The 53,774-nt window shown below is 40.3% G+C and overlaps 4 protein-coding genes across 4 annotated transcripts; 1 reads left to right on the top strand and 3 right to left on the bottom strand.

Annotated features, from left to right (window-relative positions):
- Window positions 1-8,374: 8,374 nt before the first annotated feature.
- LOC308114507 (mitogen-activated protein kinase kinase kinase 5) lies at window positions 8,375-26,618 on the bottom strand. Its single transcript, XM_080471432.1, has 28 exons — window positions 26,185-26,618; window positions 25,940-26,079; window positions 24,279-24,466; window positions 23,930-24,098; window positions 23,431-23,537; window positions 23,042-23,212; window positions 22,710-22,822; window positions 21,634-21,793; window positions 21,333-21,483; window positions 20,727-20,831; window positions 20,410-20,459; window positions 19,774-19,869; window positions 18,523-18,607; window positions 18,072-18,205; window positions 17,023-17,150; window positions 16,102-16,238; window positions 15,805-15,910; window positions 15,539-15,696; window positions 15,102-15,303; window positions 14,571-14,739; window positions 14,131-14,296; window positions 13,187-13,372; window positions 12,968-13,073; window positions 12,483-12,720; window positions 12,241-12,353; window positions 10,400-10,497; window positions 10,208-10,284; window positions 8,375-9,377 (listed from the first exon to the last, which is right to left on the bottom strand). Exons 1-28 carry the CDS (start codon window positions 26,522-26,524, stop codon window positions 9,281-9,283), a joined length of 3,990 nt encoding a protein of 1,329 aa, XP_080327558.1. The 5' UTR covers window positions 26,525-26,618; the 3' UTR covers window positions 8,375-9,280.
- A 2,180-nt stretch (window positions 26,619-28,798) lies between these two features.
- On the bottom strand, window positions 28,799-31,112 carry snip1 (Smad nuclear interacting protein). The gene is made up of 4 exons (XM_080470688.1): window positions 30,801-31,112; window positions 30,482-30,611; window positions 29,313-29,857; window positions 28,799-29,158 (listed from the first exon to the last, which is right to left on the bottom strand). Exons 1-4 carry the CDS (start codon window positions 30,947-30,949, stop codon window positions 28,897-28,899), a joined length of 1,086 nt encoding a protein of 361 aa, XP_080326814.1. The 5' UTR covers window positions 30,950-31,112; the 3' UTR covers window positions 28,799-28,896.
- Window positions 31,113-31,636: 524 nt separating this feature from the next.
- Window positions 31,637-34,880, top strand: dnali1 (dynein, axonemal, light intermediate chain 1). The gene is made up of 6 exons (XM_080471168.1): window positions 31,637-31,869; window positions 33,078-33,214; window positions 33,435-33,604; window positions 33,729-33,907; window positions 34,215-34,379; window positions 34,471-34,880. Exons 1-6 carry the CDS (start codon window positions 31,789-31,791, stop codon window positions 34,504-34,506), a joined length of 768 nt encoding a protein of 255 aa, XP_080327294.1. The 5' UTR covers window positions 31,637-31,788; the 3' UTR covers window positions 34,507-34,880.
- On the bottom strand, window positions 34,619-45,577 carry gnl2 (G protein nucleolar 2). The gene is made up of 16 exons (XM_080471167.1): window positions 45,358-45,577; window positions 44,313-44,403; window positions 44,138-44,232; window positions 43,084-43,223; window positions 40,536-40,720; window positions 40,358-40,424; window positions 40,114-40,272; window positions 39,903-40,016; window positions 38,376-38,504; window positions 37,377-37,481; window positions 37,057-37,215; window positions 36,418-36,525; window positions 35,874-36,337; window positions 35,447-35,529; window positions 35,186-35,262; window positions 34,619-35,058 (listed from the first exon to the last, which is right to left on the bottom strand). The coding sequence occupies exons 1-16, from the start codon at window positions 45,419-45,421 to the stop codon at window positions 34,915-34,917; spliced, it is 2,184 nt and encodes a 727-aa protein (XP_080327293.1). The 5' UTR covers window positions 45,422-45,577; the 3' UTR covers window positions 34,619-34,914.
- Between the last annotated feature and the right edge of the window lie 8,197 nt (window positions 45,578-53,774).

Here is a 53,774-nt window from a genome sequence, read left to right as displayed (position 1 = left end):
GCTTGATCTTTGTTCCATAAAAGTGTGTAATGACTGCACCATGTCTTGTCGTCAGCCACCTGTGGATGCCACTGAGCATCTGCCGAGATGGGGGCTGGGCCAGGGGCTGATCGGCACGCTTGAGAGGGGACGCCCTGTCAAAAGGACCCTAGTGGGGTTCTTTTGTGCAGCTGTTGAGTCTTGTTCACCCAAACCCCCAAGAGCCACCTGTTATTGCAACTGGAAAGCGGGGGATGCTGAAGGAAGTGGGGGTTGGGTGTGCTGATTTTCAGTTTCTATTGAACATCTCACGGTCTGCCTTTACTTGTAATTACATTCTTCCTGAAGTCCTTCATGCATTCACACCATGACACAAATATTTTCTTTTTGAAGATCCTAGTCCCCCCAAGCTGATAATACTATGTTAATTCTATCTAATTGAATTAAGACACAACTATTCTTGAGATGCTGACAAAGTAAGCAGTGACGAGGTAAATATCCACCTCTTCAAATCAAAGAAATCGTAAAAGGGAGAATGAAATAGCTATATCTTTATTTAAATGCCAGTGATTCATTTGTCCACTAAAAGTTAAAAAAATTTGAGAATATTTAATTTATTTAGAGAAATTAGAAATTATATATTGGGTAATGCTTTGACTCAAACAAGAAGCTTTTAGAGATCACAGATTACAATTGTAAATATGAAGTGTTCTGCAGATGCACATTTTCAGATCCTTTGTGTTCCCTCTTCAATAAGCATACTGACACCCTCAAACCCTTTTCACCCTCCCCCCCCCCCCCCCCCCCCTCAATCCTATTCCAAGCTCCCGAGCTGACATGTTTGCACACACTTTCACCAAAACACCTGGTAGACCAAAACCTTCTTAGTGGGAACAACCATTTGAACATTTTCCTGAAATTCTTTCTTTATTTCATCCTTAAGTAGTTTAAGAGGTTCATTATACATCAAATAAAGGAGAGCAATAGTATTTCATTTGACAGGCTCTGATATCTGCTAGAAAACATTGCACCTTTGTCCTACACACTTTAGCACGTAACTGCTGCATGAGCCAGCGGTCTCACAATGAAAAAAAAATGTTAAAGGCTGAGGATGAAAGCATTCCTCAGTGTCAGATGTGCGAGTTCCTAAGCACATAGCTAACTGTGAGGATGAGCCATGCAAAATGAATTCATGATTGGCCACCAATAACTGTTTTGGAAGTGTTGAAATGTTGCAGGAAACCTCAGAGATTCTGGGGACTGAAACAATATGCAACAATAAAGGAATGTTTTTACCACCAGTTTCAATAGAATACGTCCTGAACTTGTGTTTTATGTATTGGTGTAACACTGGGAAACTTCACTAGCACCAGGAGTGGAAGAGACACTCATCCGTCCATTTCTCTGTTCTTAAGTAAAGACAAGATTCCTGAGCTGCAGCTGCACCCCTCCTTTAACACAGTGCCACCATACCTTACACACAAGCCCTCACATAAGAGATGAACTTCCTTTGATCGCCGTGAGGAGCTGAAAGAGGGCAATGACAGGATAACACTGCATGTAAACAAAAATAATTAGGACCAGAAAGACATGATTGCATCAATACAAAAACATCCTGAGAGCAGATGTAGTTATTGGAGACACAGTAGAGGAGAAGAAAAAGTGTCAAATAAACAGAAGGAAAAATCTGACAAGCAATAGCCTTCAAAATAAGATACTGCTGGACAAACAGACGCTCTCGATAAGGGTTTATCAGAGGAAAGATTACATCCTGAACCAATTGTCTCTGACTTTTGAGTGTGTTTTTCCTGAATCAATCAACTTTCAACCAGGACATAGAGATTCCGGCTGCTTATTGCCCCTGCTAAGATAGCTCTAAACATGAACGTATACAAGTTCTTCATGCAAGACAGTGTTTCAGTTGTATTCAGTATTTTGTAGTTTGATAACTCAAATTAGTACCATAATTGACAATGACTGGGTATAAGCCTAACAAACTAGTCAGACTATATGATTAATGATGATGCTAAGACTTCCATCCATGTGGACCCTCAGTAGAATTTGATTGGGGGAAGATGACTGTCCCCCACCCCACACTGAAGCTCTTATACGGATCATTATTGTGTCGCCCTGTAAATATTAGCAAGACTTTATGGCCAATACAGCAACTCTGTTGGACATAACGTATATGACATGCAACTATTATCTCAGATAGTCTATCTATTAGTGCAAATTTACGTAGATCGGAATTGCACATCTCTTCTCTTCATAGCGTTGCAGAATTGGACAGTAGTTTTCTTTTTGTTTTTGTTTGGGGTGGGGGGGTGCGGGGGGGGGGGGGGGGGGGGGGGGGGCTGTTAAAGCTGAGACCCAAAATACAAAAAAGGTAAATATAATAAGAGCGGCTTGCTAAATTGTAACTAACTAACCCTAACCCTAACCCTAACCCTAACCATAACCCTGAAATGCATTCCAACATAGTCATGACTCTTCATACAAAATACATTCTCCTACTCTAAACTACTCATTTAGCATCCTTGTTTTTCTCATCACCATGAACTCACATACCAAAGTATTTGTAGATAATGTCAAGTAATGTAAAATCAAGATATTACAGTCAAATAATCCAGCCAAAATATATTTATATTCCTGAATTTGACTCAGAGCTTTGAGGGGAAAAAAAGACACAGTCGCCATCTCCAAAACTATTTGTGGATCATCAACTTTGCATAAAGAGCTCCCGTTTAGTTGTAACACATTTCTATTCGAAGGAGAATGGTCGCCGCTGCCACCGCCGCCACCGCCGCCAAGTCTAGAGGTCAGCTTCTGTGAATGGCAAGGGTAACCCTCATCCTGGTAATGAAATAACAATAGCAGGAATGTTCAGAATGTCCCCAGAGAGCACTGACCCTGCCTATGGTATAGACTGCTGAGTACACTATCTCTGCCTTTAACTAATGCAGCATTTTACCAGAAGTAACATAAGAAAACACTGGGTATGATTCCAAGCAATGATGATTGATTTAATGCTGAAATATGCTTGCTTGGAATGGCCTGATGCACTGAAGGTTAAAACCTTTAGCATCTTTATTTTGTTCTTCTCATAAGACAGGAGTGATGTCACTGACTTTGGACCAGCCTGTTGGTTCACTTTGCTGTCAGGTCTCAGGGAGTGGGTCCTATTTTTGTTACCACACCATTGTCTCTACTCAGCAGGGTGAAAGGTCAGCTGCACCTGTAGGGGGCCTGTACGTTCAAATAATTTACAACCATGACGTCTTTTGTTTCCTGTAGTGTGATTTAATCATGTCCTACATGAGATGTCACTTTGGAAAATTGTGCGCATACGTGCTCGCTGAGACAGAGTGTGGGAGAGTTGCCCGTTTCTTTGTGTTTCTCTCTAGGGTGCTGGGAGAAAGCACACTGTTTGGTCTGAATCATTTGAATTTAGCCTCCCTCTCACCGCCTTGTGTTTGAGCTAGGAGGTCTTTCTGTATTGCAAGTTTCACATCCAAGACTTCTGTTGTTTGACTATTTTAGATACACTTTCTACTATCTACTGCTTTGCATCCAGACAAGAGAGTGCATCTAAGCTGATACTGGGCAAACTCTGGGACTGAGAGACTGAAAGATTGCATTACAGTGCATGAAATCCCACACTCCGAAAATTGTCTGTCCTGACAATATTTCAGGATAATGATGCACTCATTGCTCTCGCTGCAGCACTCCTTCTATCTAACTGTTCACAAATCTTGACATGAGACCGCAACGCCAACCACCGCTCGGCTGTGCCAGTAATGCACCAGCACTGTAATAAAGTCAAGGACTTTAAAATGATTCAGGGAGACGCATAAAACACCACAGCATAGATGTTGAATAATAGTGAGTTTTAGTTACTACTCTTAGCAGTGATTGAGGTTCAAAATACTGATTCCTGCATTTTTTCTTTTAATCTCTTGAAAGTTTCCATCAGAGTCACATTACATTTGTTTTTTTTCCAGTGTGAATTGTTTGTCTTGAGTTTTCTGGGAAAAAAAGTTTTCTATAAAAGTAGTTTAGTCCTCATTTAAGAATTCACCAATCTCCACATATTGAATCTGATATAAGCACAAAAACTGTCTTTTGTTTTTTTATCATCTCTTTATATTCGGAATTACTGCTTATCCTGAATGAAAGTTAAGGTACACAGATTCGGAACAGAACTAGACGGTGGCAACATTTTGAAGATTTCGAAGCCCAAATATATACATACAAAATCTGAACTTATTTTTCATGTCTTTGTTTGCAAGCTTTGGAAGTCACTTTATTTTACTGTTCTTTATTAGATGTGTAATTAAGACTGCAGTCGTTAAGGCCTTTTGCACTTCGTCCAGCTTTTCTCTGGCCTCTGCAACAACAGGTGGCCTTACCAGCCGCTCAGTTTCCAGTCTTCCATGAGGAATGAGATTCCACAGCAGAGAGCCTCGCAGACCATGACGTAATGGTCGAAAACGTGTTATCTGTTAGAAACAGGGCCAAAACACGTGGAGTTGGCTCCTCTTTCCGTTCACCCCTGAGGCCCCTCTCTCTATTCTCCTTTTCCTCGCCTCTCTCTCCCTCTCCCTCTCTCTCTTCCTCACCCCCAGCCCCATCCACCTCCCTTCTGCTCCACCGCACTCTCTGTTTATGAGTGCATGAATTGCTCCATTTCACTATTACCAACTCGCAGCCCACCACCAATCCCACAACTGCTTCAATAATAGAACCCCCCCCCCCCCCCCCCCCCCGCTTTCATTTCCATGGCAACCCCCCCAAAAAAAGGGAGGAGGGGGAAGAGAAAGAGAGAGAGAGAGAGAGAGAGAGAGAGAGAGAGAGAGTGCCTTCGTTTGACCTCTGCTTCAATTTGTAAGGAGGGAAACCTGCACCACAACAGACTGCGTTTCACTGAGGTTAAATGATCAGACATCAGAGCACCATCAACAACTAATGACGCTGCAAGAAGACTTTCAAGAAAGTAGCACGCGGCTCTTTAACACACGGAATTGTGAACATGCCAACACCATGTGAAATTCACAATGAAAGAACATGCTACCTTTGCTGTTAATCTTAGTATATTGTGCTGGATTGGACCACAGTTAAGGCCAATGGCAGTAGTGGTGCTTTATAGGCAATGGTCAGAGAGAGTGTTTTTCAAATTACGACATTTTTCTTTAAGTTTCTACATTGATTCTCTATACCGCTCTCTCCAATTTAGGGTTGCAGGTAGATGGAGAAAATCTCAATTGAGAATGGCCTAAAGCAAGGTACAAACCGCATTAATGTTTTCCAACTGCAGGAAACTAGGGTAGCCAGAGAAAACCCTTGCATGGCTGTGAGGTGAGTGTAGTACTAGTATAGTTTTATCCATTTGTGTTTTCTTTCTAGCCTAGTTTGATATGTTGTGTTTTCGCTATTCCACAATTAAATGCACATTTCTATTTCATGGGCAGTAAGAGAACATACTTCTTTAAAAACACAAGGAACTTCTCTTTGTGTTTTCTGTCAAAAATGCGAATAATATCATCAAGTCAAAACAATCAGCTCACCGGGACGGAAACCACTGATGTGGTTTCATATGAATGAGGAGTCTCTAAAGAGATAGAATGACGAGAGAGATAAACAAAGGGTTAAAGGTCTTGAGGTCGAGCCCGAGACGAGCTGTGCAGCACATACGTATACACAGATGCTCATGCACACCCAGCAAGATTATACTTTCTTTTAAATTAAAGTCTCTAGATTACAGCCAGGATTAATTCTACACTCTTCAGAACTGGTGAGGGAGTATTTTCAGCGCAGCTGGAAGTATCGTTAACCCGTCCACTTGGTATGGTGTCTGTTTTTGGCTTGACACAGTTGCACAGTGAACTATTGGATTGTGGTTGATTGCTGGTGAGATTGTTTCCTGCTTCTCCTGAGGGTCATAAAGAAAACTAAAGTCTCATTAGGAAGACACATACCACAGAGCGAAATACAGTTGCTCCATGTGTAAAATGAAAAAAAAAAAAAAAATGCTTTGCATCAAATTTGTTGAATGACATTTAATGTCTACAGACATGATGCCATTAATTGGACCAGTTTAAAACTCCTACAAACTCATGTCATCAAACTCTCCAAGGAGTGACACCAATGAAAAGTATGTGCTTGTGATCTGCTGTCATGTGATCTTATTGCACGCCCCAACACTATAAAGACATTTGGTCCGCACCTGAAATATAGGTGTCACTATTATGTAACTCTACAGTTCATATGAATCCCAAAGAATAAATACAGCGAAACAAAGCACGACCAAAAATGCTCTTGTTTAATCAATTGATCTATTTTAAGAAAACTAGAATCATTCTTGTAAAGTCTGTTTTATATATTGCAAATTAAATCCAGCATTTTATCCTAAGCCGGGTCCAAGACAGTGGGATGGCATGTCCTCGGAAAGCAGGCGAAGAAGAGGGTGAGCTCAGTAATCCCCGGGGTCCTAGGCCTCCCAGTGTGGTGTCCTCAATTCCCCCAAGTGTGTGCCAAAAATCCCCCTGACAGCAGTCTTCATTATTTGCCTATCAGTGGTTTTGCTCCACCTCCAAACAGAAAAGAGATGGAGGGATTTAGGGCACGTACGGAGAGATAAACTAAAGACAATGTCTTTATAAATACAGTAATCGCAGAAATAAGGGCAATCCTGAAACCTAATGCCTGGCATGGGGAATGGAAATTCTAACTAAACACTAAAAAGAAGACAGATATAAGCTTTAGGCCCAAAATGCAGGACTCCAAATGAAAAAGTAAACAAAAACTAATCAGTTGAAATGAATACTCCCATTTTCTAATGCAATTATGCACTCACATTATAAATGTAATGTGGGAGTCTGCTATGTATTCCAATATGTCTCTTCAAAGCAAACACATTGTATCCTATTAGCGGGACTATCCTAATACCATTGTGTGATAAAGCTTATTAAGTGAGACTCAGGGGGGATGCACTCAAATAAGATTCAATTATCTGTGGAAAATAAATAAGTTTAAGGTGACAGCTGCCGCCTGTTTTTTGGAAAAAAGACACAGTGAGGCCACACTTGAGCAACACAAAAAGCTAAACACTCAAATATTTTGTCATTGAACATTTAAAAGTGTTAAATTGAAAAACACTGCATTGTTTTTAAAATACCAACTATAGAGAGCATTTTCTTGTGTTGCAGTCTTTTAATAATTTACGAGACCACGAATTGAGGCGAGGGGACCAGAAGACTTTTGAAATTGAATTTGGCTGATAACATCTGCTTACTAATTTTCCTACTGACATCTTCCAAGGACATAATAGAGCGAGGCCTTTATTTATTATTCACCTTTTGATTTGTTTTGCAGCCTGAATTACTGGAATGGTAAATCAAAGTTTGTGATCTTCACTACAGGAAGAGCTCTTATCAGGATTTTGCTCAAGGAGACAAACCTGATGGTGCTGAAGACATAAATCATGGGATAAATCTGAGGACACAGCAAAGTGACATTATATGTTACATTATTGTAGGAGAAGCTAAGATATATGGGCAGAACTGGATTTTTATCACTAGGTTGACAGTGTGCAGAAAGGTGTGCATGGTCAAGGGTATAAAATGTGTATTGTCATCAATCATGCAACCATCTTCAATATCGCTCTATTTAGGGTCATGGGGGACTGCAGCTTATGGCTATCAACGAAGACGCGATTCGTCAAATAGAGGAGGAATTACTGATTTGCCTCAAATGCACTTATTTGGCCCATGCAGACATAAGCCAAACCTGATTCAAACTGGTCATCCGTCTGCAACAAAGTGGTAATATAAAGAAACAAACAAAGGACAAACCTTTCTGTAAATGTGCCGTTAACTATAACAATCCATCACTTGCCCAAACCATTGCACTTTCCAAAGCAATTGTATATTTGCTGCAAAAAAAGTCCAAAAGATTTGTATCTAGATATACAATTTTGTTAATGACCAAGGTGAAGGTTATTTCAGGTCAACTCAAGTCTCTTAATAGAGTCACATCCTCATGTATCTGATATTACAGTCATCATAATCAACATCCTCTTACCAGCAGCAGTTCTTCTCACATATCAAAGAGTATTCCATTTCCACAAAATCCCTCATAACATCAACCTAATTGTGAAATGAATCAACACTCCTAATATTAGTCTTTTTAATTTGATTCCCACATTTGAGCCCATAGCCATGAATTGAAGAGGAGGCTAAAATAAATTCCCAGAGAATAATTCCACATTTAGGTGTCCAAAATCAAACAGCAGACCTACTCATATGCAAACATGCAGCGCACACACAGACACACAACGTCCATGCAGAAGTTTCTATGGAGACATCCACATTGTGAAAACAGATGAGGAAACACATGTGGAATTTAAGGACTGTTCATTAGTTCATCACTTCTTCCATGGTTCGTCACTCTCTCTCAAAAAGAAAAAAAAAAAACTCTCCATGTCGAGAACAAATAGCTTCATTCAGACAACAGGCCAGTCAGTGCTATTCAATGTCCCTCTTCATTATTAGTAGTAACAGGATGCTGCACAAAGAACTCAAACTTGCCCAGCAGGCAGACATATTTATCTAAAATATAATCTCTCCTCAATAACTTAGATCTTGGTTTTCTGTCAGACACGGTGCAAAAGCATCAGGAGCAAGCTGTTAAATGTCTGATACTGAAGATAAGCCTGTAATAATCTCATATCTACAGAAGCACATACAGATATGGTACTATAAGTACCGGTATAGTCAGTCTGTTGAGAAATACAAAGAGCCCATATTAAGCAGTTATCCCATTAAAAGAAAGCCTTTTGTGTCCTCCAGAAATTTGTGACATTACATCCGAAGCATAAGCCATCTTTCAACAGAAAATACCTGAAATCCACAAACTACAAATTCAAGGAAAACCAGTCAGGTGGCCTGAGACTGTTCAGATCACTGTACCCCATACAAAACAACAGCAGACAACAAATAGAATACACACATTTTCATTAGCAAACCACTTCCTTTTATTGCAGCCCCTTTTTCCGAAGCCCTGAGAACAATGTCTAAAAAATACTGCTGGCAAGACTATTAAAATAGGCTACATCAGTAATCTCTTAAAGGTGCACAAAAAACTGTAAACAGTAGTCAGTTTCTTTCAAAAAAACAACAACAATACATTCACAGTTCAACAAACAAGTAAAACTGACGGTCATCTGTGTTCGCCAGTGCCTCTGTACACTGACAGGGCCAGCCTGTCAATAAACCTGTCCTTTGATGGACGAGATCAGCCGCCATTAAAGGAGCGTGTCCTCGCTGTCCTCGTTGTGCGTGCAGAGCTGGGTTTTTCTCCGAGCCATGATAGCTGCCAAGACACGACACAGCATGCCACCTCTGAAAGGGCAATTTTAGACACATTTAAAGACACAGCGTGAAAATCAGATAAAAGAAAAATAAGTCACAATGTTTTTCCTTTAATGTCTGCGCTTGGCTGTAATTATATAGATTTACAGATTTAACCAGCAAGTCGAAGCTGGTTTGCACGTGCAACTCTAGCATCTAGTCTGTTTAGAACAAGAAGGAAAAAATAGTAAGTTGAAGCAACAGAAGGTTGTAGCTACTGGTATAAACTAACAAAAACAATACTGCCACCAAATGCATAACAATAGTAATACATAAAAGTACATACTGTACCTTTAACTGCATCTGAAATGGTACAATAATTCAATTTGAAACATTTACTTTTTGAACATAAATGGGCAGATACCATGACTCATGAATGTGAAACACTATAAATATATACACATACAAAATATAAAGGGAAAAAAACTATATATATATATATACACACATTTTAGTTGATTAGTCAGTGTAACATTAATTTACACATTCATCATAGGTTCTGATGACACCTGACAAAATATTTTGTGCATATTTCTGATGAAGTCTGTAATATATATATATATATATATATAGATATTCATTTCAGATTTCCCCCTAACCTATGATGAATGTGCAAATCAAAGCAACACTGACTAATCAACTAAAACGTATACCAGCACTCCATGCAGCCTTTCCTGTTGATTTAAATAGAATCAATTTACAAAGTAAATGTTAAAAATCAGCCAGTGTCTAATTGTATGTTGTTTTCACATTCACAGCACAGTATTTTGCTGTTTTTACACGGACGGGTTGAATGAGAGTGATGTGTGGAAGCAGCTCACTTCAGTCCACAGTACATCAAGTCGTCCCTGGAGGCTATGTGGAGGAGACAGTCCAAGGTGAACTCATGAGAGAGCAGCTAGAGAACAGGATCACACATGTGCGGATTAACAGTTGGAGAGTAACACCAACCAGACTCAGGAAAAAAAAAGAAGAATGAAAAAACAAAAAGGCAGGGCTCCAACTGAGTTTACCTTATCAATAGTGTCTTGATCTACAGGAATGGTCTTAAGCCAGCGCACCATGGCCTTTGTCTCTGGATTAGATGTTTTCTGGGGAGTCAGCTCACCATCTAGTAATATACAGAAATATCCAAGTTACATTTCAGTCAGATTTCCATGTGAAATGTGAATGTGTTCCCTCAGCAAGATGTTATAAACATTATCCAAAATTGACAAGTCATCATCCAAGTACACGAGCCGCTGATCTTGCAATCTGCACCTCTAACAGAAACCAGTCAGGCAGAAATCCCCCACCAGCCTCAAGCTCAGGCGTGGCTGAGTTTGACTGGTGGAAGTGTTAAGAAAGAGTAATGGGAATCATTAGTTGGAGTTGTAATCCAAAGAGGGCTTGGTCCCATCATGTAATTCAGGTCATGTTGCCTCTTGTGTATTGTATTTGTCATATTACTGACTGAGCCCCTACCGCCTCGTCGAGAATGACTAGTTTTTCAAGTGAAAAACTAGTCTAACACTTTGAGTTATAGTCCACAGGAACATTGATCACTACATTCTACTATTCACTGTATAAATAATAAGCAGTTCACAAGCAGATTTTAGATATTTGTTTAACCTTGTTGAGAGGGTTAGTGTAAACCGGCCAGAAGTAAATATAGTGGCTGACTGCTACTGTATGTGATTGTAATTTACATTTATTGATACACAATGCTTTTAAAAGGCATCTCAAACCTTTTTTAAAGCGGTGTTGAGGTGTCATATGAACATTCAGGTTGGTATGCACATGCATACAACCACATTGATTGCAAAACAGTATTTGTCAGCATAGACAAAGAGATTTAGAATGACAGATCAACAGGTCAATTTGTATCATATCTTTTGATTTAAAAACTAAGATTTTTATGTGTAAAACAAACCGTAATAACCAGGCTGGAATTTATATAAAACAGTAGAAATTGCCTTTGAAACTTTGAACTTGAAGGAAATATCTTATTTTGGAAATATTGTGAGAAAGAACAGATTTTCTTTTTTTTATATATAAGGAGTAAAGGTCAATAGTCATCAGAAAGACTACAGATATCTACAAACTCTTACTACTCTTGCATCAGTGACCAGGTACAAATACTTTTAAACTTGCTTCTACTGACATAAAACCTTATATAAATAAACAACATTAGTCATGAGTGCGTCATTTGAAATAGAAGCAAAAAAAAGTTGTGTTTAGTTGTACAGAGCTAGTTTGTTTTCTTAAAAGATGAAATAATTACACTGTTGCACTGCAAAGTATCAGTAGGGAGACTTAATATAAAAGATGGGGTATTTGTTATAAAATTTTACCCCGTTCAGATTTTTCTTTTTTTACACAAAATTCTATAGCTGTGACTCCAAAATATTTATCTTCTCATCCCTGTCCCATTCCTAAATATGTTCCTGCAGGTATGCCCAGCTGCCGATCAATAAATAAATTGATATATATTATTGATTTGCAGTTCCATTCAGTCTAATCATTTAAATAATTACTCTTTTCCTTTGTGGTATTTTCTTCCTTGTCTATTTACCAACCCCTACTGATTAAGACAGCTAGTCTGGTTCTGGTGGACGTTAACAAGGAATTAGTCCCTCCCCATTGTGACGAATGCTTCCTCGTGATGGGATTTTTCTGCCTTTATTTGCAATGTGAATTGTCCTGAATACGCAGTGAAATATTTGGTGCAATAGAATTAGAAAGGCATTTTCTATTTGAATTCATTCAGCATTACTGGTGCTCACAACAACAAAAAAAACTTAAACGTGCATATAACAATAATACTGTCACTCTCCACATAGATGCGGTGATGATGTGATCTGAGCAGGTTTACCTTCAGTGACTGAAGTTTTCCTAAGTGCGTCTATCTGCTCCTGTTTCCTCTGGACAGATTTTCTCAGCAGCTCCTGGTATTCTCTCTCCTTCTCACTCAAATGACTCAGCAGTCTGGAACACAACAAAGCAACATTTAAATTCAAAATGTTTGATTTGTGAGCAGGCAAAATCAAATACTTTACAATTATGGTAAAAACGTGGAGAAATATGTCAAACGTGAGGAAATCCGCAGAATTTTACCTTGTGGTCTCCACTCTCATGCCTCTCAGTCTCTCAGCGAGGGGAGAGTTAGAGGTGATTAGGAGGTCTGTAGGGGAGTTTGGACTGGATGCAGACAGGACGTCGTTTGTGGACTGTGTGTCTGCCAGCGCCATCGGCTGGTCGGGGAAGAGAACTACAGGAGTGTCCGGGTCTGTTGACTGTTCCCCTTGAGCATTTTCCTCAATCTCAAACGAAGACTGAAGCTGGATTTTCAGTTCTAGGAGGCAGACATGGAGAGTGAGGAAAATTAGTGAAGAACGCACTGACTGAGAGAACAAACATGCCCAAAACAAACACGTGTTGCATTAAAAGAAGCCATTTGTCACCTTGGATGAGACAGACATCTGCTTTGCAGGATTGATTTTTGTTTTTAATGTAAATGCCGAGCACACCAACTGTCTTTATCTATTGTACAATTACATATGTGACAACATGTTATACAATAGAATAGATGTCAGCTCTACCTGGAAGCAGCACAGTGATGGCGTCCTGCACTGCCTGCCTCAGAAGATTGTCCAGAGCAAACATCCAATGTGGTTTCACCTGTTGTTGCCTCAACACTTTCTTCACCTACAAATAAAGCCACATGACTGAATATGAATGCAGAGGAAATGTGTTATTACCGTGTATTTCTATATACATGCCAGTCTTATTTTCTGTTTCCAGGCACAGAGGTGACTTACAGCATCTTGGAAGCTAAACAGCACCGCCTGCAGACTGTTCAGAGGCACTGACGCGGCGAGCAGCGTCGCTCGCAGTTCCAGCAGGCCACTGGTCAGCTGCTTCCTGTCTGGGGAGTGGATATTGTCTCGCAGGCAGGTAATGAGTTTAGTAATGTGGACTGCGGTGAGCGAGGAGCCCTCACCATACTTCAAAAACAGAGAGACAGAAAAAGTAAAATGAGCGTCCAATACAGTTTTGCTGAAAGTACTTTTGGACTTTTTCAACTTTTGGACATTTTGACAACATTTTGGACGGCGTTCATTACCCAGCTTCAACGTATATTTCTGTGTTCCTTTATATTATATTTGTTTTAGCCATTTTGAAAAGACTTTTTTGTTTTCAAACCAAACAGCCTAAAACACATCAAATATAAAAAGGTCTACAAGACACAATGTCAGTATTTCGTAAAATAAATGCACTACAGAAGGAAAAACCTGATTGTTTTGAAACTTGAAACATTTTCCATAAATTTGAATTAAAAACAGGTTTGCCAGAGGAATGCTAGAAACCTGCCCCATACAAGAGGATACAGTGAGCATTGACAATGTGAAGAACTATAAACAGATAAGAATGCAAATAAACCAGCCGCGCTTGCAACTGTATTTCATCAGAGGAAAATGATTCAATAATATATTGTCAAGGTGAAAAAACAAGGACCAAGGCTCATCTGGATCGAGACTCTCAATCCCTAAATTAGTAACTTTGAAGCAAACATTTACAATCAGCGCAGACGGTCAGAATTTCATGTGGGATCCTGTTTCTGTTTAATGTGCAAGAACGGTTTGTGTCAAATCAAATCAACATGGGATCAGAATTGAAGAGAAATGTACCATGTGTCATGCAAGAAGGGATGTAATACAAATTCTGTGTTTCTGAACTAGAGCTGAGACTTTTCTTTACTTACCTGAGGCACAGCCTCCTGTATATTGGACACGACATTACTGATGTAATCGGTGAGAATCCGGTGCAGCGTGGCTCTTCTCTCGCTGTCCTTTCTCAGCATGAAAAGACCGATATTCTCCTCTGTTGAAGCTGGACTGCACAAGTCTGTTACTGAGTCATCTTGAATCCTGGACAATGAAGACATAAGATCAACAAATAGAGGAAGAAAAGACTTATGGAATTATGGTTTCCCATTTCTGGGTTAAGTGATAAAAAAACTAAACAACAAGATCTTGCAATCTGATGTGGAGATAATTTCCCCTTTTTCTATCTAGACAGGATGTAACCTGACCAGGCTGTCAAACTGAAACCTCATGGTGGTGAACTAATCGTGCAAGATCTTGTACGGATGCAGAAATAATACAAGACCTTGACTTTGCAGTTGAGCAATAATCTACTCACGACAGGAAGCTGCTGGTACTCGGTGGGCTCTCCGAGATTTCATCTCCTCTGAGGTCTGCCTGGTTCCTCCGCAGGTCGAGAGAACAAGAGAGGTCGACTGAACCAGAGTATGAATCAGTATCTTCCACAAAGATGGAGATAGGCACAGACAGGCTGCGTTGATAGTCAGCTGCAAATACAATGAGAGCGTGTTAAGAGACTTCAGGTGAAGGCAAGTCAAAAAAATCTCTGGCATTGCGTAAGCTTTGGGAGGATACCACACTCCCACATGCTTTTCTCATAAAAAAAAACAAAAAACATCTTCATATTATTAATCTCCTGTTTGGAGATACTTTGAAAACTACTGGTGTAGATGATTTTACAACGAAACTGACACACATTGGATACCATAGGGGCGCACGGTGGAAAAGTGGTTGGCGCTCTCGCCTCACAGCGAGAAGGTCCAGGTTCTAATATCGGCTTTTCTGTGCGGAATTAGCGCGTAAAGACGATGAATGGATGAATAACGTTAGGACAGTTGTACTGTCTCACCAGCACTGAGGATGTCTTTTGACTCTGATTCCTGGACAACTTTAACTTTTTTCCTGGGAGATGAGCGGAGGAAGGCGTCCATCAGTAACTTTGTGGCGGTGGCCCTGTTGTCTGGGTTTGGCACGAAACAGTTCATGATGAAGGCCTTGGCCTCGTCCGACATGCACTCTGGAACTTTGGGGTGGATCTTGAACATGCCCACCTGGATAAAGATGGCGGCAGACAATTATATTAGCTTCCCTTCATAAGAAGCCATTTCATTTCAAAGAGATTGTCAGTAGTTTTTTCATGCTGTCAGTATGGAGAAATGTGTGTAGAATTCCGAGTAAAAAATGAATTGAAACCATTTGGAATAAGGCTGTGACGTAACAGCATTTTGGAAAATGTGAATACTTTTCAGATGCCTTGTCTCTACGCTCAAAAATCACTTTCATTACCTTGAACATGGCTGCCTGAGGACTTCCCAGCTCATGGAAGGGTGTTTTGCCAGTTGCCATTTCTATAATGGTGCACCCCAGAGACCAGATATCTGCAGGCTTCCCGTAACCGCGAGGCCCCTGGTCGATGATCTCTGGGGCCATGTACTGAAGAGTTCCTATTGGAAAAATCATCGTGAAAACCACAAGAGGCAGTTAAAACACCGAAATAAAAAAAGTCGTTGTCATTTGTTCTGATAGTCTAGTGATTAATGTGTTTTACTGACCGGCAAACGTCTCTGTACAGGGGTTAATCCCTGCTAAGCGTTTTGAGGTTCCAAAGTCAGAGATCTTCAACACTCCACTGTATGTGTTAATCAGCACATTGTCACCCTGCAGCAGAGAAACACAGATGCTACAACCCCACACCATAAAACCAGAGTGAAAGTGGTATAGATTAGTGGATTCTAAAGTGAGGGGTGTGGTTTTCCCCTCCGGGGGTCACCGGTGATCTTCAAATGAGTCGGCACTTTGACAACCTGTGATCCAGACCTTAAAGACAATCAGTATGGGGCTCTGCTGACCTTGATGTCTCGGTGGACTATCTGGTTATCGTGAAGGTACTTGAGTCCCTCCAGGACCTGTTTGGTGTAGAAGATGATTGTGGCTTCATTGTCTTTCAGAGGACCCCACTTGGAGCGTAGAAGAGATGACAAACTTCCTAGAAGAAGAACCAAGCAAAAAGAAAAAAAAAAAAAAAATGTATTTCCACAGAGAGAATGACAAATATCTTCTTTCATGTGAATACCTTCACAATGGTTTCTCCAGTATTTTGCAATATTCATCAAAGCTATGAGCAGGAATGCTTCCGACGGGATGTTTCAGAGGGTTTTCTTGTCACTGCCTGGATATGGATATTATTTCCCTCCCTAAGATACAGGATTGAACCACCCACCCACTTCTTTAAAAAAACGATTTCCAGTTGATGTTGAATAATCGCACATTTGTTCACTTCCTGAATGCTGAATAAAGGCATCATCCTGTTACAAAGCCACACACCGAGTAATGAAATACAGACTAAATCTGGGTGGATAGTTATCTGTATATTTTGAGAAATATATTTCTACCAGAGAGACATCACTTTTTATTGTCCTCCCAATAACCAAAATATCTCATATCAGTCGATCAATGCACAATTATTACACGATAGAGTCCAAGAAAACACAACCAAGCAATTATCAGATCAAATGAATGTATGACTCATGTTTCTGTATCAAATACAAGAGAAAATGATTCAGTGTTTTTATAAACAGATGTGATAAGCAAGAAAAAAGCTTAAGTTAAAGAAATATTTTTACCATATATTTAAATGGATGTTCATGGATTTCATTAATCCGTCATCCATGTTTCACTCACGAATTCACTCTGAACACCCTCACTTATAAACTGACATACAAGCTATTTGCAGCCAAGACTGTTCGAAGTTTGATTCTCGGGTTTGATACCTCCTGGTACTTCTTCCATGAAGATCTTGATGAATCCTTCCTGACTGACTGAGCCCAGGTACTGGACAATATTCCTGTGTTTAAGCCTCTTGTGCAGAGCTATCTCCTCGTGGAGGGGTTGGGAATACCTGGGAAACAGCACAAAAGAACAAGTGTGTAACTAAAAGGTTGTTTGTTTTTTTTCCATTGAAGGCTGAAAACAACTCCAAAACCACATTTTCATGCTTCATGTTGAAAGTCGGGGTGAAGGTATGGGAACATTGTTATGTAAAGATCAGGTTTTTATTTCAAATATATAAATTATGCAGTGATTGGGACTCAACTGCTCAAACTCTTAACAGCACGTTCACTATTCTGTTTTGTTTTTTTGATCACTTCATAGAAGTGCATGTAAAACTGTTTGAATATCATTGAAATAATGATTTTGTTCCTTTTTTTTTCCACCTTCAAAACATAAAAACTAAAAGATTTAAAGTATGTTTAAATGATTGATTGTTATAATTATGGTGTAAAGAGGAAAAAAATACCAGATTTTATGAAACAATTTCCAAGTTTGATAAACTATATTTTTACTTATCCAATGGGATAAAATAATATAGAATAACACAAAAATGTGTTTTCAAAATGTTTATGAGAAATATGTCACTATTTGAATTAAATTAAGGGATAAATGACCTTTTCAACTGTATTTACATTAGATGCACTTGTACTTCCAGATATTATCTATATATTTGGAGGAGCGGCTGCCTTGAAGACGACCGCCTGAAAAGTAAAACAGCAGAAGAGTCACAGAGGGAGCTTTGATATGTCCAGAACGCGGATGTTTTTGTAAACGTTTGGATTTATATTTGCAGAGTTCTTTTTTGAACACAAAAATGCAGTGTATTAAACAAAGCACACAGGGAATTAAACGGCCGTGATTATGATGTCTGCAATACTCCTTCCTTTTAAGGGTATCCTGAAAAGACATTGTGAGAAACAGAGCGGCTTCTTATTCCCTAGTGAGAGATTACTTGGTTGGGAAATTAAAAAAAAGCATTTTCACATACGTGCTGTCTTTTTCAGGGATCTCCTTGATGGCAATGCGTACTTGGTTGCTCAGGTCTCTTCCAGCATAAACCACCCCGTATGTCCCTTTACCAAGAACCACCTTGTCGCCATTCTCAGTGGTCTCATAGATGTACTGCAGGATTTCCCCCCCCCCCAAAAAAAGCATGAATGAGGATTCAGTAAAAGGAAAAACTGCAGACCTGTGAGGAATTTGACAGCCGCATAGTGAAAGAAAAACTTTAGAGGAGAAAAATATGACATCAATATACAAGTTCTTCATCTTTGCGCTAATAGAAATACTGCACACTATGTTGAAATGTATGGAAATGTAATTATGTGCTTTAATTTTGACTTTCCCATGCAAGAGCTTTTGTTTTTGGCTTTTTTAAGACACTTGAGATCTAAAATGGAGCAAACCCTGCCGTACAGAAATGATGGACTGTGACTGACCTCCAGTACTCCCTCCGTTAAATGTCCAGGGTCCTGAGCGGGGTCCACAGCCTGCTGGAGCAGAGAGTTCACCAGTTCGCAGAAACTGGTGGGATGACAGTGTGAAAAGAAAATGAAGGTAAATTGACAGCTCTCGGGAGTATTTGTGACGTATGGGGTCCATTATATTACAATTTTCCCAAGTGAAGAAAAAGGTTTTGAAGGAGAACACTTGAGACATAGAAAGGCTTTTACTCACAGAGCATAAGCAACATATATGTGAAATAAAGAAAAAAATATATTTTTGTAAATATAATCACCTGCACGGGGATGTCACCTTGCTGTACTGAGCAGTTTTTGATTAACTTGTTGTTGCAAATATCTGCCATCTTTGCTTTGGAATGCAAATATCATGAGGCTCTGCCTTTATTTTCACAAACCCAACTTTAAGATCGTTAAAAAAACATAACCGAAGATATATTAGCTACTGCTTTATCCATCCATCTTCTATATAGCATTGTCCAACTTCATGTTTTCCTGGCCTAAAACACCTTTAATTACTTTGTTACTACAATCTGATTGACAAAAATGCTACCCCGTCTTTTATTAAAAGGGTGAAATACGACTGTGACTTTCTTTTTATTAATCTGGCCACATCTGGTAGGCAGAGGCAACCTGAGTGTTAAATGGTTAGGTCCCACATTGGCACAGCAATGAGTTCCCGGTGCAGTGGATGTACAATAGAACTCAAGGGTACATGAATTAAAAAAAGAAAAAAAGCTACCTCTTGTGTAAGATGCCGCCAGAGGAAATGTACTATTGTGAATTGGGCCAAGTGGTTTATGCACAGGGGCGAAAAAAAATTATCTGTCCTGAGGTTACTTTTAAAAGGGCAACAAAGGATATGACTCACACAGAGTAAATAGTTGATACTTGTTTCTCTACGTCACTGATTATACTAAATGTAAAAGAAAAAATGCTTTTCCCATTCTCTTGCCAACATCATCTCCTATATCTGGTAATGATGACCTCTTTACCTTTATGTAGATTATACACAGTCCATTTGTCAGCAGCAGGCTGCGTTTCACACTAAAAATAGATGGTTTCCCCCCCCCCCCCTTTTTGACAAAAATAAACAGGTAGAAGCTCGGAAATGTGGACCAGAGGGGGGTGGATCCCTCCCATCCTCCCAGAAAAATTCCATCCTGGTTGTTAAGCAAGTCACACACGCACACAAACACTGAAATACATAATGTGTTTGTCGTCACTCACCCTTTACAGTGAATTTCTGAGGGAAAGCAGAGCTGGAAGTCATCCGAGTTGTAGTGGACATACAGAAAGCAGCTCCTCTCATCAATCTTTGATGCACTTTTGAGAAAAAAAAAATACAAATACAGATTTTATGTCCAAACTGAAAGAAAAAAAAAAAAGTGTTCATTTAATATTAACCTACATACAATGACATTCACACACACTCCACAGAAGTTAATCTGTTTGTATTCTAGTGTTAGATTCAGGCAAAACAACCGGAGAAACATTTACCAATTCTGTGATATGACTGATATCCAGATATAAAACTCCAATACAAGAGTTTTTCCATGACCCACCAACAATCTTAGACACAAACTGTTAACATTTTCAAAGAAGCCCGCCAGTTGAGCATTTCCCAGGCAGCAAATTGTAAGATAAAGATGGGCTAAAGTTCACAGTAGCACTGATCCGTAGTAATGGAGGACTCAACAAGTTGTCCACAAATGGCAAGGAGCTATTTTGACAGAGCAGAACTCTGACAGCACGGCCAAGTGTTTCCTCGACAACCCGTGTGTTTTGGGTCCTCTGGCTTTCCTGTGGGCTGAAACACGCCCCGAAGTACAAAGAGATGTTTGCACACGCTGTGCTCCACTTTACCTCACTCCCCGGATTGCAGATGCTGGGAAAGTCCACTGGTGTAATCCTTTCTGTAAAAAGTGTAAATAAGTGAGTGAGCAAACACGATGACGAGTCAGTCAAGTTTTCCTGCATCTACATGAATGGGAGAGAAAAAGTGAACGGCTCTCGAGGTGAGGGAAAAGACTTTTCTCTCACACACACACAATAAACTGAAGAAACAGCACGCCCGTATATTTTTCTGAACAAACATTAACCAGGAACATGAATCTTCCTTTCCTTATGCAGTTCTGAGCATGTGCAGAGGCAGAGGTTGAAGCACAAGGAGGTCTGCATACCTTTAAGAATGTGACATGTTGCAACTGGACAGTGCGACTCTCGTCCTCCTCGCTAACACGGACTATTGCTGGTTGGAGGAATTTACTGGGCTCCAGAACAAGCACCTGAGAAAACATACATATGATTCCAGAAAATGTATCTCCACTGTTTGCATTGTTTCTTATTCCTTCATCCACTAACATGAGTAAACAAATGAGTTAAAACATTTTTTTTAAATGAATGAAGGGAAAATGGCTACAATAACAATAAGCAAGCAGACAGGCATATGCACAAACACATACATATACTTCCTTCAGCAACCAATACAATGGCCACACAACAGTAAAAACTGCTTAGGAAGGAAGCTTTTTTTCCCCCTCCACCCATCTCTAGACGCCGGTTGAACAATTAATAACCAACAACTTTAGTCCTGAAGTCTCCGATCACCGATTTATGTTAGAAAAAGACCATAGATTTCATGTCAATCCTCCCAGTTTTTGTTGTACCAATTGTTTTGATTAACTAAACTAATTGACAATGCTTGTGAAGCCTTCATCTTTACAAAAGATGCTATTGATGATCATATATTGTTGCACTTCATATTGAAGTACTCTGTGTTGTCTTACCGGGCAGCGGTCTGTTGAGACGGTGGGTTTGCAGGTCTGCATGAGCAGCTCCATCCAGAAGTCCACCATGTCTTGTTTAGGTGATCTGACCTCAGGTGGCTTGGTAAACTGGCGGTACAGGATGTACGTCTCCATAATGGACGCCACATACCTAAAACGGATCAAAATACAGAATCTGGTCTCTTTCTAACTGCTTCCAAACGCACATGGTTCGTTACAACTCAAAACAAAACCAGTGACTAAATGTTGATCTTGAATCTGTATGATCAGCTCGGATTATTAATGAGCGATTGAGTCTCACCATATAGGGGCCTTGAGTCTGTACAACTTCTCAGAGGCTTCAATAACTTTTTTGTGTTCCTTGGAAAGAATGTTCGCACCGAGGTAGAAACCGACATCCCAGTAGTCCTTCATCTTCTCCAAACTACCCTTCCTACCAAGCAGGGTATTTAACGTCACACCTGGATTCAACACAAACACACAGAGGGGAAAAAAAACAAAAACAACCTTAGAAATAATCACTGGATGAAAACCCTCAGCACAAACGCAAGAGCATTGAACTGTCAGTGTGCTGGGATGGACCGCGGACGAAACAAAGCAGCACATTTTGAAGGTTGGTGCATCATTTGCACACGATCGGATTAATTTTTGCATTCGTGGGTTTTCTCAAAGGTACTCTGCCAAAAACATGTGTTTGACTTTACTTGCCGACTCTAATGCACCCGTAGGTGTGTATGTGAGTGTGTGTGAAAGTCTGTCTCTGCGTTTGACCTGTGATCTAATAGTGACTTCACTTGTGCAGTGCGACCTTGCCTTTGCACAATGTCTGTATTCAACAAAGTAGTGCAGGAAATGGGGTGGGTGGATAAACTCTAAAGATTAGTGTGAACTCCAAAGGACGTGTCATGACACGTAGCGTTAAATGCGGCAACGCTGAAGAAAATTCTCACAAGTGCCAACGTGAACACAGATAAAGATTTTTTGTTTTGTTTTCTAAATAGTAAATCTGAATATATATATAGAATAATACAATTAAGAGAGGGCAGCATAATTAAAATCTTAAACATTTGCACTTATACATTTGCAAAGGCGGTCATACTTGGAGGGCTATAATCCTGTATGATTTCTACGTTTTCACTTAAACGCATTTGATTGTAATGAGCGGTTCAATATCAGGCGTCATGATGACTCATTCATTAAGTTCAAGTGTGTTGGAGTAGGAAAACATTGACAACACGCTGGACCGGAAGTGTCGGGATTAATTTGAACAGTGCAAATACTGAAGCATTTACAGCACAATATAAACGTGCAAATGACAAACAGGGAATGTCATCAAAGACTTTCCCCGGTGGTAAAACAATCATCTGACAAAATCACCTATTTTGCGCAGCTCAATGGAAGTCTCAAATTCATGGCCCGCTGCCATGAGGAGGACCACACTGTTGATGCACGAGTGAAGCGTTGGCTCCGTCTCAAAAGCTTTTCCATACCTGCAAAATCACGATGAAGCAAACCGGTGAATAAAACAGGCGGGAAAAGAAATTGCACATTAGAATGTATTGAATTATTTGTATAAAACAAGAAGCTATTGCAACAAAGTTATGCGATCGGATCTGTCGTGAAATGAAACCGGTAAAAGCAAAAGACAAATGCTGCGTTATTGAGGTGGAAACGTTTGTATGACGAGTCCGAAGACAAACAAAATGTACCAATAGCAGGCCTGGTCTCTGCTGCGCTGGTCAGTGAACCCTGAGCTCATAAACGTGTCTTTGTAGATCCGTCCGCACAGGCAGTAGACGTCTGATCCCACCTTCTTTCCCGACTCCACGATGGGAAGAATTTCTTCCAGAGCTTTTGCGCGATCTCCAGTGTGATTCCTCCTGGGAATTGGGAGAAAAACAACAACACATTCATATGATTCGGCTTTGGCAACGCCATTGCCATATTCCCTTGTGGGTATATACCAAGCAACAAAGTAGTTGAGAGCTGCAGGCGGCACAAAGGTGAAACTGAAGAACAGGAAACTGTTTACATTTCACTATGCTGACTCGTCAGAAAAAACAAGGACATGCAGTAGTTGGTATGTGGGTGCGGGTACCTGTTTAGAGCAAATATATAGTGAAACTTGATATTCTGATGCTTTGCTACCATGCACATGGGCAGGTCAGTGAGGGTCTCCACCAGGTTGATCATGGAGTCATAGTCCTGAGAAAAACAATTCCCGGTTATAATGTACAATTTGCTTTGGAAAGGATGAAAACATAAAGAATTATTTAGATACTTTTTTGATGCATTTTGAGGTTGTTGTTGTTTTTTGGTGCACATGCAAATACAATCAGATCTATCAATACCTTCACAGAAAGCAAAGGCAACAATTATTTGCAAAAATTAACTATTCAAAATAAATTAAGCGATAAACTTCTGCAAAGCTTTTAAATGTTTATTTATCATTATTTTGCTAAATAAAATGATACGTTTGAAAAGCCTCGCTTGTTTCAGCCTTGTTATTTATTATACTTACGCGTCATTGTTGTACTTTTGATATGTCAATGCAGTCCCCCATAGACACCCAGATATATAAACATATAAATACAAACCTGGATGTCTCTGTAGGACAACAGCAGGTTCATGACTATGTCCGGCGTGAGCAGCTCTACGCTATCCAAGCGTTTCTGGATGCGGCTCAGCTCCTCGCTCAGGGCCTGGCCGCTGAATCTCTCACGCGCCATCCGGATCTCGTGCCTGATTGACTCCCGGAAATACTCACTGTCAGCACAAAAGAAAGAAAACATGAGTAATTCCACGATTTCGCAACCTCCGGTAGAGCCGCAAGCTGAACGTGGGGGAAGCTGTAATTTCCAGCATTTATGTGTAATATGAAACCTCGTCGTGGCACCTTGTCAGCAAAGCACATAATGAAGAAGAGATCGTCAGCGTTGCCTGTACCTGGACTGAACGTGCACGTTGTTGAGCAGGTGCACCAGCCTCTCCACCAGCGGAGTGAGGAGGGGCTCCAGCTGGAAAGTCGGCTGCATCAGCTCGTTGATGCAAGTCATCATCGTGGCGTCGCAGGCAAACACTTTGCCCTGCGGTGACACCATGTAAGGAATGAAGGTGTAGCTCCCACACTGCTCCTGGGGAGAAACAATGCAGGCTCTACGTGAGAACAATTAACACTGGAGGGTTCTGTCGGAGAAGTGTCACCTTTGATCATGAAATGAATGAAATCAATAATTACAAAGAATTCTTCATCACGCAGACAATATTTTACTAATGACCCTCTATATGTATTTGGATTAACACCTGTGACGGGATAAGGATTATTGTGGAAGATTTAGTTATTAAAATCTTCATTTAATAATCCATTATTTTTACATTCAGTATTTTGTCTTATACTATTTAATTACTTCCATCAACTGTTTTTGTATATTTGTGTTGCAAATACAGTTTTACAATGATTTTGTCTTTTTATTATTTAATTTAATTTATGCTCTAAAATGGCTTTTCAATCCAGTTTTCTTTCAATAAAGTTCAATAATCACTCTTAGTCTACCATTGCCCCCCCCCCCCCCCCCCCCCCCCCCCTCTCGTGTTGTTTTGACTGTCCTTCTCATCACAGTCGGTCACCTGTGACTTCCTTCAAGTTTTACCTGCAAGTTCTGGATAAGGATTGACTGAATGATTCCACTGAAACTGCAGCGCATTTGTTATAAACTAAAACAACTATTTCGTATCTAAAATTATGACAAGATGATAAACAGAAAATTGTCATTATTGCTATTATCATTAACACTTTAGAGTGTCTTGAGGCATCAATAAATTGTCTGTGCACACAGTTAAATATTTACTATTATTGTGCTATCACCAGCAGGTTGTTGTTTTTTTATTTTTTTTATTTGGGCATTTCTTTGCAGCATATAAATGTGCATTTTTATTTAGGGACATTGTTTTTTGACACATTTTAGCACAGTGCACATGATATTTGTAGATCACAGTTTTCAAAGAACGGGCCAGGCTTCACCCTGGGGGGCACCAGAGAAGTACAGTGGCCCAACAGCAGGTAAGATCTGGGAGTCAGAGGTATGCTCTTCCCCAAAATGGCTTTTCCCTTTTAATTTTTGAGACAAAAACGAATTGGATGGTAAAACTAATAATCATTTCTAAGACAACCATGAAGTGATTGTAAGTCCAGTAGAGAATACATAAATCGTGCGAATGGCTGGAGTGCAAAACAATAACAAAGTGGATGCAGACTACGTAAGACATTTCAAATAATAGGGGCATGAATCGCTAACAGATATGTGCTTTTTTATGGTCTGTGGATCTGAAGACCTGTTTGGTATAAGGTGAAAGGTGAAAGGCATTAGGTTGCCAAGCATCCATCCAATAAGCACAACGTTTAGAGGAATGGCGAGTGCAGAGTGACAGATGGAGGAGTATGTTGTATGTTGTCTAAACTCTGATATGGGGGCTCATGGTTCCATGTTTTGGAGAAATAAACAAACAAACAAACAAACAAAAACTCCTGGTCTCAGGCTTTAGATTCTTAAAGCACACTTTTTTTTGTATCATCATATCTTCATAAGAGTAAGAAAGGGACACGTTACCTTCACAGCCTGCAGATCCGTGTCTTGCTTGTAACAGTATAAGATGATGTTATTGGTCATGCTGAAGCTTTCTCTCACTCCAAGGTGATAAAAAAGTGAGGGCTGGCAGAAAGTGTCGCTCATCTCCACCACTGCCACATCTGCGGGAGGATCATTTCAAAGTGCGCGTGAGTTACGCGTAAAGAAAAACACGCGCGTTTACGCGTAAACCTGCCAATTTACACCTCCTGCGTGCCTGCACTTGCCTGCGTTGTAGAAGTTATCCAGGATGTCTGTAGTGCCCAGGGAGATTCTCTCAAACGAGATGGTTCTAAAGACGGCGTGTGCGTCCGCGCAGGCTTCCTTCAGACACTTGAGTGACAAGTTCTCCTCAGTCTGCGGCACCGACGCGTCCTCGCTCACGATGTACGTGACGGACACGGGTCTGGTGCGGCTCCGCGGGGACACGACGTGTTTCCCCGGCCCGCCGCCTGCGCTCAGCTCGATCGCCAAAGAGTCCTGCCACAAACTCCCGGCGGACACCCACACCGGATCCTTCCTCCTCAGCTCGTGCAGGCTCATCCGCCTGCGCTCCGTGGTGTACATGTTCTCACTTCGGTCCGCGGGTCAAACTCAAAGTCTGGGTTAGGACCGCTTCCACTAAACTGCAGCTCTGTTGCAATTCCCCAGGTGTGTCACCGCCCTCGCGGGAGCCACATATTTACCAATACTGGAGTCACTGTGCTCCTCGCGCCATGATCCGCCTCCTCTCCTCCTCCCACTCTGCTCCGCCCGTCGGCCTGAAACTGGAGTCCTCTCTGCCTCGACTCTCTCATGACCTCTGCTGTGAAATATTATTCAGCAGGACTTTCCCGCGGCCAACATGTACTTTTGTCTCCCATTGATACGATTAATGATTAGTTTTTCCTCTTTCATTCAGGATACTTGGTCTTACTTATCCAACTCAGGGATGATCTCAGCTGACTATGGTTAAAAACCGAAACTTTTCCAATTGACTGCATTTATGCATCATCAACAGATTTCTTCAATTCTATGCTGGTTAGCCACCAAAAGTGCATTTCAGGTCATGTCCCAACTCCATGCTTTCTGGTGGCTCACTTGAAAATGATCCTATTTAACCATACCTCCATGTTTTATCTTTTTTTTTCTTCATATATCTCTAATCCTATTGTGTTGTAATGAAATCTCAAAATTTTTCTCTTTACACTGCTTTAATACCCCTTGTTTCTTTCTTCTTTGTCTGTCAAAACTGCTATAAAATAACTAAATAAATGCTGCAGATTTTCAGCAGCCCACCCATAATGTGAATCTGCAGTTTCACTAAAGATACTCTATGACATGTTCAAGAACCCAAATCCAGAAAAGTCAATATGTGTGACAACTTGCAAAAAGCAGAGATTGGATACTGATGATCAGGAGCAACAGCTACATAAAGTTATAGTGTAGCACATTGTTACATCACCCACCTAATTGTGGCATAAAACTGTTTAATTTCATGTCCTTTGTGTTAAAGACACGACAGGCACACACGTTGCATCTTGTGTTGGCTCTTGTTTCTCATCATTCAGAGGTGTTAGTAAAGGTATTTTGATTGTTATAGTCTTTCTGTTGTGTTGCACCAGTCTGATCTTTCTCTAGAAAGACATCTTGGCCTTGTAAAGTGACTTCATTCATTTGTGAATCTCTTTATAAAGTGGTGGCCGACTGCAGCAACTGGTGGCCCACGAACCTATATTTCGCAGGTTGGGAATCAATATCCAGAATACATGAAATAGTAAGCTTTTCATTGAATTTGTTGTCATAATTTTCAAAACTCTTTATGGTAGAAGTGTTTGGTCACTAGTTGGGGTAGCGAGAATAACATGTTATGGTCCATGTTCAGAGGAATTACTGGCGATGTGTCAAATGATTATATGCAGAACAGTTTATCGGCAGACTATTTCTATGCAAATAAGATATTTTCTTTCAGTTACACTAATAATGGTTATCCAGTCTTTAAAGTAAAAGTTGAATTCTATGCTAAAAGTCAACAAGAATAGTAAGACAACAAACCACACAGGCACAATAGTGGCTGGTGACATTAAATATGCAGATATCCTTTAAATGAATGGTCTTCTGCAAAGGGAATGTGCCTTATAATTGATGCAATAAATGTTTATTATTATCTATGGTAGGAGACAGGCACAGATGTGAAAAACAAGGAAAAACCTGCTCATGGGTTTTAGGTAAAAAAAAAATTCTTCAGACAGTGTAAATCTTAAATCTTTATTTATATTGTACAAAAATGAAAACTGACTATGAATACTTCTGAACTGATGAAAACGAAAGTATTTAAATACAAATGGGGGAACCACAAAATAAAGCTTCCATTTCTTTCCCCACACTAAAGAGCCAAAAGACAAGGCTTTTACAAGCAGTGTGTTTGTAATGTTTACTCTGACAATGAGCGATGCTTACGAGACACAACTAGAGTTCACGTTCCAATAATGTGATGTACACTTCCACTTACAGAATAGACGATGAACTGGAGTTAGTACTCAGTGCAGACCCCCAAAATATATATATATATATATATATATATATTGAACAAATAGAAAACAATACCTCTATCTGGCACTGAGCACTAATTTATTGTGAGCGCTGTTCAATGTGAGAACAGTCATGCATCACGCAGATATTACACAAACAACCTGAGAATAGGAAGTCTTCTTCAAGACAGTTGTGGCAAGTTTAAGTAATAGTTCAGTAATTACACAGTATATACTCCAAAACCAAACTTGTTCCAATATTTTAACTGATTCCTGATTATACCAGTTTAATTTGTTTGCTCCCGCACCAGCAGAAGGACGCCCCCCCCCCCCCCCCCCCCCGCTTTTTTTTTCTCCAAATATCTTGACACCTACGATGCCTTTAACTAACCTGAATTAATTTGGGCAAAAGCAATACGTTGGAACGACTCATTCATCAAGGCCCTCGTCTTCTTCATCTTCTTCTCCCCGCTTGGCATCCACCTCGCTCGTGTCTGAGAACTCGTGCAGGAGGACGTACTCGCGGCTGCTGAAGCCGAACTTCAGAACATCCTTTTCTTTGAGCTCGTAGTAGCGCTGGGTGTCGATGCGCTGGTTGTTCAGGTAGGTACCGTTTCCAGAACCAAGGTCAATTATGTAAGGCCTCACTCTGCGGCCAGTGGTGCCATCTGCCCGTGTGAACGCCATTAGTCTGCAGAAGCACAAGGGGGCATCATTTCATTGTACAGCAACAAGCACAAATTGGTACAAAAGGTAGAGCTTCAATGTTTCACTGATTGTACCAATTATTAATTCTAAAACTTCAGAAATTATGAAACGTTTTAGCAGATGATTGTAACTCCTACCTGTACTGGAATACTGCATGTTGTTTGGAGCAGGATGGGTGGTCAATGGGAATATCGGCAATTTTCCGTTGACGTCCCAACAAATAGGCACTCTGTCTGTGGATGTACATGACTGGGAGGGGCTCGTCGTTCTTGAAAGGGTACAGTCGCCACCGCCGCTTTGGAATACGTGCCTCGGGCGGCTCGTTGTACTTGATCACCACCCCCCGGAATGTGTTGGTGTCTTCCGTGAGTGCCCCCGAAAGCTCAAAGTTCGGCTTCTCTTTCTCGGCTGGAGGAGCGTTTGGGTCACTGCCCTCTTCGACTGACTGCCCAAAAGCTTCTTCCTGGCTTTCTTCGCGCCGCTGGCGATTCTCCCTGCGCCGCTCATCGTGCTGCTGTCGCTCTGCCTGCTGGGATGCAAGCGCACCGCGTTCTCGTTGTCGGTCTCCGCCGCGGTCTCTCTCCCGAGGCGGCCTGTCAGTCTCCCATCTGCTCCGCCTCTCTTCTGGTTGATCATTTCGTCGTCTCCTCTCGTCACCACTCCCCCTGTGGTCATCACGTTCCTGTGACAATTTTAGAAAGAATATATTCATATAAACAGTTCCATCCAATTGTGCTTCTGGACGAAAGTGTATTTCAGCTTGCGGAGAAACATTGCAGAATGGGTTAGATGAGAAGCTGAATGGAGGCACTACTACAGAGCACTTTAAAAAGAGGTATAGGAGGATTATTTCAAAAGGCTATGCAGACGAAGAGGGGTTAAGTTGAGGGGTCACATTGTATATTTGTTTTGGTTAACTCATAATTAAGATTGTTATGTAAACACTAAGTGGAGATGAAGATGAGGTGAGAGGGCAATGTGTTTTTGTTAACCAAAATCTTGTATTTGAAGCAGGTAGGAATTTAAAGGTATTTACTTCTTCCGACTGCTTTTCAAGCGCTGTTTTGTTTAAAATAGACTTTTATGCTTGAAATAGAAATAAAAAAAACTTAGAAGATAATGGATTATCACTTTAACATATATAAATAAATAAATAAATAAAGTCATTAAAGCAAACGAAATCTGACTAATTTGTGAAATTAAAAAAATATATACAATTTTGACAGCAAATGTCAATATCATAACAGATAATAGTAACATCGCAGTGTTGACACCACGGGGAATGGGAAACCTATTTTATAACCACCCGCTTTATCTTCACGTCGCCTCCGCGGTGAGGACTGCGGCTCCTCTGGTTTCTCGGGGACCTGCTGCCTCTTCTTGCGGGGGAAGGCTCCCTTCTACCCGGTGAGCGGTCCCTCGTCCGAGCAGGAGACCTGCGTGATTAAACGAAAAAGACCGAAGTCATTTCAGCACTGTTCAGTCCGTGTAAACACGCCACCAGTTGCTAAACTGTGATGAAGCAACTTCCTTGATTTCGCGGGTCAACTTGAGTGACATTTGCTGTTAAGTTTAATCTAATAAATGACGATGGAACTAAGCTTATGTGGAGTTGCCGTGTTTACCTGCTTGTTGTGCTCCTCTGCGGACTGGAGCTGCCCGGGGATCTAGACCTGGAGCGGCGGGATGTTTGTGGCCTAGCCGGGCTCAGCTTCTCCTGCTTTATCTTCACCTCCGGAGAGTCTCTTCTCCTGTGCCGCTTCTCTTTAGCCATCCTTGGAGGTTTGTACTCGGCCGAGTGTCGTTTATTAAGCAGACACCACCATTCCGCCTGCAAAGTACAGAAAAACAAAGGAAAGCGTCGCAGTGAGAAAAAAAAAAAAAATTCCACAATGCTCGCACGACACCTTTCCGGTTACTGCGGTCCTTCACAGATTAATGTCCGGTTGGTTTCTGTCTACGCTTCTATTGGTTCTGCTGTGACTTTCTGTACAGTATGTGTGAATTTTAAATGTATTTATTTCCTTCATCTCAAAAAAAAGGCCAAATCATTGCAAAATATCATTAGCTGATATTTTCTAAATATTCATTCAATGTAATGTTGATGTTTGTGACCGTTGGTATTTTACAACGTTTGTAGTAAAATAAAATGAAAAACAAACCCTAACATTAACATTAAAGCTAACGTGGTTGGCGAACACTTACATTGTTACATTATTCAATGTTTTATTTATTTCTTACTTGTTCCATTTGTGTGTGATCACACACACACACACACACACACACACACACACACACACACACACACACACACACACACACACACACACACACACACACACACACACACACACATATATATATATATGTTTCTTTTTTTCTTCTTTTTTTAATCACAGAATTTTTTTTATGTGCTACGCTATAAGCGGCCATTCGAGTCGGAACGAATTAAATGAAACGCACGGACTCTGTTGTCATGACAACATAAACAGAGCACATTTTTTTTGTTGGCAACAGTGTTTGTTAAACTTCTGACAAAACTAAGAAACTTCTTTGTATACTTTAAAAAATTTGTTTTGTTACGTTTGTTCTTAAATTTTCCACCAATACACGATGATTCCACCTGCGGATTCACTCCTGAAATACGGAAATCCAGTTTTGATCAACAAGTGTACGGATCCCAAATCGCCAAGGGTGAGTTCACAAGAGCTTTACGTTTAACCACGTGACGTAAGAACATTAAATGAGAGACTGTAATGTTTAAAGTATGAAAGATTAATAATTGGGGGGGAAACTGTAAAACGTCAGTAATTTCAATGTATGACTAACAGGCTAAAGTGCAATTGTTCAATTGCAGGGGTTTGAAACCTACGGCCTGCGGGCCAGAACCAGTCAGCCAGAGAGTCGAATCTGGCCCCCAAAATTACATTTTCCTGATGTGAGAAATTATGACATTAACAACATTATATTTGACCACCAGAGGTGGACAAGCATATTACTTATTTTCTTTCCATTTTTAGGCGATTATGTGGCGAGTCATGCATTTGATCAGGATTACTACACAGATGTAGAAATATGTGCACATTAAAGGTAATTTGATAACATTGCAAGTTATTCTGGTCATAATGGAAACTTACCTATTGCATTTGCCACATGGGGCCAGATTTGAATGCTTTTCAAGATGTGTATAGTAGAATCAAAATCTACTGCTTTCTGAAAGTTTTAAAGCACGTGGTAAATTGAGGCATGATCATGGTGAAATTGTAGTTTGTTTTTTTTTTTTGCAAATTGCAGGTATGCTATGTGTTGTAAAAAGACAGTTGTTAAATGTTAGCTTCTTAATGATATATTATACTCTTTGGCAACAAAACAGAGAGATTAAGAGTTCTAGTTTGTTTTATTATGTTATTTCCTCGTCTGGCCCACTTGAGATCAGTGTCAAAGTAAATACACGATGCAGCATCTCAGTTTCATATTGTGTGGGTAGTATAATGAGTAAAATACAATTCCAAAAATATAAAAAAAAAAACACAGAAAAAAACATACACTATTCATTATTATAGTTTAACAACAGGTTGTTAACAATACCTTTAATATTGTAGAAAAAAGGAGTTGCTGAGTTCTACAAGGTTTGGTAAAATATTGCAGTTTAAAAGGGAAGTTAATTCTGGAGGCCCTTATGCAGAGGTCTCACTGCAAAACAGATTTATTATAGTTTTAATTTGTTTTCTTGACATTCACTTTAGAAAATATGCATTCTAGTGAAATAAACAATAGTTTGAAAAGTCAGTCATTAACTTGTTGGAAACATTCCAACTACAGGTTTCCTCACAAGTCACATCCTGAGTGTACATTATACTGAAGTATTAATGGGGGGGGGGGTATTTTTTTTCCCCACACAGGCACGACCTTTGAGAGTGAGCCATCAACAGTTGGGTGACTCAGGACCCGTTCCACCTCCTCCCAAACCAAAGTCTCCCTCCGCTGAAGCCACCAGGCAGCAATGTGAGGAGATCCTGGATGTCATCCTTCCACCCAGGTTAGAATCTTCCAGCATGTGCAGTTTAGAAAGTTCAAACCTAATCACGTCGTCCGGTACAGCAGTGGTCTTCAGAGGTTCGAATCCCACTGCTGACAAGTCTTTGACGCTCCCGACGTGTTTAGTTAAGGTTAATTATAGATCACCTGATTGCAGAGAAGTAATTTCCAAAGGAGATGATTAAAGCATTAATGTCACTATAAATATTGTACATTTGCAGGGAATGGACAGAGGGGAATGAGTGTTGGATGCAGCATGTGTCCAGTGCACCTTGCACACGAGCGGATGTTATAAACCTGGAGGAACTGCTTGACGCAAAGATCCAGCAGAGGCAGGCCAGAATAACAGGCATCTGCCCCATCCGCCAGGAGCTCCACTCCCAGTGTTTCGGTAAGTCACCGTCGTTTCAGTGCAGATGTACACAAAATAAATATGCATGATGTTACTTGACAAAAGAAAATCATGGATTAAATCAAACTTTTTTTTTTAAAGAATAATTTTCTTGGTCTTTCAGATGAACTCATCAGACAGGTCACTATCAACTGTGCTGAGAGGGGTCTGCTGCTGCTGCGGGTCAGAGATGAAATACAAATGACCCTCGCCGCCTACCAAGCGCTGTATGAAAGCAGTGTGGCTTTTGGCATAAGAAAAGTTCTGCAGGGTGAGAATGGCAAAAATGACATGGAAAAAAGGGTAAGTTTTACAAGATGCAGTCAAGACAATTGAAATATAATTGAAAAGTTAAAAGTTTCGTCAGTCCTACACTGAAACTAAAAGTTTTCAAAAACATTTGACCTCTTTAGATATTCTAATGCCTCAAGATTATTTTTTAAAGACCCATCAGTAGTAGGAATGTCATTGAAATGTAATTTCACTTTATGCTCAACAGAGAGCACCAAATCTCTACTTTAGAATTGCTGCAAAACACGAGAGTCTAACAGAATTGACTTCGGTTCACAAACAACCTAAAGACTTTTAGGATTCTCAATCATATTCCCAGGTTGAAAACCTGGAAAATGAGGTGAAAGACCTAAAGAAGCAGCTGAATGAAGAGAAAGCTAAATGTGAAATCCTCGAGAAGAGAGAAGCTGAAAAGCGCCTGCTGGAAGAAAGGAAGCACATTGAGGCGACTCATCTCCTGAAAAGAACCAATGAACAGCTCAAGGTGGTGTTTTCAAATCACAAACCAAAATTATAGATTTCTTTCAAATGGCAGTAATTAATGTTGTCTTAAATTGTCTTTTTCTTTGTTTCAGGCCCAAATAGAACAGATAATCGCATCAAAGAGGTAACTCGAGGGAGAAAAAAAACCCCAAGAAGAATGCAGTTGCCATGTTTCCAGTACCTGATGTTAATAAACGAGGGACTCTGCTTTCTTTCTCAGAAACACACGAATACAAGCAGACCGTTTTTCAATATTTTTTTATTACAGCATTGCATGACAAGTATACTTCAAACAATCACTGTAGACTTTCTCTTGAACATCAAGAGAACGGTTCACTTGTAGTTGGTGAATGAAATGTCATTCAAACAGTTGCGGGCTGACGTGAAAAGACAATTGGTAAAAAGTTATTCTGAAAAGGATTTCATTTTGTATCTGGCCTTTTCACAGTCAGCTTCACACCTCCTCTCAAACTTGTCGTCGTATCATTAAAACAGATTTATTAAATATCGTGTGTGACTGTGTTTAAACCTGCAGTTCAGTGCTTGGATCTTTTGACCCTCTGACCGTCTCTGGCTGCTGCTGGAACCTTTTTGTTCTTGTTCTTGTTTTTCACATTGTGGGTGTCGTAATAACGTACACCAACTTTCTTTGTCTTCTGAGCACGATCCACTGCTCTTCTCTGTGGAGATGGAGGAAGTAGGGAAAAGTTGTCAAACCTCGTTCGGACATAAATCTCTGGTGCGTCAATGAGAAACAGACATTTCAGACGGGTGCGTTTGATATCAGAGAGAACAAACACTACATACCTGTTTGGACGTCAGTTTTTCTGCCCGGGTCAGCTCCACATCCTCAGCTTTCCTTTTCTTGCCCCGCTGGTTTACGGCTGAATTCACACAAGAATTAACACATCACATGTCATTACCTGATCAACTTTGTCTAGACACACCAAGATAAACACTGAATTCCCATTTGTAAATACGACAGAACCGCATTCTGTGTCTTATGTTCTGATTAACTGGAACTTTTGAATCATTACTACTGAGATTAATGACAGAAGCGTTGACAACCTTTGTTCTGCGCTTGCTTTGTTGTCGCTGCTTGTTTAGTCTTCATGTCTGTGAACGCTTTGTCAGAAAGTGCCTTTGGTATCCTGCGCAAAGAAACAGAGTAAATTGTTAGTCAACATAACGCAATGTTTACTGCTGCTGGATCCTGCTGAAAATAAAGGTAATGAAATTATGCGTGGAGTCACTATGAAGCCGTTATTTGACTTTGTTTTTTCAGTGTGTGGCCTGAAATTAAACTGGAGGAGATCCAGTTTATAGAACACAGCGACACATGAAAGCTATGAAAACAAGCCACTGATCACGCGGCCAAAACTATGACTGCCGGCCGTCAAGTTGTTGAGGGGTCACCTATCATGCGTGGCATCTTAAGGACAATACAACAAGAGAGACAGCATGGATAGTGAGGATTGGGAAACTGCACACTGACCGGATTGCAGAGAAGCGCTTGGATTTGGCTCGGTCCAGGAACTGCTTGTACTTTGCAATCTTCTCATCCAGCTCACGGATCACCTCCTTTGAACTCTTACTGCCATTTGCCTTCTCAGACTGAGAGGTACTGGACTCGGGGACCTCCGTCTCCTCATTGGCTGGTTCAGCACGGGTCTCATCTTCCTCTTCCACCTCGTCCGCCTCGCTGCCTTCCTCGCCATCGGCGCTGGAAAAGTCTGACATTTCCAGGTCAGGCATCTCCACTGGAACCATGTCTTCCTCGCTGAACTCGGGTGCCACATTGATCTTGCCAAAGTTCTGCCGAACATTTGCCAGAATCTTCTGGACTTGCTCTTTCTGTCTGTCCTGCTGTTGCTCCGAGGCGGCATCGGGATTGTCTTGCTGTTCCTCCTGCGCATTCTCTTCTACCTCAGACGGCCCTTTGACTGGCAGAGGCTTCACCTGGAGGAACATATATGGATGAAAACAGACGTGCGCAGGTTGCCTCAGGAATGACGACGCCATTGCTTTTCTTTTCTTACCTCTGGATCTCCTTCAGGTCCGGGGGGTTTCACAAAGAACGGGATACGTCCTCTCTGCCAATCGTTCAACACCATTTTGGAGACTGTGGGGAGATCGGGTTCACCACCCTGTAAAAGACCCGGCATATCAAAGACTTAACAGAAGCACTTTTGTTTGAATGAAAGCTGTTTGGAAAAATTCAACACAAAATAGCAAAAAAACAGACCGCCAGCATCGAGCACTTCATCAAGTGCGCTTTAAAAAAAAAAAAAAACTTCAAACAACAATTCTCTTTTGGCTCACATATTTGCCAGAAGTTCCTACCAGGAGCATGTCAGAACCATCAGTTTTTGGCTGTTTTTGTGCTTCAGACTTCTGCAGTGTGACCACAGTTATGAAACAATCAGATCCGTCAATCAATTCAAATTTATTTTCTTTTTTTGTGAACTGTTTTTTTTCTCTTCATATTCATAGGTGTGGCATTTTGAATTTGCAGAACATAAAACATTAATGAAAAAGTCCAAACAAATTCAGCTTTTAAACAGAATCAATAATTTGTTGCAGTTTACAATATGTATTTGGGATAGAATGCTATGGTGGTAATAGGAATGGAGGATCGCTGCAAGAGGCTCTCTAAAACAAGAAAATGGAAGAGCAACCTTCAGAAGTTTCCCGGTGCGAAACGCCAGCTTTTCAAGAAAGTCTTCGGCAGATGTCCATGTGGGGATGCGGTAGGTCTTCTGAATGTATTCTGGCTTGGCCCGCTCCAGGACCGCCCCGATGTGTTCCTCTGGGTTCTTGATCTTCTCCACTTGAACCTTTGATGAAGAAAAAAATTAATAAAATGAGGAAGGAAGTGGTGCGGTGATAACAAACCTGCAACCGGTCGGCAAGAAAGCCCGGGTGGTTCACGTCTGACTCCTGAAAGGGCATTGAGCGTCACGCCACCTTGAACAGCCGGGTAATGAAAGAGACTCACCACTCCTTTCAAGACGATATCAGTTTCACTGTCCTCCGAAGGGTAGACAACACCAGGGCAGTCGATGAGGAAGATGCGCCTCATGAGAGTGATGTACTGCCACACCTGAGAGAAAAGACAAGTCAACGATGTGCTTTGTGCGGTCAAACACCTCACGCCATAACGCAGCAAAAAGACAGGCGTCACTATGGACAGGCAACACTAACATCTCGGGGCAATTTAAGAGTCGCCAGGTAACATAACAAGCTGGTGGGAGGTACACAGACAACTCAGCGCCAATAGAAAGGCCAACAGGTTGAAACTCGAAGTCTTTTTATTGATATGGAACATTTTTATTCATGTTTGCATTCGGACTGTATTCAACCTCCATGAAAACCTACAAGAACTGTATTCCAAGAGACAAATAAGAGGTTTGTTAAGAGTCTGTACTGTTGTGTTTTCATCAAACAAGCACATCTCAACGTCACAATGTGCTGCAGATCATGAGGATCGCGCTGCGTTCGCCAGTGTATGATGAGCCGTTCGAATCAAAGACAAGGTGAGAAATAAAGAAGTGGCTGTGAGCCCATCAGATTCATTGGATAGGTGAGTGGGGAAAAAAAAATAAATCTCTGCTGCTGTGGTCCAAGTTTACAACTTTGGCAAACAGAGAAAGCTAAAGATGTATTCTCCTTTCATTCCCCTTGACCTTTCCATGGACTCTAGGGGGTTTCAGGCCCGTGTTGGTTTCCAAAGAGGATAAGCAGCCGAGGAGAGAGGAAATTACAGATAAAAAAATGTTGTTGTTCTTTCTCTTGGTCCAATCGGCACTTAGATTTCCAGTCATATAGTGAAGCATACATTGCCAATTCATTTTGTTGTTGCAGCTATCGACAATTTCCGAGTCCTTTCACCTCACGTCACCTCATCACAGCCAAAGAACAATTCACCGCCATATATATCATACACTACGATGCAAGTCAAACATTTTACTTTCAAATAAATGCTTTTTGACAGTACCTTAGTTTCCCCAGCCAGAGGTGCCACATTGCAGACCTTCTTAGACCGCAGAGTGTTGATGACTGAACTCTTGCCCACATTTGGATAGCCAATGAAACCCACACTTATCTGCTTCTTGTCGGTGTGGAGCTGAGAAAAGCAAAAAAAAAAGTTGAGTGTTGTGTTTAAAACAAAAGCCTCAGTCTGCTCTCAGTTCAAGGACAAAATATTACATGGGTCTGTTGCAATACGCAATAAAACAAGTAAACCTGTCACAACTCCAAACACCCCCCCCGTCAGAAAAACTCTTCAAAAAGGGAATTTTTATGTTAACCATCATAAAGATTTAAATGATTCTAGAAAGCAAAAACATTTAAAATTTATGGTCATTTAAAACTTGAGTTTAAAGGAAAACTCAACATCATACTGAAATTCTCGGGAAAATATTAGATCATTTTGAATTCGATTGTGATGCAGATTCATGAACTTTCAATCTTTACATGGCAGTTTTCTTTTCTGAAATGCGCCCTTCATTCCCACCAGGCGAACAGATAGGAAACATGTACTGACCTGCTGTCAATTAACGTACTTAGTTGTAAAATGCACCTGCAGTTGTTTACCATTTGTAATGAGGACTTCTCCAACCTTTAGCTGCCCCATCCAAACGTTTTTTGAGATGTGTCACCGAGAACAAACTCAAAATGACCAATTTTCCATCTACATTTCATATCTGGGAATGTTGCTCATGGTCTATCAGGGCGTTTTGTTTTTTGGTTGTTTTTTTTAATCTCGGTTTATCGCGGAGCCCCGGCTTTTTTTTTTTTTTCGGAAAAGGGGAAGCGGATTGTGTTGAAGATGTGTGTGATCGCACCGAGCGGTCCTTAGTTTGGTCACAACAACAAATCTAAAGAAGAGTTTCTCTGTTGAAAGGTGTGACAGCACGACTGACAGAACATTGTTATGAATCAGTCCACATATTTAGTGCTTACGCCACCATGTGGTGAAAATTAGGCCAATGCAAGGTTAAACAGACTAGTTAACTTGCCGACTTTGGTATTTATGCTGGCAGGACTTCAAATCACGATCTTAATTGGTTGATTAATTCTTGAAATTATATATTAGGAATTGAAAAACGTTTTATACATAGGATCTTTAAAAGACTGTTGTTGTATGTAGAGTTTACAAAGTATGAATAGAAATACTTTATTAATTGCAGAGGGAAATCGCCTGATACAATACAAGGAAATAAAAACATAAGTGAATAAATGGCCCTGTTTATATCATCTCTTCATACACTAAAGCTGCTTTTTTGGAGTATCATAAGAATTCCATAAAAAAATAAAAAATACATATATAGCATTAACACCTAGAAATCAAAAGCGATATCAAGGTATTCAAGCCTTAATCTACAAATAAAAAAAGCTGTGTCAACTATCAATTTCTGAGTAGAGCATGATCAGTGCTGTGGTTGGTGCCACCCCCCGCCCCCTCCTTTTTTATTTTAGCAAATAAGTACAACAATTCCAAGATAGTTGAGTTTCTGCTCACCTTGCCAAACTGTCTGAGCAGCTGGATGAGCGAGCCTTTCCCAAACGAGCTGGTGAGGCTGGCGTGGAAAGCCAAAGTCGGGTATTCCTGGGACAAAACGGCCACCCACCGTTTCTAGTTCAAAGACAGCAGCATATATTAACGCTATGAGAAAACAAACAATACCCCCCCCCCCCCCCCCCCCCGGAGCCAAACGTAAAACAAGACTTACTGTGACCCAGGCGGGGATGAGGTCACACTTGTTTAGAACAAAGATCAGATGCTTCCACGCTTTCTCTTTCTTCAGGTAGGTCTCTATGTTCTGAGAGCGTGTTCCCAGGGGGTCACGGGCATCCAGCACTTGGATGATGACATCAGACGAGTCGATCACCTGTCACAATGCGAGAGAGGTATGTAGACCGACCTCGCAGCAAAGGGTCGGCAGCAACACGAGCACTCAAGCGTGAGGACGATACCTTGTAAAGTTCTCCCCAGATCCTCTTGGACTGACCCTTTTTGAAAATCTCTTCTCGTGCTTCCTCTCTGTCAACGTTAAAAAGCTATTTAATTTTACTCCCAAGACAAAAACGAACAATGCAGCAGATTTGCCAAAGATGATTTTCATATTGGTAATTGGCTGAGCGAGACGCTTACCGGACCCCCGTGTCCTCAGTTACAAGGTTTTTATCCTTGTCAGCATTGTAGCTCATGGCTGAGGCCTCAGCTTTTTCTAGCAGGTCCTTTACATCCCCGACCATGAGACTGGGCCTCTTCCTTTGGGCTTTGGGTCCAAATGTGGTTTCAAAAGCCTCCGTGTCCAGAATGTGCACCTTGGAGTTCTGCCGTTAAAAAAAAAAGAAAAAGAGAAGAAAAAAACTTTGTATGAGCTCTGAAAATTTAATTTTCCCAAGAACTTACAAGATTATGCCAGTAGATATTATATTAAAGTTTGACCACATTTTCTGTTCACTGGACCATTTTGTCTTTATATTACAGCTTTGAAGAACAGATTTGGATCAAAATGTAGTGATACCGATAAAATATGGTTGAGCAGAAAAACCAGTAGATGCAGGTTTTGCTGCATATTATTGTGTAATAAGTATTTGTTGTAGGTCTGAAAATGCCGTATAATGCTCAGATGTCTTGCGTTTTTCTTAACTTCTGGGTAAATAAAGGCCTAACAAAGGTTGTTTTTTATTGTTTATACCCTCCAACAACAAACTAAAACAACAACAAAAAAATTACCCACAGATAAATCGATTAGCAAAATAATAGTCCGTTGCAGCCCAAATTTGTAGTCATCATTGGGTTTGAACTACAGTTTAATGATTCTGCCTTCAATAAGATTGTAATAGTACGGGATTTACTCTAGATGTGATTGTATTCTGTCGTCAGTGTGACTACAGTTTGTAACAGCAGCTTTTCAGAAGCAGAGCAAGTTGAACAGTTGTTGTTCACTTTCCCTTAAACTTGGTGTTTTTGTGCCTCTGACTTCTGGCCTGTTACGTGTGAAGCATTATTGAATAAATGCTGGACTCAGTCTGCCGTCTAACTACATCACTTCTGCACAGCTTGACAAAGCCTCTGTCAAACATAAAAACATACTAAGAGTTGCTCTGCAGATTAAATTGTGTGACAATGCTTTGGGTGGAAATAAGAACGTTGCCTAAAAATCGCGACGAATAACTTTTAATGGCATTTCAAAGATCTGCCGAGTAAAAAAGTAGGGGTTAGAACTGTGCACACGCCACAACAATCCCTCAAACCACCAATCAGATCGCATAGTTTCAACAGCCTCTGTTCTTCTTCAATAGGAACAAAATGCTTGGAAAATACATACTACGAGTTACAGCTGAACTGCTAAAAACTTGACATGCACAGTAATGTTTCATCCAGATAAACGCTCGACAAAGAAGCTTTTTTTTGGTGTTATAGCCAATTTTTGACACAGTCACAGTGATGCAGAGAGTGAAAGTTATTTATAGAGAAGCGAACAGGAAAGGGGTCACAAAGTGCGTTGAACAGGGAACATTAAGTTTCAAAAAAAAAGAAGAAGAAGAAAAAAAAAGTCCTTCCGAAGGCTGAAGACAGAAACACAGAACAAATGTATACAGAAAACAGAACCCTCAAATATGCAACGACAAAGCCAGTGAAACATTGAAGGCCGTGCCAGTGCTGATTACATTTTCCAATGATCTTAAAAACACAAGCCGTCCTGCTATTGCAACGCTGCCATGAAGGGCGGACGTTACATACCCTCCGGTCGGCTGCCCTGACCAGGTGCCAAAGTTTTCAGACGGGCTCTCTGTTTCTTTTAGAAATATGTTTCCCCCACCAAAAAAAAAGTCTCGTGATTATTTCATCTGCCTCTTAGGAAGAAGGTAATCCCTCTGGAACAGAGCTGCAACTAACAAATTATTTTCATCATCAATTAATCTGTAGATTATGCTTTGAGTGAAAGTCAAACACAGTTTTCCAAAACCCGACTTGTTCTCATCCTACCGTCCAAATATACATTTTAAAGCAGGAATTGGACATTCTGCTGAAAAAAATAAACTGGCAAAACTAATAAATTATCAAGATAATAATAACTGCTAATACAATACATGCTTGAAACAATTAATCACTGCTGCATGTCACTAATCAATCAACATTCATGTTGAATCCAGCCAACAGTAAATGTCAATTGCTCAGATATATATGATGTTAATGGCAAAGACACAAACAACAACATACCGACTGTAATAAAAAATGGCTCCCGGGCCAGTCAGTACATCTATTTATTGACCTTAAGCTGCCTCAGTTGAGCGAGGACAGGAGATGAAGAAAGACGGGGAGATCAGGCTGTTATTTAGAGCCTCGCAAGTTCTGGAGTCAATTTGTAACTTTGCACAAAGCATTTTCGCCTCAGCTAAACACAATGCCAGTGACCTTAGTTTCACAGCAGGACAGAGCTGAATGAGGATTCAAATCTGTTTTCATTTTCGTGTCACACGATTAAAAAATAAAAATAAAATAAAAAAATCACTGGAAACAGGAAAAAAGGACTTTTTCTTATTTGCATCGGAGCCAGGTGAAAATGTTGAGATGTCGAAATGCCAGTGCAGTGATGCCAAGATTTGTGAAAGTGTTAATTCACCAAAAAAATCCCCACTGAGAAAGAGCCAAGAAAATTAGAAGCAGCCGTTTGGTTCATACTCACATGGGCTTTGACCCGATCATTTAACAGGGACATTGGAAGTTTGCTTTGTCTCATCACAACGCGATACGGATCCTTCTGTATGGCTCCCATGTCGTCCTGGAACTTCTGGAGGGACGACTGCTTAATCACACGCGTATTTGCTACAAGAGAGACGACACAGGTGTCAATATGGTCAAAATTGGTTTCAATGGCCTCTCCTTTCCTAAAATTCTTTGTAATTTCCGAGACACGTTACATCGGGCAAATTTAAATTCGCCAACCAAACCCTTCACAACTCCAGGTCATAAAATCTTTTTTTTCTCCACGAAACAACATTACCGCAACAAGCCAATAGTACAGAATGTCAGTACTTAAACTTTTGCACTTATCATCACCACTGACAGGATTTGGCATCGTCACTTCTCATAACTAAAACTCCCAGTTTATAGTATCTGGAAAGTTCAAAAGAAACCCAAAAAGCAGACATGTAGAGCATTACAGTGGCCCTCGGACTTGTCCAATCAGAGGCATGATTCACTAGTAAGTCACACATTTAACATGAGCTTCTCAACATTGAATTCATAGGATAGTTGATTATTCAGGGTGGGATACCAGATGAACTTCTGCGTACATTACGTGTTCACAATCCTGCTCAATAGGTGACATTTGGATATTACCAATCAAAAGAATGAAAAAAGAAACACTCCTTAATGAGTCCATTTACTTAACGATTTACAGTAAAAACAGCACACTTCCATTGCATAAGTGATTAGTCAGTGAATAGGACCCCTATTGAAAAGAAATGTTTTATCAAAGCACAGCAGTCGTGTAAATGATTTTCTGAAACACGCTTGTGTTCTGATGCTGGTGCTGTGTCAAGTGGTTAAATAAAGTCAGCGAAATAATGTCAGTGATCACGAGATTCTGAGAATTTTCAAAGTTGGAAACTTCCCATTGGAATAAACCAGGAATTTACTAAATTGAAGGTTTGGTAAGAGGTCCCCCCCAAAATGATAAACATTGCTGTAGCACACACTGCAATACCATATAACATGTAGTTGAGAAATATACTTACCAAACCATTTAATATTAGGTTCGACTCTGGCCACAGTTCCTGGTGCGACTGTTGACTGAAACTGAAGAGGTCTGATGACTTTTCCAAGGCTATTACTGAAGAGGAAAAAAAACATTGTCAAAGTCAATACAACACTTACTGATATACAACTAACAACAGCTCCAATTTTATTTACCATCTCTGCTTCTGTCTGTACATATTCAGACGTTTGATCGTGGTTCGGTCCCTCATGTTGTTCCCACCAGCACCAGCCCCTTTGACTCGATCTATGAAATGGACATAAGAGTCGACATTGATGATTCATCAGTAAAACAAAACTGGTTATAACATATATTGAAACATCCTTCCAAGTGTATAACTTTGACAATTGTCTTGTTGTTTTAAGTCTTTTCAGAATATATCCATCCCTCTACCATCTTCCAAGACAACCATCCATTTACTTCTTGTAATGCATTCATTTATCCACACGTTTAAAGAATCGGAATTAACCGATATTCAGCACCATTTTGCTTGTTTTAGTCTGAAAACGCAACCCTATCCCTGCCAATAAAGTTTGAACAAACGAATGATAGTAAAGCAGGGAATAATACAACAGCCACCACATTATGACAAAAACAAAATCAGCTACTTCCATCTGATATACAAAATCAAAGGACCATTTCAAAATCGCACTCCTGGTGTATAAAAAGCTTTGAATCTCAGATTGACTTGTAGAATATGAAACATCCAGACTCTCAAGTCTTCAGGAAGAGGTTTACTACGTGAGGTAAACAAAGTAAAGCAGTTCTAATTCCTACTCTTCCCACCTTTGGAACAAACGTCCTGAACACCTGGTGACTGCTGACATTCAGTTCAAGCAAACTTCATCCACTTGTGATGGGAGACCGTTGTGATTAAAATATTATATATAGACACTTTTCAATATATCATTTGATTGCAGACCTGACTGGATTTCCATTAGTCTTGACTGTGGTCGTAAATTGTGACATTTTAACGTTTAAAAGGATCAAGTGTAGCAAAGCAGCATGTTATAACAGAACCTGGAATAAACGTTTAGATTAACCACACAAACGTTAAAGGATTTATGTTGACACATCGTGTCGATTCAGTTTTTATTTCATAACAGGTTGAATTTAAACACCTGGGACTCGTCTCAACAGTGGCTAGCAGCAGTTAGTATTAGCTGTAAACAAACTGTTGCTAACGAGGAGTTAGCTCACCGGGGTTGCTGCTGGAGGAAGAGGGGTTTATCGAGCTTTTCCCCTTGAACCGCGGCTTCACCATTTTGACCACTTGATCGGTAAAGCCTTCCGAAGACAGAAACAGAAGAGGCCACACGAAACTGTGTGTGAAAGCTGGAGTTTGAGCGTTGGTTTCTCCTTCAGCTCGAAGTCCTGCACCTCACACGTGTTCTTCTGGTGAAACAGGAAGTATGACGTCACCAGAGTGACAACCACTGCAGCCAATAGGAGGCTTCGCTTTCTCTGCGGGGCGACACAGAACAGCACATATGGAGCTTTATGAAATATCAGTTATTGTGGAAAACATTTAAACATGTTTTTGTTTTGTGAACAAAGTGTTAAAAATAGTATAACAAAAACATTATATGATTTGAAAACGAAGCATATGGATCCTAGTAAATTACAAACTGAGAAGAAATTATGTCAGAAAAATTCTATAGAACGTCCAGCTGTCACATTGTCCAAATCCAGAAAAATAAAAAATCTATATTTCACTGCTTCCATGATCCAGAAGGGGGTGCTACAAAATGTGCCTCAGGGGTAAACCTGCTGTGCCATACTGTTTTCAGACATCCATTACATAGATGGCTGTTGGCAATTTAAACTGAATAGAAAAGGTTAGCACGGGCCCATGCATTTACCAGCTGGTGTGAATGCATTTGATGGTGTGAATGTGAGTGTTTGTGTCTGTTCTTATGTGTTTTCCCTCAGATGAACAGGTGGCCTGTCCAAGGACCCAGTCATTGCCATAGTCAGGATCGGCTCCAGCTGAGTTGTATAAAGCAATGTTCGGGATGGATGGAGGGGTAAATCAGGATTTTAGATATTTTTTCTGTCTTACTTGCAGATTATCTGTTTGGTTTCTCAAATGTGTAAGTCTAAATGCTATACACAGAGATGACTGTAGTCCTACTTAACAAAAAAAAAAAAAACATTACAGATAAACCATTTGTGTACATTGACTAATCATGAATGCCTGTTTTACTGGGATGAGGTGTGTTTTATAGCCAATGATTTCCATTAAAGCCAAACAAATCTATCCCTTCCACCGGACTCTTTGATTCCAAAATGTTTGAAATATAAGTTTGTCTGGATGTGGTGATGCTGATGCTTTCACAGTGCATACGGTACGCTGCACAAGTGTGGCTCATGGCCAACATAGGCAAGTTCGTACAGACTCCAGGTTGGAGAGACGCCATCCAGTCAGTATTCAGTTTATACAGCAGGGAGACTGAGGAATGTTCTCTGTTCATTTTCATGCAGATGAAATTGGAACGGACTTCATCAAGCCACTGCAGCAAATCATTTTTAAAATTTGATAAGTGTCGTGTTTCCCTCATCAAAGAAAGAAAATAAAGCTGAAAAAAATCATTGCTGAATAGAAGGTTTTTTTGTTGTATTGACATTTACGAGACAAAATGGTCTTGCAGAGCTTATTCATATAAATGAACTTAAAATGTAATTCCATCATGTTCATGTCTTTTTGTCTTTACACCCAGTAAATTGTCAATAGTCACTCCTTGTACAGAGTATCTCCATATGAAACCAATCATCTGAAAACTGTTTAAAGTGACTATTCTGACAGCTGAGTTAGTCAAAATGATGTAAATGATGGAAGAAAATGATACATGGAGAACCTGATGAGATTTCCTACCACTTAAAGCCAGTGAAAAGAAATTAAACACAGTTTACGTTATGTGCGCTCAGTCATCTGTCATCATAATGAATGTAAGGTATATTTTGTCTGTCCTCACATCTGTACCTCAGAGGATGTACATTTTACAGCTGCTAAATCAACAGGTTGGCTGAACTTTATGCGACCCTCCTCATGTGATTTGCATGGAAATGTCCGGTTAGACAAGGCTTCCACCACAAAGACCCTTAACTGATTGGAGAAGTGTTCAGCAGAATCTGCATGCAGAAATTCAACCAGACAAGGACTGATCCACTTACTTATCTAAGCTCTTTGACGCATGGCTCACAATATCTGCGTAGAATGAAAACACAGCACACCTGGAAGAAGCAGATGATGGGATGCCAGGAGAGAAACTGTGAGGAATCCAGAAATGGGAGTACAGTTTATGAGCGTGGTACAAAGTGACAGACGGGTCTGAGGTAGGGAAGAGTAAGTTTTTGTTTGCAGTTGCTAATGGACAAGATGACAGATTAGGTCAGGTGTGAGGCTCTATGGACCATTATGTTTGCGGATGACATTGTACTTTGCAGTGAGAGTTAAGAGCAGATGGAGAAGAATAATTACAACAGTAGTGAGACTTGCCATGAGGTAGGGGTTGGAGAGAGTGACACTGTTTCAAAGATAAGAGGCCGAGCATAAGGATGCTGATATTCTAATTTGAGTGACCAGGTTGGACAAGTCCGAACAGTTTAGTGACAAATACAGACCATGTGAGGGGGAAAAAAAAGTGGATTTATTGGACGACAGATATTGAAGATGGAGCTTCCAGGCTGGAGGGGAGGAGGAGAAACAGAGAGAAGATTCATGGGCGTATAGGGAAGAAAGACATGGATATAGATGGCAGGGATGTAGTAAGATGGAGGCAGATGGTCAGCTGAGGTGACCTCTGAGCAGGGTTACAATTATAAAACTAATGACAGGTCACATGTGGAGCCTGACAAATGAAAGCACAAAGTGATTTCCTTCCAGGGAGTAGAAAATACAATACGTTTAACAACATAACATCTGACATTGTTGTTGTTGTCATTGTGGTTGTAATCCAACCTGCTTGACAACCATGCCAATCAGGTTTCCGATATTTGAGTCTTCATATTTTTTGCAGCACCCAGCTTGTCTATATCTTTCTAACAGTGTGACTAAAGCTGCAGCATCAATCATTCGAGTAGATTTTAGACCTCAGACGTTAATCTTCACGCGTTGTTATTGAAGACTCTTAAGTTATATGGAAAGAGTGTCAGCAGTTAACACACAAACATCTGCGTTTGATAGAATGATGACAGAACCTCGTGCAGATTGATACCTTATCTCCAGCATGTGTCTGACAGATTTCATCTTTCCAACTAAAGACACTCATTCCACAGTGACATAAATGATGGGAAGACCCGTGCAAAACACATGACACATTCTTTTGAAGTGAACAATAGTGTGAAAGGCATCAAAAGTTAAGAAAAAAAATGTATTGACCTTGAAAAGGGAAATAGTTCTGGAGTCACACCTGCTTGAACATTTTTGATATATCAACTGCATTTCAACACAGGGACGTGTATCTATCCCAGGAGTATTGTTCACTTTGATCGTTGAAATGAAACCCTTCTGGGGGAAAAAAAAAAAAAGATTCCCTAAGATATAGGAAAGAAGAACTAAGCACAAGAAACTCGGCTTTAAAGTTTTTTACTTTAATGAAAAGCAGTGAAGAAAAAGTAAAAAGTAAAGTGACAGCACAAATTAGGAAGAGTTTAATCATAAACAAGACAATTGAACCAATACCTTCTCACTTTATTTGCAGCAAGTATCACAAACCTTTGTCCCCCCCCCCCCCCCCAAAACACACACACACACACTTCACAGGGTGAGATATACCATATGTAGAAGATTTTTGCAGGTGAAGTAATGAAGTTATTTAAAGTTTCTAAAAATTACAATGCAAAGTAAGACAGGAATCAGTAAAATAGGGTTTGTGTGACAGATGCTATTTCACATCTCAGCGGCGGTGCATTGAAGCGGCCCATAAATGCTCATGTGGATGTCTGCATTTGTGGGTAATATTTCATCCTGGCTCACTTGCAGAGTTTCTGCTTTGAGTCAAAATCGGAACTCCAGATAGATGACAGAGTGCAGACACCGGCGGGCCTGACTAAACCAAAAAAAAAAAAAAAAGAAAGCTTGACAAAGGCCTCAAGATTGTTTCTCTTTGTAACTGCCCCCTTGAAACGGTTTGCGATAGAAAGCCAGCATCTCGGTTTTAATTGTTTCGTGGAGGACTACTGAAGTGCTAATTGCTCACACTGTTCTGTTTTGTGTAAATCAACCAATCTTTACTGTATTTTGATGAAAATCCTCACTGTAAAAAATCTATATTCATGCAAAAACATGGTTTCTTCATAAGGTCAAATTTAGCCAGGTTTGAATAACATCAGCAAAATAATTCAAAACAATGTTGTAGTTACTGTAACTAATTATTAGTTTAAATAATTACTGATAATGGAAATCATAAAGTGCACCGCTTTAAAGAAAACAGCACGTGTCATGAACTAAAGCAATCATGTCAGAGGTGAAAACGATTAAATATTCAATGCAATATTAAATATGAAACCCTTATAATAATAATTTAGAGGAATTTCCAAAATATGAATCACCTCTATGAACTAAACTTTGGTTGAGAAGACGTTTTGAAATATTAACATCCCGATTAGTAACTTTGGATTCTCTGGAGCTAAGTACTTTTAAGATTACACAAACACCTCATTTAGATAGAAAGATAATATCGGATATTGCATAATTGACAAAAGAGGTAATAATGAGAAGTGCACACCATGAATCATCAACAAATGAAAACCTAATGTTGGAAGAACCCAGCTGGAGATGAAATGATGGAAGATGTTGTTTTTCAAGAGAATTGGTTTCACTAATGTTTAATAGCCTCCGCCATTTATTTCCACTCAGCTTAAATCTTCCGCTCATTCAGTTTGTAGCTTGTCGTGGCCACAAGTTTCACACCACATAAATCAAAGCATAATCTGTTGGCAAGGAGCTTTAGGACGTGCTTGTGGAGCCTGTTAATGAATGGTGTTTATGACTGCTAATCTGTGGCATGTAAACCACAATTTTTTTGGGTCAAGATAAGCCTCAATAAGGTAAAAATCTATTTCTCAGTGTAGACAGTGCAGGCTGTGCGCAACGTGTGAATTAACGGAATAATTCAACCGTCAGTGTGAGGGATAATATGAATATCAGTCCAAAATATTTACAGTTTTCTGACGTCACTAAGAATCTTGAGAACATTCACAAGTGTCACTTTGCAGAATTCATCGATGCTTACTTCATCCCTGACATGCAAACTGAATGTGTTTTTTGTTTTTTTTTGGGGGGGGGGGGGGAATTGGGTTTTTACAAGAAGTCATTAGGTTAGCCTGACACTTTACTTTTTTTCCCCCCACAAATCTGTTTTGGTTAGTATTTTAGCCTGATAAGATTGATATCTCTCGCAAAACTTATGGGAACTATTAAGGAGAAACAGGCCTTGAAGGGTTTAAATATTTACCATTTCAAAGGGCTTTTAAAGGAAAAAGGTTTTGCGGTAAACCACAGAACATGGCGCATTAAAGAGACACAGGTTTGTGTTTGTGTTTGTGTTTGTGGCACATTCGATGACAACAGAGCATCAACGAAGACCTCTCACACACTGCAAAAGAGAAATTTTGAAATTTTCAAGCCTTTCTGTCTACCACGAGCAAAAAGAAAGGCAAGAACGCACGTTATCGCATGCAGTTTAACACGGTAGTAAGATCATTACCTGCTGATAAGGAAACTATGTGTATCAAGAGTTTCTCAGAAACGTAATACTAATTTTAAGTGATTTGCAGGAATGCTCCCTTCATGTAATCTTGATGTACCAAGCACATTTAGTTGCTGCTTGAACACTTGCTCAAAGTAGCTGGCAGCAGGTTCGTCTTTACTTTGTCCAAGTCAAACACAGCTCAGTCCAAAGATGAGCTGTTGCGGGGTTCAGGCCCTTCCTTTCATCACGCCTGTGCATCTGGTCAGCAGCACCAGCTTGACCTTGCCAAGTTGTGTTCATGCAAGCACAGTTTTTACTTCTACTATGCTGAGTGTCAGTAACAAGCCCGTACGATAGCCATGATGTAAACTGAAAGGGTCAGCTAAAATTAAGTGTTGCATGGCAAGTTTTGGATGGGCGGCGTGCCCTGATTCTTCCTGCCAACAAATTTTCCCCACTTGAATCAGAATAGTGTTCACTGGTGGTGGGCACCGCCACCCTTCTCCCTCCGCTGCGCTTGTTTTTCTGTGGCTCACCAAGACTGCTTGTCTCTTGCATTTATCTGCTGCCCTTTCAATTAGATAGGGACAACAGAGAAGCCTATTTGGACGGAGGTCTGTGTCACCTCAAGGCTATGGTTGCCACTGCTGAGGTCATGCAATGAAAGGGAAATGAAGCACTACTGTTTCCCCGGAGCACTCTGAAACACAAGTGATTACACTGACTGATCTGTCCAAGGGACCCCAGTTGGTGAGGATCAAAGGCAGCCTGGAGACCACCTGGAACTTCTCCTGGCAGCAGTCTTGGCCTGAAGAGGAATGAGACACTCTGGGAAAAGCAGCAGAAGCACCGAGCCTCTCAATTCCCATCCTGATCTTCGTGAGAACACTGGCTCTTTGAGTGAGTAACTTCCATCACTTCCACAGCGATGTTTCTGAGCTTTCAACATCACGTTCACATGTTTGAACTGAAACTTCTTCTCCCTGATCACTCATCTTCAAAGACAAATTCTGAAGTGTACATGAAAAGCTTGGCTTCATCCTGACGAATTCTAAATGGACTATTGATAAATTGCATGGGTCTATTGAATAAATAGGATTTGGCGCAGACAGAAAGGGCACGAAAAGCCTAACAACAGACACATACCCAATCAATATGTAATCACGTAAACTCATACATTATGTGTATAACTTTTTCTTTTCTGGCCACAACAATTTTTGCACATATTTATTACATTACAAAATATGTTTTAATTTATCATTAGTTTCTGAAATAATAAATATATTTCCATTTTACACTAAACCCAGAAAACAATTTGTCTTAAATGAATAAAATGTTATGAAGTGGAAGAAATATGGAAAATACTGAAAATCACAGAGGGATGTAACAAGAGTAAGTACAACGTTGGACCAATTAGCTCCTAAATTCCTATCTATGGGCCAGTAGTGTGGTTTGGCAGACACATTATCCTTCTTTCTACTCTACGACAAACATACCCAAATGTTTACTCAGTTCAAGAGAAGAGACACATTTGGTCCTGAACTAAATGGCAGAGTTCAATTTTCCACATGCAAACTGAATTAAAAAGACAAGGAGAGAGGGGAAGAAATTTAGGGTATAAAAGGTAATCCAAGCCGTCTGAAAATAAATCTGGACAAGAACTGATGTTGCATGCATATGGGCAATTCATATGGCAATGATATACACATTCCTCACATATCTGTGAGAAATGAAGTGTTGGGGCTCTATTAGTCACCCAAAACTGTTAAACATTATATCAACTGCACCTAATAATGATTGGATGGTTTCTTGGTTTGTCACAAACAGCACCATTGTCTGTCACCATCTTCTGACCAAATACAATATGTGGGAAGTCGATAGTTCATAATGTTACGCATCCCCATCCTGGAAAAAGTCGAAGAGGTTGCTCAGAACAAAAGGGTTTGTTTGTTCCTGTTTTCATTGCAGTCACCCATGGCAGTGGGGTAGATAATGAACTGGCTCGTCATACAGAACATCAATGCAAGTAAATGCTCCATAACCACTTGAGCTGCCAATGGGGAAAAAAAAGAAAGAACCAAAGCTGTTTGATTTAACCAAGTCATGTCTTTTATAAAGCGTGTCTCCAGTTGTTGCTAGATGTTATCGTTTCCCAACCTGTGTGTCCTTGGCAAAGTGTTACAGCACTTCAAATGTTACCTTTAAAGGAGAATTCAGCAGCGACTGATCATCAGTATAAGTTTCCGCTGGACCTCTGTGGTATCTAACCTGTGGCAACCACACAAGACAAGAAGACCCAGGCACACTTTGAGGGCCTCCTCCCACATAGCTCTGAAACATGTTTACTGAAGAGCTGTAGTGGTCCTACCTGGTGTTTAGAGAAATCCGGACCAGGCTTCACTTGCTCCACGATTCTACTGAGGTGAACTATCACTTCTGTCAGGTGATAAAGAAACAAATGAAGGGCAATCCCCCTCTTCAGCACTCCCACAGTTCTAAGTTGTTGGGGCATTCATCCAGCTTCTTTACCTGCATAGTTGTGGGTGACTAAGAAATTTGAATATTTCTTCTCTACATAACCCAAAGTATTGAACAATATGTCAAGTATTTGTTGTATTCTGAACACCTGACAAAAGACGGAGTACATCTTTATCTCACCACAAAGAATCTCTGCCAAACTGCATCACATAATCATTTATCAGTTTCTGGGATTACATTTCAGTGACAAAAGCTAAATACGGCTTTAGAGGAGTGGCATGTGTTGACAATAACATTTACCACACTATAACCCTCTATCTGTTTTTCATTGTAGTCTGATTATGAAGTTCACCTGACCCCCTTACTGTGGCTATCAGAGCAGTTGCCATGTTTGGAAACAAATTATCCTCGTAGGCATAGGCTGAAAGATTGGCTCAATCAGGG

This window comes from Lipophrys pholis (assembly GCF_963383615.2).
Source record: "Lipophrys pholis genome assembly, chromosome: 9".
Classification (NCBI taxonomy): Eukaryota; Metazoa; Chordata; class Actinopteri; order Blenniiformes; family Blenniidae; genus Lipophrys; species Lipophrys pholis.
The sequence above is the reverse complement of the archived record's forward strand: the minus strand, read 5'-3'. Positions and strand labels throughout refer to the sequence as shown.

Bases quoted from the DNA above. Each gene is read 5' to 3' on its own strand.
- gnl2 (XM_080471167.1), bottom strand. From the start codon at position 45,421: ATGGTGAAGCCGCGGTTCAAGGGGAAAAGCTCGATAAACCCCTCTTCC. The intron at 44,233-44,312 runs GTAAATAAAATT...TTTCCTCTTCAG, and splicing joins TACAGACAGAAGCAGAGATG to TAATAGCCTTGGAAAAGTCA. The intron at 40,017-40,113 runs GTAAGTCTTGTT...TCTTTGAACTAG, and splicing joins TCATCCCCGCCTGGGTCACA to AAACGGTGGGTGGCCGTTTT.
- snip1 (XM_080470688.1), bottom strand. From the start codon at position 30,949: ATGGCTAAAGAGAAGCGGCACAGGAGAAGAGACTCTCCGGAGGTGAAG. The intron at 30,612-30,800 runs GTAAACACGGCA...TTAATCACGCAG, and splicing joins CAGAGGAGCACAACAAGCAG to GTCTCCTGCTCGGACGAGGG. The intron at 29,858-30,481 runs GTGGTTATAAAA...AAATTGTCACAG, and splicing joins GCGACGTGAAGATAAAGCGG to GAACGTGATGACCACAGGGG.
- dnali1 (XM_080471168.1), top strand. From the start codon at position 31,789: ATGATTCCACCTGCGGATTCACTCCTGAAATACGGAAATCCAGTTTTG. The intron at 31,870-33,077 runs GTGAGTTCACAA...TTCCCCACACAG, and splicing joins CGGATCCCAAATCGCCAAGG to GCACGACCTTTGAGAGTGAG. The intron at 33,605-33,728 runs GTAAGTCACCGT...TTGGTCTTTCAG, and splicing joins GCTCCACTCCCAGTGTTTCG to ATGAACTCATCAGACAGGTC.
- LOC308114507 (XM_080471432.1), bottom strand. From the start codon at position 26,524: ATGTACACCACGGAGCGCAGGCGGATGAGCCTGCACGAGCTGAGGAGG. The intron at 24,467-25,939 runs GTAACGTGTCCC...GTTTCTCCCCAG, and splicing joins CGGATCTGCAGGCTGTGAAG to GAGCAGTGTGGGAGCTACAC. The intron at 23,538-23,929 runs GTTTGTATTTAT...TGTTTTTCTCAG, and splicing joins TGTCCTACAGAGACATCCAG to GACTATGACTCCATGATCAA.